At 42.1% G+C, this 68,228-nt stretch overlaps 2 protein-coding genes and 3 non-coding genes across 12 annotated transcripts in view; all 5 read right to left on the bottom strand.

Annotated features, from left to right (window-relative positions):
• LOC140339329 (inhibitor of growth protein 4) overlaps positions 1-28,035 on the bottom strand; it is a 49,481-nt gene extending 21,446 nt beyond the window's left edge. Inside the window, exons 1-11 of one of the 5 annotated variants that reach the window (XM_072423971.1) lie at positions 26,280-28,035; positions 24,762-24,833; positions 23,523-23,689; positions 22,306-22,420; positions 21,757-21,865; positions 21,538-21,682; positions 21,019-21,080; positions 9,911-10,037; positions 9,384-9,459; positions 7,419-7,477; positions 7,141-7,280 (exon numbers count right to left, since the gene is read on the bottom strand). In XM_072423971.1, the coding sequence (XP_072280072.1) occupies positions 7,449-7,477; positions 9,384-9,459; positions 9,911-10,037; positions 21,019-21,080; positions 21,538-21,682; positions 21,757-21,865; positions 22,306-22,420; positions 23,523-23,689; positions 24,762-24,833; positions 26,280-26,316 (939 nt within the window). In that variant the 5' untranslated portion in view covers positions 26,317-28,035 and the 3' untranslated portion in view covers positions 7,141-7,280; positions 7,419-7,448. Of the gene's footprint in view, positions 1-638; positions 763-5,514; positions 5,643-6,658; positions 6,799-7,098; positions 7,281-7,418; positions 7,478-9,383; positions 9,460-9,910; positions 10,038-10,902; positions 19,814-21,018; positions 21,081-21,537; positions 21,683-21,756; positions 21,866-22,305; positions 22,421-23,522; positions 23,690-24,761; positions 24,834-26,279 lie in introns of those variants that run through there. The other 4 variants (XM_072423968.1, XM_072423969.1, XM_072423970.1 and 1 more) reach the window with 4 other exon arrangements.
• Positions 4,406-4,706, bottom strand: LOC140340191 (small nucleolar RNA U85). Its single transcript, XR_011922621.1, has one exon. It is a non-coding gene; the product is annotated as a small nucleolar RNA U85 (small nucleolar RNA).
• LOC140340190 (small nucleolar RNA U85) lies at positions 5,715-6,016 on the bottom strand. Its single transcript, XR_011922620.1, has one exon. It is a non-coding gene; the product is annotated as a small nucleolar RNA U85 (small nucleolar RNA).
• Positions 9,040-9,343, bottom strand: LOC140340192 (small nucleolar RNA U85). Its single transcript, XR_011922622.1, has one exon. It is a non-coding gene; the product is annotated as a small nucleolar RNA U85 (small nucleolar RNA).
• Positions 28,036-33,549: 5,514 nt separating the features above from the next.
• Positions 33,550-62,423, bottom strand: ZNF384 (zinc finger protein 384). Of its 4 annotated transcripts, none has more exons than XM_072423974.1 (11): positions 62,306-62,423; positions 53,148-53,238; positions 52,123-52,190; positions 50,559-50,799; positions 48,925-49,231; positions 47,686-47,910; positions 43,726-43,908; positions 40,773-40,955; positions 40,442-40,520; positions 38,809-38,967; positions 33,550-36,435 (listed from the first exon to the last, which is right to left on the bottom strand). In XM_072423974.1, the coding sequence occupies exons 3-11, from the start codon at positions 52,183-52,185 to the stop codon at positions 36,208-36,210; spliced, it is 1,668 nt and encodes a 555-aa protein (XP_072280075.1). In that variant the 5' UTR covers positions 52,186-52,190; positions 53,148-53,238; positions 62,306-62,423; the 3' UTR covers positions 33,550-36,207. The 4 variants fall into 4 exon arrangements, with proteins under 4 accessions (XP_072280075.1, XP_072280077.1, XP_072280076.1 ...); XM_072423976.1 differs by having other exon boundaries at positions 50,559-50,796; XM_072423975.1 differs by lacking the exon at positions 62,306-62,423 and adding an exon at positions 61,462-61,786.
• Between the last annotated feature and the right edge of the window lie 5,805 nt (positions 62,424-68,228).

Genomic DNA, 68,228 nt, shown 5'->3' with positions numbered 1-68,228 from the left:
ACTAAATTTGCCGTGTTTTGCCACACCCCCTTTTTTACCACCCGGCTACAGCTTCCTACCACCCGGCTGAAAAAAATTTCTGGGGAGAACACTGGGTTAGTTAAAGCTACCCCTTAAATCCAGTACTTTCACTACACTCAGGCTACGTACACAGGTCAGATGATTGTTGTCAGATTATCGCTTTAGGGCAAGAATCTTATTGTGTGCACAGCACTCGTCCAACATTCGGGGATTGGTCCTGGCAGATCCATGAATGACTGCAATACACGTTGTGAAAGATTCTTTCCAATCAAAAAGTCTAAGGCTGCATACACACGGTCAATAATGGTCGTTAAAAAGGATTTTTCATGATCCTTTCCAACAACTGACAGATGCATGAATGTGTGCTGCACATAGAACCACATTCTTCTCTATGAAGAGGGAGTAGAAGGACGGAGCGGCACCCCACTGTGCTCTTCCCTTCACTTTCATTACAATCATTTATGGATCCGCCAAAATGGATCCACGAACGACGAGTGCTGTACACACGCTAGATTCTTGTCCATCAGCCCTGAGGTGATTATCAGACGAGAATCAGCTGATGCGTGTACATAGCCTTAGAAATTCAGTCCCCAATTACCATTGTATCATATACAAACCTCATAATCTCTCCCACCAGAGCTTTCATTCCATATTCTGTAGCCCACAACGTCAAAGCATGGACAAGTACAGGAGCCACGTGTTCAAAGTGCTGCAACAGTTGTATTACTTTCACACTGACACCTAAAAAGGATAAAGAGGATCATTAAAATAGAAGCTTATACACTGCTTTTTCTTCATTACTTTCATCATTTTTTTTTTTTTTTTTTTTTTTTTAAAAAGGGGATGAACTCAAAGTTAACAAGGCAAAAATCTAATCATAACCAGGTTAATCAGTAAATACAAACAGTGCATCAAAGCAAAGTGATGGACAGAATATCTGTTTCATGGGCCACAAGTAGGAGGCTTAATTAGATATAACCAGCACTTTTAATTAGTCATTTAACTGGACTTGTTCTTGTAATGTTGAAGACGTTTCACAGCTTTCTAAGCTGCTTCATCAGTTCTAGCAATGTTAGGAAATACCATAACATTTATATTCACACGGCATAGGCACCCCAATCCAGTCACCATCAGTGTCCAAACCAGAATTTTTTTTAGGCTGGATGGAAGCCTATTTTGGGACCAAACTCTTTAGTAACTACCCAAAAACAGCCAGGTGGTTATGGAAAATTGCCGGGAGGTGAGCAGAGCTAAAAAGAGCTGGGGAGACCACTGACCATGGGCTGTGAAGGCAGATGATGATTGTCCAAGACCAAGAGGTGTAAAATAAAATGGATATTTTTATGCAACTTATTTTTGTAAATCTTTAGAACCCATATGATAGACTGCCTATTCTGCTCTCACCAGCAATTCCATTTTCCAGGGTCCTTTGTTAAAGTCTTTAGCTAGCACCAATGTTTGATATTACCAAAGGGATTACACAAAACCGTATCTACCCGAGTTGGTAGGAAAGATCAATTCTGGCCATCAGACCACCAGGAAGAGCAGAGGAAATTATTAGTGGCATGAAAAATGCCCAAAGCATATGAAGTGATTTAACCCTCTTTCAGTACATCCACAGGGAAAGTTCAGAAAGGTTGCAGTAAATCTGATTGCATTCCATCTTCCCTGATTCACACAATTTCTGAACCTGCCCTGAAAATCCAAAAACCTGGAAGCAGGTCCCTAGATTCATTCAGAAGATCATAGGCCAGGCTCTTTCCTCTGAACCCCCCCACTGTGTATATTTAGCACATGGGATGATATGTTCAGGAATTTCCCATAAGCAAATGACGAAAGCACTGGATAAAAATCTTTTTACTAGCAACTAGAAGAGTTATCACGTCCAACTGTATCCTCCCCTCAACCTTCCTCTTACCAGCTGTTATTACCACAGTTAAGTTACAGGGACGTATTTGAGGCTCGGACTATTGGGAACTAAGTGGTTACTTGTTTTTTTCCCCAGATGTGGGGATCTACACAAAAAGATCTAATGCTTATGAGACTTCCAAATTCTCCTTCTGGTATGGTACTAATATTTTATTTGGCCGACTTGGGAGTGATTTGACAAGTCTGGTGTGGATTTCAAGTAATTCCTGAGTTGTGTGTTTTTTCTTTTGACCGTTTTATTACCATCTTACCCTGATGATGCAGAGTGGGTGGTTCAGGCCGAAATCAGACAGTAGGCCTGTAGACAATGTCCAAATCAACACCTTCCTTGACGTGTAACATATATTCCAAAAAAGGGACACTTTGTGGTCGTTTGGCTCTTGCCAGGTTATTCTTCTGAAAGTTTTTTGTTTCTCCACCGACTCTGTACAAGGTAGCTACAATGACACATACCAGTTTTCCCATATCCAGTCATGTTTCTGATTGTAGAAGTCAACCTTGTGCTTAAAATAGGTGGTTTTAGGACAAAAGTACCAGCATTGAATACACTTGGGCAAGATGACTTGTCAAAGAGTGTCTCGACTATCAAGAGTTCTACGTCTAAGACTCAACCCCCTCTGCAGCTGGTATACAACATCATAGAACACTTATGTCTTCTGGCTCCAGTTTTAATTTACATACCTTGTTTACAAATTCTTTGGAGTTTTGAATATGGTGTGCCATATTACTAAGGGTAAGACTGTAGGAGCCAGATAGTAAACATTAAGACATGACAGACGATGATGCTGATGACCTGCTTTAACCACCCGACCGTTAAGCCCGACCTTGGTACGGGCTTCAAAAAGTTACAGTTATCGATAAACCCAAACTTTTCTCACTGTATGAAAATACAGTGAGAAAAGTTCGGGTTTATCGATCACTTACCTGGTCCTGCTGCGATCGTCCATCGGTCGTGTTCCAGCGTCGGGTGTCCTCTCCGGGAAGAAGAAGCCGGCCTCTTCTCCTTCACCCTCCGTGCGCGATGACGTCGGCGCGTGTGCGGGAAATTCAAACTGAAACTCATTCAAACACATTTTGTATTGGATTGAATACAAACTACTGTATCCAATCCAATACAAAATTAAAAACAAAAACAAATACAAAGTATGTAATTGGTAAATTCAAACTCTCATTTTGTATTGGATACAAAATCCTGTATCCAATCCAAAATATAATAGAAAATATATTTATGTGGTTTTGTCTATAGGTATGTGACGGACACTAGGGAGGTGTTTTAGAAAAATATATTACTATACAGTATACCGAATTATCGCATTTTCAGTATTTTTCATTTATTTATGTATTCTTGTTTAAGCTGATTTTTTGGGTCTTATTTAATTTTATTAAAAGTATTTTTTTTTTTACATGATTGTATGTTTCAAACATTTTTTATATTCATGATATCTACTAGAACCCTTGTTCGGACATATTTCTGTAAGTTACACGTCTACAATTTAAAAAAAAAAAAAAAAATTCATGAAAAACAGTGTAACGCTTTTGGAACAGAAATCTAGACCTCAGTGTAACGCCCAGGTGGTTAAAGGGGAAGCCTCTCTGTATATTGGGGGGAGTCCATGAGCACTTGAAGATTCTGTAGCTGTGATATCCACAAAAATGAAATGTTTTGGGGTACTACAGCAATATTTAGACCCTTGACCAGAGAAGGAATTTTTAGCCAATTGCTTTCTGAAAGGTTCTTCATATCATGTTGTTCTTACAGCTATATACTGCTCCGCTCTCATCCTTTCTCCAGAACTCCTCTGTTTAGCTGTTGCTCAATTTATTCATCCATCTTTCTTACCCTGGGCACATGAGGTCCTGGCCTTTTAGATGCCCAACTACACAACAGGTTTTAAAATCTGTTCAACTTCAGATGTCATACTGATAACCTACAACAATTAACATGAAATTAGGAATAGGTCTTGTTCGATTTTGGGTTTAAGTTGGGCTTAAACATTTCACTTTGGACAAAATCAACCCTCTTCAAACATTTTAAAGGCCCACTATTCAGATTTAGGAACCTACTAGATAGAAAACAAATGTAATTGCCGATTTCATCTTTACTAATACTTTTTGCACCTGCATGAAAAAGCCACGTGTATATAAGTTGTGTTTACACAGGTAATTCTTATGTATCAAGGGTTGGTTTGATTTGTTAAACTTGAATGGCACTAGCTGGGCACCACAGGTTCAGGACTAGGTGGTCTTCCCACTTGCAACCAGACTGTCACATCTCCGCAAGCAAAATCTGCCCTCTTCCTAAAACCTTTAGTCTTTTTACACACTCACTGGAATGACGAGCAATTTAACATCTTATAAGAGCAGCCAGTTACTATAATGAAAGGAAGGTTGGACTGGTTAAAAGTGTAAATCAAAGTATTCCCATTACACATTCATAGTAGATTTCACTATTTATTGCCATCAGATTACCAAAGATATGTGCTCATATCTCCCCTTCACTTGTTAGCAAGTAATGAACTCTGCCCAGCCCAATGCTGATCACCGCACATCCTGTAGGTCCCCCCAGTCTCTGCTCACACAGACTTCAGAGGGCAGAAATAGATGAGAAAGACCTGCAATAAAGCTGCTATGGGTCTGGCCTTACAGCGGCAGCGAGATCCTTCTCCACAGCCACCAAGATTACAGACCAAAGGCGATGGGCAGAGATCACACCTGAGGAAGGAGGAGTCACATTTGCCTTTGTCTCATCATATGGCAATAGTAAAGACCTCAACTTACCATTACAAATCAAATTTGCTATTATAAGCTATATAGGGAATCACATGAACAGAGGTCACAGAAGATTAGGCAATGTCAGGCACGGGCAAACTAGGGCCCATTAGGCTTTTTTTATCCGGCCTATTGAACTCTCTCTAGTTCAGTGACTCGACTGAAGTATAGAGCGTTCAACGGGTCAGATAAAATGGGCCATGATCCACGGCTCTGGCCAGTGTCAGAAGAACCAACCCTTCTGCAGCACCAGAGCATTTGTTGTGTTACTAGTTGAGCAGCACAACATCTACATAAAAGCAACATAATGCATCCCTGTAGCAATCCTTGATTATATCACACAGGATACAATCCAGTCCCATTCACACCAGTGGGTTATTTTTAAACGGGAAAGGGTCATAAACATACAGGGAAAAGTACTGGACCTGGTGAAGGATTTATTTAATGAATCTCAATGCTTCATTAATTATGAATCAAAATATTTTTAAGGCAAGGTTACACAAATTCGATTATAATGTGCTCTACATGTGATCTATTGCACAAGTGGTAAAATGTTAGCCCAAAACACCAGTCATCCCATATCCCAATATGGAGGTCACAATCTAATATTAGATTAAGACGACTTATCATTATATGTTTAATTTTTCCAAACGATACCCTGCCCAGGATTCAAGTTATGGCTTTACACAGGACTGTGCTCAATTTTGGGGCAGCTTCCAAGACAAAACAGAACTGGCTCCTCTTACATTTCTAATAAGGCAGCCTAACTTTAGGCATTAGGGGTCCGATACTTACTCAGTGTGTCATTTGAGCGTTTTACAGCCACTCCCAGGAGGTGGGATAAAGCCTCCCACAGCGGCTTGTTCTTTAGGGCTCCTATGCTCGGATTTTCCAACATCTTATAGCAGCAGCCGGTTACCATGCTGAAATGAAAGGGAGAGGTCAGGCAGATGAAGAAATGCAAATCAATTCTCCGATTCATAGCAGACAGAATTTGCCATCAGATTACCAAAGATATGTGCTCATATCTCCCCTTCACCCAATAATAAGTAATGAACTCTGCCCAGCCCAATGCTGATCACCACACATCCTGTAGGTCCCCCCAGTCTCTGCACACTCAGACTTTAGAGGACAGAAATGAATGAGAAAGACCTGCAATAAAGCTGCTATGGGTCTGGCCTTACAGCGGCAGCGAGATCCTTCTCCACAGCCACCAAGATTACAGACCAAGGGCAATGGGCAGAGATCACACCCTGAGAAAGGAGGAGTCACATTCGCCTTGGACTCATCATATGGCAGAATGGGATACAAATGAATTCATTATAAATTGTTTAATTCACAAAAGATTAGAGATTTAGCAACTTGGCATCCCACAGTTCAGTGTACCCAGCTCCCACGTAGGTAAGGGGATTATATTGAGGGATAACAGGACTACCGAGGTTTGGACTTGGCACCCAACTCAATCTGCATTTAGCATATACCTGGTTGCAGCTTTTACTGAGGCGATAGATGACGGTGACTTATTACAAAAAACAACCACAGTACGCATTTGGAGTTCAACCCTCATAGGCATGCAGCTAAAGCCCTGAAACTCTGAATGTCCGATGGATTCTTAAGCCTCATTCCCACTATGCGAAAGCACAGCTACCAAGAATGACATCGTAAAGCACAGCACCTGCATGGCTGCCTGTTGTAATGTTGACCCCATTCATTACACTGAATGTGGCAGGACACAAAACAGGCAGAAATATGTACAGAAAAGCATTGTAAAAATTCCACACACACGTAGAAATGCCCTTGCACACTGCATACTATGTGAAGCACAATTAACTGAACTGCACATGGTGGGAACAAGATCCTAAGAGTTTATATGTAGGATACATGAAATCTTTTCTATAATGTGTTTATATATTACGCAAACCCCACAATAATGTCAGACCTGATAAATTCCTCCTCAATCAGCGACATGCTCCATAGTCTTCGGACATCTAGTTGGAGAAGGTGTGTGATGGTCTGCAAGACATTTTCTCGCTCCATTTCCCAAAGAAAACCATCAGATTTGGCCTTGGCTTTCTTTCCCTGATAAAGAATAAAAGGAAGTAAAGGTTTCATGAAAGTGTTGCCACTTGGAAAAAGCTCGTGAAAATGCCACTATGGTGACCTTTCATCTCCAACTTGAACAAGTATACAGTTTAGGAAAAACAGAAGTCCTTATCTGCAAACTTGTGCTTGGTAGATAATTGAAAGTATTAATACATTAAGGTCTGCATGACAGTTAAGCAACTAGCATCTGAAGGCTTAGAGTTCAGTAATGGCAGCCTCCATGTTCATATGACTGCCTTCCTTCCAGAAAAGGCTATATGCCGATTTATTTCTTACCCTTCCACTGGGCTCCACATTTCCCAATGCGGCTTTATAAGTCTCCACTTCAAAGGCCTCAATCAAATGTACAAGAAGGAAGCAATTCATCTTCAAAGTGTTAAGGTGGTTGTTTTTATCAGCCTGGGCCAGTGACAGATCTTCCAAGACTGCAGGGAGCTCAGCTGCATGCTGAGAAGTGGCTGGAAGAAGGCAAAATGGTATATTAGATATCCTTGTATGCAAAAGAAAAAGGCTCTCCAGTCATACTTGCTTTAAAGATGTCCCTACAACAGACAACTATCCCAGGAAAATGATTTGATTGCTCCAGCAAGACTTACTTTTGACAAGCAGTTCTAGTAAGTCCTCTTTTAGGGAGGGATCCAAAATGCGGAAATGGCTGAAAGAAAATAAATAATCCCCACTTAATGAACACAGGCCACTACTAAAAACAAAATTCACCACAGTTATCAGAACATTCAGTAATAACTCTGGTAGCAGAGTTCAACTCAAACTGCTGAGCTCATCAATATACAGTCTTTAAAATAAAATGATAAACAGGACAGATGCTCATAATGACTGGATGACATTTGGGCTATTAAAATTTTATTCAGTGCACATTATAGCCAAGATTTGTATTTGGATATAAATCAAAGAAATTTGTTTGCTACCAACAGATTTAACCTCCCCAGAGTTCTAATTCTGTGCAAATTTCCAAGCAAAAAGTCTTCCTTTTTGCATGGAAATTTTACATTGTAGGCTGTAATTCCTAGGCATAACTTTCCGATATTTAATACATTTAAATAAACTTAAATTAAAAAACAAAAAAATCTGTAAAAATATTTAAACATGTAATGCAAGTGTACAGTAGCATGTATACTATATATAATGAATATTTCTTTGTATTGACTCAATACAGATATTTTGTATTGAATCGAATACAAAATGATTTGAATTTCCTGCCGATCCACACCGACGTCACTAGAAAACCCCGGAGATGGTCGCTGCATTATGTGGCTGGCGATCAGAGAAGGAGGTGTCCCCAGTACCTGCAGAGTCAAAAAGGACGCCAAAGGACAGCGACAGAACAAGTGGCTTTTTTTTTTAGTTTAAAGCTACCCTAAGTGTGACTCGGGATTACTGCTTTTGGTACACTAAATCCACCCCGAGTCACACTTGGGATTACCGTTTGGGAGGGGTTAACAGCTTGGATGCGAAGTGCAGAGACCAGCACCTTGTGAGTCTCTGCAGACGGCAGCATGTTTGTCTAAGAACAAGCAGCAGATTCCTCCCAAGTCACCAGCTGCCAATCTATGGTTTGTCAGTATATCTCAGATCCAGCACACAAGGAACTATTTAGAAGGCCTCTGCCCAATACACCTTTCCCCCAATTTATTACAATTCTACATTATAGCCATCTTGCCTACCAGTCGTCTTCTCCCTTAACAGTTCTTGTCCCACTTACCTTTCTGACCTGATAGAAAAATATTCCCCTAGCCCCTCGAATGACCTACTAATGACTTCCTCACACCTCCTCATACGCACGGCTCCAAGACTTTTCTAGCGCTGCCCCGACTCCCTGGAATGGTCTTCCTCATCCTTTTTGGCTTGCTCCTACTTTCTGCTCATTTAAAACAGCACTCAAAACCCAACGCTTCAACCTCACCTACCCATCTTCTTCTGTCTCCTGAACCCCAATACTCATGCACTATTCCATATCTCCCCTCATATTGTGCGATACTTCCTCCACCTCTTAGATTGTAAGCTCTTCTGGGCAGGGTCCTTTGCTCCTATGTCACCATCTGTCATTTTGAAACCTCTAATGTACAGCACTGCGTAATTTGTTGGCACTATATAAATACTTGCCATCTGTTCTACCTAGAAGATGTTCCACCTAAACATAATGTAACAAAACATAAAGCTTGGATTACTATATTCAGGAAGGTCTATGGATTGTCCGTACGCCATCAGATTACCAAAGATATGCGCTCATATCTCTCCGTCACCTCCGTTTACGAGTAATGACTTCTGTCCTGCCCCCCTGCTAACCCATGTACATTCTGTAGGTCCCCTCAGCATCTGCACATTCAGACTTTGAAAGGCAGAAATAAGCGAGACAGACCAGCAATAAAGCTGCTGTAGGTCTGGCCTTACAGTGGCAGCGAGTTACTTTTACACAGCCACCAAGATTACAGACCGGGGGCGATGGGCAGAGATCACACTCAGAGCAGGAAGAGTCACATTAGCCTTAGTCTCATCATATGGCAGGGGAAAGACTGGATACCGGAGATAAAGGACATACTTACTAAACCATGCTGTATAGTGCATCAAAGTGCTGAAGGACGCATTGTGGACCTTGAGAGCGCAGAGCTGCTTTATAGGCTGAAAGAGAAAAAAAAAACACAGGGATTAATAACATACCAAAACACATCAAAGTACAAATGTCACACAACTCAAACTAACCGATTACATTTCTAAATGAGATCAGAAAGTTTTTTTTACATTATTACACAGTATTTATAAAGCACTGATAAATTACACAGCGCTGTACAAAGTCTATAGTCATGTCACTAGCTGTCCATCTAAGGAACTCCAAATCTAATGTCCCGACCATAGTCATTTGTCATTAATAGTCTAAGGTAAATTTTGGGTGGTAGCCAATTAACTTAACTGCAGGTTTTTGGAAAGTGGGAGGAAACCGGAGTACCCGGAGGAAACCCACGCAAACATGGGAAGAACTTGCAAACTCCATGCAGATAGCGTCCTGGCCGGGATTTATTTAAAACACATGTACACACAGAGTTACAAAAACAATTCAATTATAGGGACTCACCACTGAGCTGGGAGGGCAGCTGCCGCACAGGCTGTACCTCTTGAACCACATACTGCCCCACGCCACCACTCTTCTGGAGGTCTCTGAAGGCCAGAGGGATAGTGAACTGCACAGACATGATGGAAGCCTGTAGTGAAAGAGAAAAATAAATGTTGTATTGATAAAAGAAAACTCTTCAGTAAGATCTTCTAACAGAAAGTAATCGAGATATAGCAGTGCCTGCAAAGATGATGTACCCTCAAGACCTTGAACTAAACATTTAAGTATGCCTCCCATCATCTTCAGCTGTCACCAACATAGATTTCATTACCCTCAACAGTGCCCAATGCAGATTTCAGGGTCCCAGGCAGGGCCCTGGTCCTTGGATCACCAGTTGAGATCATCCTAGGCACCAGCAGTTACCCAGGCAGGTCTCATGCACCTCCAGCAGTCACTGGTCTACGTCGCCCGGGCAGGTGTCATGCGCCCCCAGCAGTCACTGGCCTATGCTAGCCAGGCAGGTCTCTGCGACCCCCCCGCAGTCACTGGCCTATGTTAGCCAAGCAGGTCTCTGCACCCCCCCGCAGTCACTGGCCTATGTTAGCTGGGCAGGTCTCTGCGCCCCCCCCAGTCACTGGCCTATGTTAGATGGGCAGGTCTCTGCGCCCCCAGCAGTCACTGGCTTATGTTAGATGGGCAGGTCTCTGCACCCCCAGCAGTCACTGGTCTACGTTAGACGGGCAGATGTCAGCGCCCCCTGCAGTTACTGGTCTACGTTAGCTGGGCAGATGTCTGTGCCTCCAGTGCGGACCTCAGCATCAACTTAAAAGCACAGACATTCCCCCTCACCCATTAAAGGCTATTTCAGCTAGTCCCCATACAACAGCAACTCTGCTTGACACACGGGTACAAATAAAGTTATTGTAAAAAAAAAAAAAAAAATATTAGTTTTTTTTTTTTAAACTTTATTTCTAACTTAGAAACCCAACATGGTGCCTGTATATAGGGCCTACCTGGATAGCTGTCAGTGGCAGGAAACACTGCAAGCAGCAGACAATATTTGACCCCGCAGCATCTGGAAAAGCTACTTTTGTAGGCCAGGCCTTTCTTCATAGGTGACCGTGAGAAAATGTACATATAAAACCAAACACTTACCGGAGCTCGGTGTATACCGAGAGACACGAAGCCTCTTCCCACAACCCACCCCGCTCTCTTCAAATCTGCTCCTCCCGCCAAAACCCAGCCAATCACCAGCCAGCGCCTAGCACTTACGCAACCATCGCATTGTCTAATCAAAAATCAGCCGACCAATCGCAATCTGGGCTAAAGCGACCAATGAATTATTACCAGGAAGAGATTGACAGTCCCATGAAGCAATTACAATTGCGGTCACGCTTACAGACGCTAATGGACGTCCGAGTTGATAGACAGGCCAGGCAGCCAATGGTCGCAGAGGATGTGTGCTTGTTTAGCTGTGCTGGGTTGCTGATGTTGCCCTTTCCATGTTAATGCCATAAAATACAGAACTGACTCACTATTCTATCATATCATTATATGATGCATGTATTATACTTTTAAGGCTTTGAAATTGGCATTTGAAAAAAGCAGCATAAGTGGCCAGAAAAATGGAATCTCCTGTTTAGTACTGCTGTGCACCACCCCTGACCCCTAAAATAATGGGCACATGGCCATGGCATTCACCCCATAGGGAATATGTAATATCTGGAAGAATAAAACTGATCACACAAAAGTTATGCCCTTTACCTTCAATGAAAGTGTCAGATTTATATCAACAAGCAATGCCAACAATGCCCTTTTCTATCTAGGAAGGCACCATCTTTATACAGGCATCATCCAGGGTCACTATGTACTAGCTCAGAGGTGATGGCGTCACATAAAAACCCAATGCATGCATTTTATGGCTGTGTTCACAAATGTCTGCAGTAAATCAGCCCCTGCTGCAGCCTTTCACCTTGTTACAAACTTGTTAATATCCCCACCCCCTAGATTGTAAGCTCTGTGGGGCAGGGTCCTCTCCTCCTGTGTCTGTATTGGTCTGTCATTTGTAACCCCTATTTTATGTACAGGGCTGTGTAATGTTGTTCATATTAACAATAATAATATAATAATAAAAAGTTACAATGTACAGCCTGATGGAAGGGGAAGGGGGTGAGGAGAATGAAGAAATGCTTCCACCTGCTTGCAGCTGATTGATTACATCATTTCTGCATGGCCACTGATTGGAGATGACATTTTTGTAATGATAGGAGGTGAAGTCTTTTGGCAAACATACTGTTATTATTATTATTACACAGTATTTATATAGGGCCGACATATTACACAGCGCTGTACAAAGTCCATAGTCATGTCACTAACTGTCCCTTAAAGGAACTCACAATCTAATGTCCCTACTATAGTCACATGTCTTTAATACAGTCTAAGGTTAATTTTGGGGGAAGCCAATTAACTTAACTGCATGTTTTTGGAATGTGGGAGGAAACTCACATAAACACAGGGAGAACCTGCAAACTCCATGCAGATAGTGACCTGGCTAAGATTTGAACCTGGGAGCCAGCGCTGCAAAGACCAGAGTGCTAACCACCGGGCAACCGTGCTGCCCTACTGTTGCTGCAGTGTATTGTATCTCATTCCCCACCCATATGGACCACTGGTTAGCATTCCCCTGCACAGGAAGCATTACATAATACCGGAAATGTGACTACACTTTTACCAGAGCGTCATGAAAGTAATTTATTATATAAAAGTAGACTAATATAGATCATTTCTTCTCCATGCCAAATGCTACCATGGTGGGAGCAGGATGACATGCCTAAGCGTACTTTGCCACCTGCAGGATGAGAGGCAGAGACTGTGTTAGTGCTGTCATTAATAATAATCCAGGCTCCATCTGTTCTCACATACCAGGCTCCTAATAATTCATGAGAAATTCATGCGCATTTAATCAATCCTTTCATTTTTAAAGTGAAGCTACATGCAGGGGGAAGCAAAGGGTTGGCATCAATCCCAAGCAGAACAAACTTTTCCTTCAGTGCAACCACTGCACAGGCTGCAAGCTAACATAGGTCGCAGGTCCCTTTTTCCATCTCACTCCTGCAGAATTGTCTAAGAAAGTCCCATGTTGGGTGCCAGGTCACAAAAAGGACATTGTTTAATCGGATAGAGTGAAGAGAAGGGCAACTAAACTAATAAAAGGAAGCTCAGCTATGAGGAGAGATTAGCTGAACTGAATCTATTCTCCCTTGAGAAGAGAAAAAAGGGGGGATATGATCACCCTGTATAAAGATATAAATGGTCCATATAGAGAAGTCTCTTCCCAATTATTCACTTTAAGATCATTACAAAAAACAAGAAGGCTCTCTCTGTGTCTGGAGGAAAAGAAGTTTAAGCTCCAGATAAGGAAGGGATTCTTTACAGTAAAATGTAGAATCGGCTCCCTCAGGAAGTAGTTTCAGCAAGTTCTATAGATTGCTTTAAGAAAAAGCTGGATGATTTCTAGAAGCACATAATATAAATGGGGATTAAGGCTTTAAAGTATGGATAACAGAGACTGTTGATCCAGGGAACATCCGATTGCTTCCCGTTGAAGCAAATTGTACCAGGGTTGTTCCTCTGGATCAACTTTGTCTTATAGGGTTTTATATCTGGGATATGTTTATTTTCCTAGTGGTTGAACTTGATGTCTTTTTCAACCCCACTTACTATGTAACTATATGCAGCTGTCTTCTGTTCCTTATCTACAACCAACCATGTACTTTCGAGTATGGAAGAGCACATGACTAGCTCCACTTCCTTGCTTATGGCAATGCTACTGCTTTGAGATTGGCCCGGAATAGTTACATGATGGCGGAGCAAGAGTCCTCATCCCTATGTAAACTCCAATTCAGAGCCCCTCCATCTATGCTCCCAGCAAATGAACCAAGAAAATTGGGGAATTAAGGATATCTATGTCCTATTCTATGCTACAGGTAACCTATAGCTGGCAGATGAAACCACAGCAAACAACAAGGACTTGCGCACCCAAAACACCTAGAAGTGTTTACTACCAGCAGCAGCTACAGTTCTGCAATAAGAGTGAACATTGACATTGCCCATAAGGCTGGTACTTTTTTAATGTGAAGTTGATATGTTACATTGATAGACAGTTCTGCTTTAGCTTTAAAAAGCTGTTAGCGAACTTCTGCATTGTTTACAGATTGCCTAACACCAGCTAATGGTTTGTTTAAAGCTGAAGTTTGTAATGGAGCTTGAATTTAGTTTAGATAATTTAATGCAAATTTAAATTCTGCATCGTGTCAGCAGGAAGAACCACTGAGAGCCGCATGGAAATCAGACCTGAAGTGATGGTTTTCCACTTTATGAACCATTGCCGTGGCAAAGTCAGCAGGAAATGGAAGTGTTACGTTTCTTCTTCACCAGTCATTGCTTGCTTTATATACTTTCCTCCTATGGCTGAGTTGTTTTAGTTGAATAAAAATATCTGTTTGGTAATAGAGACAGAGGTAATTTTCATATTTTATCTATATATTTTTTCTTCTACATATTTGCCTGTAACTTGAAATATTTGGACAGAGACCAGTATAATGCTGACTCAGATTGCAACACGTGTTACATGCCAAAGTGCTTCCTTAGTATCAGATGGCAATTTTTTTTAACATTAATGACAACAGGAGGGGGCATGGGCCAGTCTGTTGCATTACAAAATGCAGATTAGTACAATCTTATTTAAAGTGGTGTGTGAGTGTGTGTTCAAGGTGATGACAATTCCTGGTTTTAAAAATTGATAAGGGTAGTACAACTAATTTTCTTTTTCTTCCTCACTCATAACCTCATCACATACTTCCACGACTACTCTAGAGCTGCCCCGACTCTCTGGAATGGTCTTCTGCATTCTATTCAGCTTTTTCCTATTTTCTGCTCATTTCAAAGAGCACTTAAAACCTCATGCTTCAACATCTGCTTCTACTTTTCTTCTGTCTCCTAAAACCTTCACCACTCACCCACCATTCCATATCTTTTATGGTGTGATACTTTCCCACCTCTTAGATTGTAAGCTCTTCGGGATAGGGTACTCTCCTCCGGTGTCACTGTCTGTATCTGTACCCCTATTTAATGTACAGCACTGCGTAATATGTTGGCACTATATAAATCTCGTTTAATAATCTATTAGTTAAAAATAAGTGCCATGCATATGAGATAGCGCCTGAACAGGAATAAGGGGAAAATCTTTGACCACTATTAAGAGAGGATATCCCTTACTTTGATTATAGGTAACCTTACACCTCATGTGACTCTAAGGCTACGTACGCAGGTCAGATGAGTCTCATATGATAATTACCTCAGGGCTGATATTGGATGAGAATCTGAGGTGTGTACAGCGCATCATTCATGGCGGATCCATGAACGATGGAAGTAAAGGGGAACACAGCATTGTGCCGCTCAGTAGTCCCCATAGTGCAGAAAAGCGTTGTGTGTACAGTGCTCGTTCAGTCTTTTGTCGTTGGAAAAGGATCATGAAGGAGCGACAATTATTGGACGTGTGTATGTAGCCAAAATCTTCAAATGGAGTCAAAATTTCACAATGGGACACAGGCAGCCGAAAAATGATTAAGGCAGAATATGGCAAAGGTTTCAGTTTTGGCCCTTCAACACTAATAAGGACAGCAACAAGCACAGAAACGATCTTCGCTATCTGCATTGGCCCCGCTGCCATGGATTCTGTACATCAGACACCTACTGACAACAAATCTAGTCTCAGCCAGCTGCTCAGCTTCACCAATTGTGCCATTTCCCTGTTTTACAGCAGCTGGGGGTCCACCAGCCACATGATAAACACCATTAAAATCATTGCCATCTTACCATTTTCTTCTCTGCCGCATCAATAATAAAACAAAGACGTTGATTTACTTTTCATTTATTTTCTTTTTCCAGGAATTTAGGGAAAAATAACAATTGATTGTGAAAAGGTGCACTCAGAGATTGTAAGAGGAGGACAAGATAGGAGTAGCGGGAAGGAAGGAGAAGACTTGTGCCACCGGAGAGAAATTAGTGTTTTACAGTAAATCAATGGTAGAACAATTTATTTTGTCAGTCCAGTTGGATCAGGATAATTTTTGAGCACCAGCTTATGATCAGAAATGTCCTACCCCAAAATAAATAATGAGTCCTCTCTGAGACACACCATAACACACACACATACATACACATACACTTGCAGCAATCAGGTGCATAAAGCAACAAGGATACACACAGGGCAGCTCGCCATATCACCCAATCAAATGATTCCTTTGTGACCTATTTTATTATACTGGGTGTCCCGTGTTATGGCGTTACGAGTAAACTGCTCTATGCAGTATCGCTTTATCAATTTATGAAACCTGGAACAAAGAAATGTCAATTTGTTGCTCATAGTAACTAAAGCACTTGGTTCATTCTTCCCCTAGGTAGCTTCTATTGACCACTGTGCTATCATTCATAAATCTCGCTACAATCTTTACACACACATCAACCGTATTTAAGGTTTGTCAGCATAAAGTATGCAATCAATATATTCAGTACAAAGAGGAAGACGATTATCTCAGCACCACATTTCAGAAAAAAGGAGAACAGAAATAAAAAGGTAGAAAATGGCAGTTGATTAGAGTAATCAGTGGGGAGGCTTTAGGGCAAAATGGCCTGTCAGGCTAGCTTAAAATGTTCCAACTGCATAAGCTAAGCACAAGGAACCCGCGACCAACCATTCTGCAAAAAAAGGTAAATTGCTCCTTAACCTACCTAACCGTACCTGACAAAAGCAGGAGGTAGGAGAGTTAGCAAATAATAGGTAACTGCAAAACAAAACAACAGAAAATCTAAAGCTGGGTACGTATGCCCAATCACGGTCAATAGAAACAATTGTCAGCGATCATTACCATGGAGGGTAAAATGATTGTTGTACAGACAGTGCTGTTCTGTTCTAAAGGAAATGGAGGGCACACAGAAGGCATCCTGGTGCACCTTACCAAGAGAAAACAACAGCAGTCGTTATCAATACAGGTGGGTGGATCAGATAAACGGTGTTGTGGGACAGTTGTGCTAATGATAGATCCATTTTGAAGAATACACAACCAGGCAGGTGAATATTGCAGAAAGAGACAGGCGATGTTCCTTGTACAATAACTCTTCCTACCTACCCCGCTTCGGGTATCTGGTAAAAAACCCGAGCTGGGCATGTGCAGCATCAGTTTTGATTGCTTCACTAAGATTCCACTTTTAAGAATACACAACCAGACAGGCCATGTTCTTTCCCCAATAACCACTCCTACCTGCCCGATCACTTTAAGCCTGGCAATCTCGGCTTCCTCTGCTTGTGCCAGAATAAATTCCTGTGCGCCTGCCTGGGTGTTAGGTCATTCCAGCCCAGACAAAGATGGCCGAAGATTACAAAAAGGATGGGAAGAAGGTAGGGGAACTCTGCGAGGGAACTGGGACAGGTGATAATTGCGGAGTTTAGTTCTACTTTGCTAGCAATGTCTTACAAGAAAGATGCCAACACAATTCCAAAAGAACAGAGAAATTCTGTCATTTCTGTGCCCCAATGTGTTGCTCACCTTCCTGTAAAGGGATATACAGCAAAGCATAGGCCTCTTTGTATAGTAACACGACATTGTAGTACTGATTATCACAAAGCAGCATTAGAGGGGAGCAAGACGATTTCACAAGCACCTCGGTTAAGCATATCTGCTATGAACTGCTGGAAATTTTGTATGTGCAGGTCCGTGGCAGTCAATGGATTTCTTGGAAGGTACAGTACGTCTTTTCAAAGTAGTAAAGAAAGCACCATGGTGTTGGAGCGAAATGACCAACAAGCTCACAAAGCAGAGTTACAGTCAAGTACCACATACTTTAGGCTAAGTGGAATGGGAACTGGTGCAAAATGGTTGTGACTTTGGCTCTCATTTTGCAACGTCTGCTAATAGAAAAACAGGATCAATCCTAAATCAACTTGGAAATAGAAAGGGTGAGTAATAAGGCAGAAGACGAGAATAGCACAGATCTAAATCTAATGTGAAAGAAAGTGGAAACAAAAGACAGCAGATAAGCAGTGGCCTAGGACCATAGGTCAGGTGGATGAGAGATAAATAATCAAACAGCAGAAAGTTAGGGTAGTAGGTAGAAGAAAAAAAAGACGAAAGTCCAAGATGATTTTAAATGTCTGAGCATAATGAAAACAAACCGTGATCAGTACATTTTTGCAATATTTACACATTTTGTTTCTCAAATATTATAAACTGCACTCCAGTCTTGGTTTGCTATATGTATTTTTTTCCAGATCCGTGCTGTATTTCAGCATGCACATGTACAGGAGCTTCCTGTAATATAAAATCAGTCACTACTACTAATTCTTCTTTTACAAGATAGCTGATCTTGTATCTGCTCCCCTGAAATTTTCCAAAGCTATGCTTTCTGCACAAGCAATGCGCATCACAATGAAGATATCAGTGCTATTTTTACCAGGCAATACCAAGTGTGCAAGACATTTAGTGCACACAAAGTAGATTTATATCCTTTATGCCTATTATGGAATAAAAATCAACTAGGGTTCCTCCAGAGACTGCTATGGACCAATACATCACACTTTATGTACTGTGAACTGTAGAGATAGTAATTATAGAAGGGGTTCCCTGAAAAGTAAATTTAGGGTTCCCCCGATAGAAAGGCTGATATAAGTACATTTTTGTGCCTTGAACCCAGCTTTAAACTACTGCTGGTCTACTAAGCTTGCTACTTCCTGTTTGATCTGGCAACTCACCCTCTGTTGCAATAAAATCCCAAACTGCACTTCACTGCTGGACAAAGAACACTTTCTACCTAGTCTAGCAGAGAAGTACTAGGTGGGATTGACAACACTACTTAGTTTTCAGCACCAAAGGGGAAGCGTTGTCAGATCTGTACAAAAATATTGAAACTCTGGAGTTCTCTAAAAACAAAGAAATGCACATTCATTGCAGAGATGTACCGCACGTTTCCACCCCCCTCCCCAGACATTCACCTTGAGGAAGAAGGAATGGCAAGAGGAATAATAAAGTCACAGTGTAAAGAGATATCAGGGGTTAACATAAAAGGAGATGTAAACATTCAGTCCAAGCACAAGGAGAAAACCAAGTAGTGTGCTGGCACTTGTAGTGTTTTCTATTGGGTGCACCAGAAGCTGCTTGCATTTTGTAACCACAATTACCATTTTCAATATAATTCATAAAAAAGTAACTGAAACTGCAACTGAAAGCAATACAGCTTAAGAGTGCCACTCAAAGAAAGAAAAGCCCAAGCAGGACTATCTGTAACAGGAATAAAAAAATTTAGAGGTAGTTCAATTGGCAAGAGAGAAGTCTATAAGGGGTGAGTAAGTTAAACTCTACAAGATGGCATCATGTAAAGACAGAGAACCGCTGGGAGTAATGTACAATGGATTGGGGAGAGCAGGAGGCATCTAATAAGGCAGAGACCAATATACAGCATCAACCAATCAGCAAGTTGACGGTTCTAAATTTTCTATAAATTCTGAATGGTTGCTAAAGAAGCCAAAAGTGATGGATGGGAGAAATCAGCAAGGGAAGTCGTAAGGAGTTAGAAAGAGAGAAGACCAGAACTAGAGACAAACCCTGCATGGTGTGTGGTTTTAGTAACCAGCACCAGCTAATGATGTCACTATAGGAGTAGCGACCCCTTGCAGAGTCTGAGAGAAAAAGTCTAATACTGTCATGAACACGGCCTTTATCTCCCATCCAGATAGTTAGCACTCGCTCCTGCGGAGACAGACAGAGAAATGCAGGTACCACACAACTCAAATACTCGCTGCTCTCCCCCTAGGGGAGCCTTTGCTGTGTTTATTTCTTCTTTCTCTCCTGGGAGCAGCGTGGACAGTACCTAGAGAAAAGACAGAAGGCTTGATAGAGGTACAGGGAGGTGCATATACAAAATGATGAAAGGAAGAAAGGAGACAAACAGTTTGTAGCAAAGTTAGAAAAGCTGAGAGTCAGAATGTAAAGTCTGACAGACGCGGAGAAAGGACAGAGAGATGCAACTAATATGTCAAGTAAGAAAGACAGATAATGGTGTGAAGGGACAGGAACCAAAACAGATGGTACTATGGAGCAGAGAGGACAAAGGCCAAAGTGGTGAGAGATTTCTAAGAAAAAGGACTTCTGGTCAAATAGAGCTGGTTAGAAATCAAAGGAGCTTAGAGACGAAGAGCGTGAATGAGGAGGCCGATTGAGAAAAATCATTTGGAAATGGACTTCCTGGCATTTAGACTGATAGTTGTGAATCAACAATGGACAGAGGGACATTAATAAAAGATGGACTAAGAGGTGTAATTGTCTACTTTAGACTTTTCTCAACCTTTTTTCATGGAGGAACCCTTGAAATAACTTCTCAGATCTCAGCGAACCTCTGCTATAATTACTAAATCCACAGCTCACAGTTCATTGGCGTGGTGGTCAGTGGAAAGAATGCCTCTTGGCCATTTAGAAGAATGTAACCCTTACAGATAGCCAAAAAGATCATTTGTGTCACTTAAAACTGACCTGAGGGGCACAGATTGCTCATTGCTCAAGAAACCGCTAGTAACCTCTGGAGGGACCCAGGTTGAAAAATACTGCTCTAGAGGTTCCCCGAGCAATGAGCAATCTGTACCTCTCAGGTCAATTACCACCGACACCAACTATCTTTTTGCCTGTAAGGGTGGCATTTTTCCCATTGACCACCACTATTGAACTGTGAATAGAGTAAATATAGAAGGGGTTTCCTGAAGACCAGGAAGTTATTTCATGGGTTCCCCCATGTTAAAAAAGCAGAGAGACACTGCTCTAGAGAAACCTTAAGGTATTATAGAATCCTGGCTGAGGAACACGGGCCTAATTACACCCATAGTCCCTTGCCCAAAGACCAATATACAAATGAGGAGCATTATCAGGAGATGGCCTGAAGGAAAGAGAATGGACCAGGGAGTATACCTGAAAGACAGACTTTGGGGTGCTACCAGAAAAGCTAAGGCAAAGGCAGGAATAGGAAGGAAAAAATACAAAGAAAAACTAGATGGTTACATAACCATTATGTACTATCACACTTACCATTTTCCACGAGGTTTTGTAGCAAGCCCGACACAGGCAAAGTGGAACCATTCAATGGAGCACTGTGGGAAAACAATGGCAACAGTCAAGGAGAATAATGATGTTACATTTGTGAATATGTAGGGGATACCCCACTGTGTGCTACAAATCCTACCACTAGAAAAACAGAAATAATGAAGACCCTTGGACTTACTTGAATCCATCAGGTACTAACATATTCCCACTAAAGGCAAAGTCTATCTAATGTTTGGAACAATTAATGGCAGAATTGCTTTATTAAAAGCAAATCTATAATCAATAAGGTAGCTTTTTCACAAATAAACATCTAGAACAATAATACATTACATTTAAATTCATGCCAGGTGTAGCCAAGATTCCTAGCACAAGACTATTTCATTGATATTTGAAAAGATGGAAACAATTTCACTGCTTTTCCTCTCCAGAATGGGAATGAATATAAAATGAAAGTTTATAGGTGGCAGAATATCTTTATAGAGCTCCATACACACACACACTTACGTCTGGGTTATCACAGCCGATCATCTCTCCATAGGAAACCTGATGGCACAGACAGTAGGTGGGTTCATTGGGATCAACGGGCATATCCAACACATCTGATGGGTGAACTTTGCCAAAGTTGGTAGCTGGTGTCGTGTACTCTGCCCTGGGGAGAAACAAAAGGGTCAGGGTTGGTGCAGGATATGTGGAGCCAATAAATTAATCTAACAGATCACTCACGTCTGAACAAGTTTGATCTTCTTCTGTCCGCTCTTTGGTGTCTCGTCATCAGAATTCTTGACTTTTGACTTGACCTTTGGGGCTTTCTTCTCCTTTTGACCTCTACCTTCTGCAGAAAGAATAAGAGGGGTTTTAGCCTGGGGTAAGGCTAAAGAGGGAGAGTAAGATCTGGGGGCAACCATGAGAAGTTGTGGTTGATCTCATGACCCCACAGCACATGAAATCAATGGAGTAATCTGGTTATTGGAACATAGGAGATGTGCAGACAGGACAGGGATCACTTTAACAGAATTGCTGAGATGATGTGCTTTATATATTTACAAAAAATAAAATACCTATTTTTTGGGGAAGAGGACTGTCTATTCAGGGCAATGTGTGATGTCTGACCCAATGACACTCACCCTGCCAGCACACTGCAGCTTCTTCCTCTATTAATGCCAGTAAGAAATTTACCACACCTGTATGGAACCAGTGGTCTCTATGAAGAGATCCAACAAGTACCATGCTGAAGCCATGAAAATTATCAGAATGGTAAACTACACTACTCACTCTTTTTCCCTTTACTGGAACAGCTATCATAATCGCTGGACTCAATATGCTTTTCTTTCAGGTCAGCTTCAAACCGAGCAAGATCTGTGTCCAGCCTCCGAATATGTTTATCCACCTAAGGGACAGGGAAAAAAAAATGTAAAAAGTGATGGAAAGAAAAAAATTAAATGCTACAGTAATCCCTGGCAAGTGGATCCTACAAGTGATCCTACAGGGCTCTGGGCGGCTGGGCACCTTGCTGCTCAGTGGCGCACACCACATACCTGGAAAAGGACGGAAGTTTGCAGCTGGGCAGCTTTATATGTCCCAAAGAGACATGGGGGAGCTTCATAAGATAGAGAGGGGAAAAAACAAAAATACATTATGCCTATAATATGTCAATATCTTGGACTAAAGAGAAATATGTATGTTGCTGTATCTCCATCTGAAAATGTGCGTCGAAAAAATGATCAGTTTATTATCAGTCGATTAGTTAAAGAAGTGAACAAATGCAGAAATGAGGAATTCAGCCTTTTATTCTTATGCCAGGCACAGCCAAAAAATTAACATGTACTATGCCAATCCAAGAGAGAGGATGGAAAAGTCACTCATGCATTTATTTACTGAAGTAACACAGACTATATAACCTAAAACTGAGCTCTAGGCATAAAAACTTTCATTTAAATATATTGTCCAGAAACCACTGATGATATAAATCTCTATGTGCAGCAGACAGCTCTTGGAACCCAGATATTATTGTATAAGGCAGCAGTGACATACTCAATATGCTGTATATATCCTGTGCAGGGTGCAGAGCTGTGGGAGAAAGTAGAATAACGAGGTCCAAGCACAAGATTTGAATCAACAAAAATTAATGTCTCCAAGGTTAGCACTGCAGCCTTTGCAGCACTACGTCCTAGGTTTGAATCTTGGCCAGGACACTATGTGCATGGAGTTTGCAGGTTCTCCCCATGTTTGCTTGGGTTTCCTCTGGGTACTCCGGTTTCCTCCCACATTCCAAAAACATGCAGTTAGGTTAATTGGCTTCCTCCCAAATTGACCATAGACTGTGTTAATACCATATAACTGAGGTAGGGACATTAGATTGTGAGCCCCCTTGAAGGACAGCTAGTGACATGACTATGAACAGCGCTGCGTAATAATAATAATAATATTATATAGATGCTGGGTAGGTAACACAGAGAGATGTTCTGGCTGTGCATTCTTCAATCACTCACCATCTCATACGTTTGCATTGCCAGCTGTACTTTATCATCTCCATATTCCTTGCACTTTCCGTATGCCTCCTGTACCTGTCGAAGCAGCTGCAGCTTTTCCTCTGAGCTCAGTGTGCGGGCATTGCTCATATACTGAGAGGACAGCCGGTCTATTTGGCACTTCAAATCTGGAGGAGGGAAGAAAGAATTGACAATCAGAATAAACACAGTTACAATAATCACCTCCATGTTTTAAATGTTAAAACATTAGGTGAGGCAGATGGGGACTGGGATGGGAGGGTGCCAGCGTCCATATTACCTGCCAGGTGTTTCCATGTCAGTCCAGGCTGAGATCAGTGGTGCAGGCTGCTGCCCATGCATCTTCTCTACAAAGCAGACAGCAGGAAAATGGTGATGCAAGGACAGCATCCTGCAACTTCTAATGCTACCAGAGAGACATGAAGAGGAGTAGAAATGCTTGAAAATTAGGAGTGACAATGGCATCCCCCCATAGTGTGAGACACAAGCTGCCCCTTTAGCAGTCACAGATGACCCCCACCCCGACTGGACATACAAAGCTTTGCCTCCAATTTACAGGTATGCTGCTGATAAATAATCCAGCATTCTATAGCTAAATCTAAGAATGTTCAAGGAAGTATTATTAGTCAGCCACAAGATATTAATAAACCGGATTTATATAGCACCAACATATTACGTAGCTCTGTACATTAAATAGAGGTTGCAGATGACAGACAGGTACAAGACAGTGACACAGGAGAGGAGGAGGGGAGGACCCTGCCCAGAAGAGCCTACAATCTAAAAGGTAGGTGAAGAAGCACACAATAGGAGGGGGGATATAGAATGGTGGGAAGTAATGAGGGTTTAAGAGACAGAAGACGGGTAGGTGAGGTTGAAGCGTTGGGTTTTCAGGGCTGTTTTAATTGAGCAGAAAGGAGGAGCAAGCTGAATAGGATGAGGAAGACCATTCCACAGAGTCGGGGCAGCTCAAGAAAAGTCTTGGAGCTGTGCGTGTGATGAGGTTATGAGTGAGGAAGTCATTAGTAGGTTATTGGAGGAGTGAAGAGAGCAGCTAGGGGGGTCTTTTTCTATCAGGTCAGAAAGGTAACTGGGACAAGAACTGTGGAGGGATTTGAAGGTAAAGCACAGGAGCTTGAATATGATTCTCAGGTTAAATGGAAGCCAATGAAGAGAACATGGAAGATACATCAGGATAATATCAGGAAATTCCTGCACACTCACCTTCTGTCCTCTGGTCGAGATCTCTCATCAGCTGGAAGTTCCTCTGCAGCTCAAAAGGCAAATTCTCTATACCTGCAAACAAGGAGCCTTTATTACATGAACATGCAGGTCAATGCATACAACTGGTACTGTATATAGACAGGTCGGGGTAACCTGCTGTCATTGTTACAGAGAATGAAAAGTCAGAGGCTGTCAGGTTCTATACTAGAGGAGCTCCGTAGGTAAAACTTTCAGGTCTTCGAGGAACCCCTTCTATAATTATTATATCCACAGCTCACAGTATATTAGTGTGGTGGTCAGTGGGAAGAATGCCCCTTACATTGCTGGTTATTGGGAAGAATGTCACTCTTATAGATAGCCAAAAAGATCAATGCTGTCACTTAAACTGATCTGAGATGAACCCCTAGCAACCTCTGGAGGAACCTTGGAAAGGAACCGCTGGTCTCTACCATCTGGCTAGCTGCCATTTTTTTAGTTCTTTGCATCCAGTTTTTATTAAACAGAATTTATATAGCGCCAACATATTATACAGCGCTGTACCTGTACATTAATATAGCAATTTACATGTGCAGATCTTTTATTAAATATTCAGAAATCCCAAGCAAAGTATAGATTTGTGTTGCATGGGAAGGAGATGGGTTGGACCCTATACAGACGTCTAGAAGTTGTCACCCCCACGCAAGCATTAGTGAACTTTTAGGAGACAGAATCTCCATCTTATTTCTGTTAATTCTGGAACTATCCCCAACCTTGTATATGGGGTGGAAAGAGCCAAAATAAACAGATAGGTGAGAATTGGATTCGGTCCTCACAGATTTATAATTTGAGGGTGACAATAGCAATAAAGACTCCTGTCTAAATCTGCAGCTGACAATAAAAAACACTTGTGCGTCCTTGGTCAGGTACTTCCTATCAGAGGGTGACAACCATCCCCTAACTTTACTCCCGTGTTGTCACCCTGCCACATGACAAGGCTGCAAATGGTCATGCTGACACGCATTTGGCTGGCACCGTCTATCATTTTCACCATCAGGAAGCTACTCCTGAGCGGAGATACGCAGCAGATGCTGGTGAGATAGCAGGAAATGCAAAAAAAAGTGATTGTGGTTAATAAAACATGGCAATCGGTGATAATACTTGGCGCTTTAGAAAGCAAAATGACATTTTTGACTCTTTAGAATGGCAAATTTATTATGTACGCAGAACTGTTGCCAGGGCATTGGCGTATATCTGTGTCCATTCCCCATAAATCGTCATGATAGCAATACCAACCGGCTTCATAAATCTGCAATAGTGCCCATGCCGAATGACAACAACCCAGGAAAAATGGCCATTCCGCAGTTGGATGGTTTGTAATTGGCCAACTAAATTGACTTGTGTATGGCCAGCTGACATAGGAGGGTGTAATATTCTGCAGATTCAGTCCCCCTGCCCCCAAAATATGACTATAAACCCCACTCAGCAAGGAAATGACTTCTTTAAAGCAACAAAACTATTGCCCCTGTCCCCATCACTCACTGTCCAAATAATGCTCCAGGTACATGCCAGCCGCCATCTTGAGCGACAGAAAAGCAGCTGCCGCCCGGAGAACAAAGCGTCTCTATAGCGCCTTCTCCGCCGCCATTTTGGCTGAGGCAAAACATAGCTTACTAGCCCGGAGCATTGTGTGAGCAGCAGAGCGAGCCATCCGCTAGAGGGCGTACTGTAATATTAGCTCTCCGCCCCCAGAGAGAGCCGAGTCGCCATTTTGTCGGAGACTAATAGTACTACAGCTATTGTTTAGGGACAGATAAGCAACAAAAAGCGCAAAGCTGCGTGTGAAACGAATGTAACTGAATATCAGCCATTTATAAAAGAAAGACCTAATCTAATATTGTCCTAAAGCCTTCTTTTTAACAAATATATACATGCATGTACATTTTAAAGGTTTGCAGTGGTTTGGAAAAGATGGGTAATTTAGCTGCTGTTTTATTAGAATGTTCATTTAAAGCAGAACAATTGAGATAAAACTATTAGGGTATTATTAGGATATAACATAATAAAATTAGCTTTTGCTGCAATATTCAGCTTCAGCTCCGAGACGTCCCTTGCAGTACTATGTTTCTGCCACTAGATGCCCTCGCTTTGATGGCTGTTTGAGGGCAATAAAGTGTACAGGAACTCCTGAAATAATTTATAAGTATGCTCAGATACTTGGAAAGTGCCTTGGTCCAGCAATACCATACCTCCATACCTTTACAATACTCTTGTCCTTCTTGGCCTGGAGTCTTTATCCATTCAGATTGCCCAGCTGGAATGGTGCAACTCCTGCGCATATACACAGAAGTTTATGGCTCTGTGGCTAACACTCTTGGCTTGGCAGCACTATAGTCCCAGGTTGGCATCTTCTTCATGGAGTTTGTATGCTCTCTCCATGTTTGCATAGGCATCCTCTGGGGCCAATGCTGAAAATCTAAGGAATGTCACCACACCGAGTTCCAGTTCAGCACTTTTCCTATATTGTATAAAGATTATCCTTATGGAGCTCCATTGGAACCTTAGAATTTTTGCTTCTGCATGGTACCAGCCAATATAGCATCCCATGTGTATATATCAGCGTCTGAGCTGTGTACAAAATTGGATACTTGTTCTTGCCATCTGTTACCCCCGGGGAGATTCACCCTCTGCATTTGTCCCAGTGACCACTGTCAATGTGCCTAAAAAAGCAGATACCCAGCTATCTTCCAGCACACGCATGGGAAGCTGGGATTGTCAGGTATCCTAACCAATGCTGAACTGTACATGTATAGGTTCATTTCCACTTTAAGACAAAAATAAAGTTTTGAGTTGTCACAGAACAAAAATCTTGAACTATAAGAAGGGTTTCCCTTACTTTCATGAGTCGTCCTCTAAATTTCTTTACAGGAAAGGAGATGAAGAAAGATCACCCCAACTTGACACACATGAAAAGATAAATGTCAAAGGATCAAATGTGTTCACCAGACCAACTTTTTAAAGTTTTGTAAAGAGCAGGAAAGGGTTAAACCCCTATTAGGGTATTTATTTGCTTTCTGCACCCCACTACTATGAAGACTTCATATTCTTAAAGAGAAACAAAAGCGGTGCAACTCACCTGTCCACGTTCCATCACAGGACACCAGGGTCCTCCTCTTCTTCCCAGACACGATCTTCTACCATCTGCACCTTTTTTCTCTACTGATACCCTCTGGTGACATCTCACCCAACTCTGGTCTCCCCCACATCCTCCACTTCCATAATATTCTCAGCAAGATACTCCCCTCTTCTAACCTCATCCCCATTCACCCTACCCATAAGTCCTTACCCCTTCTCTCTGGCAGTCTATGGCATGCCCGATCTGTTGGCAATAAATTAACCTCCATACACAACCTTCTCCTTTCTAGTTCTCTGAACTTTCTGGCTCTCACTGAATCTTGGCTTTCCTCCTCTGACTCTGCCTCTGCTGCTGCTATCTCTCATGGAGGCCTGCATTTTACACATACCCCCAGACCTGGCAACAAGGTAGGGGGTGGTGTGGGTCTCCTTCTCTCACCTAACTGTACATACAGAGTCCTTCCTACCACACCCTCTCTCATTTTCACCTCTTTTGAAGTCCACTCCTTCACCCCCTACCCCTCATTGTTGCTGTTGTCTACCGCCCCCCTGGCCCAGTATCACAATTTGTGGATAACTTTGCATCCTGGCTCCCACACATTCTTTCCCATGACCTGCCCACCCTCATCCTTGGTGACTTTAATGTTGCAATGGATGAGACCAACCTTCCCTCCTCAGCCAAACTGCTCTCGATTACCTCCTCATTTGGACTCACTCAGGCTTTTCGTGCAGCTGAGCGTAAGTGGAGAAAATCTGGCCTCAGCATTGACTTCATGGACTACAAAGCCAAGCTACAAAGCTTTAACAACCTCTAACAAGCTCCTCTCAACCTTCCAACCCACCCAACCTCTTCCAAACAATTGATTCCCTCCTAAACTCCACGCCTGCTCCCCCCATAACTACCTTCTCTTCCCAAGACATTGCCACCTACTTATAGATAAAATCAGACATGATGTCTCTGCTCACCGAGCCACTCCAACCATACCCTCCCCTTCCACCTGTAAATCATCACTGGCCTCCCTCAGCCTTGTTACTGTGGACAAAGTCTCTTCTCTCATCATCTCCATCTACTACCTGTCCGCTTGACCCAATTCCCTCTGATCTACTCTGTGCCCATTCCTCCACCCTGGCCCCTGCCCTAACTATCCAACCTCTCCCTTTCTACTGGTAAATAGCCCTCCGCTTTCAAACATGCCATAATTCTCCCTATCCTAAAGAAACCCTCACTGGACCCCTCCCTACCCTCTAACTACTGTCCTGTCTCCCTTCTCCCATATGTCTCCAAACTTCTTGAACACCTTGTCTACAAAAGACTTACCGATTACCTGAGCACCAACTCTCTCCTAGAGTAGTGTATGCTGATAACACTCAAATCTATCTGTCCACCCCTGACCTGTCTCCCTCAGTCCTGGATAAGGTCTCATGCTGCCTGTCAGCCATCTGATCATGGATGTCTGACCGATTCCTGAAACTCAACCTGGATAAAACAGAACTCATCATCATCCCCCACCCTCAAATTCCAAATCGCCCCCTGACATATATCTAACTGTTAACAACATTGTTAGTCTCTCCTCTACAATCAATTATGAATGCTGCAGCAAGACTCATCCATCCTTCCCACCGTTGCTCTTCATCTCTTTGCAGATCTCTACACTGGATTCCATTTCACCTTAGAATCAAATTCAAGCTCCTGTGCTTTGCCTTCAATCCCTACACAGTTATTGTCCCACTTATATTTCTGACTTGGTAAAAAAAATACTCCCCCTGCCGCTCTCTCCGCTCCTCCAATGACCTACTAATGACTTCCTCACTCATAACCTCATCACACGCACGGATACAAGACTTTTCTAGAGCTGCCCCGACTCTCTGGAATGGTCTTCCTTGTCCTATTCGGCTTGCTTCTACTTTCTGCTCATTTAAAAGAGAACTCATAACCCATTTTTTTCAAACTTGCCTACCCGTCTTCTTCTGTCTTTTGAAACCATCCCTACTTCTCACCATTACATATCTCCTATCCTATTGTGTGTAAATTCCCCCACCTACTAGATTGTAAGCTCTTCGGGGCAGGGTCCTTTCCTCCTGTATCACTGTCTGTATTAGTTTGACATTTGCAACCCATATTTAATGTACAGTGGTGCGTAATATGTTGGCGCTATAATAATCCTGTTTAATAATAATCTTGATTAGCAGTGTCAGGATGATTTAACTCCCGCACAGGCGCAGGTCAGATTTGCGACCAGAAACCCGGCAGGTAAAACACATTATTACAGAAGGGACATCGCCAGACGCTTTCTGCAATAATCACTGATCAGGCATTTGTAAAACCTATTGTGTGTTACTTCCCCCACCTCCTAGATTGTCAGCTCCTCAGGGCCGGGTTCTCTCCTTCTCCTGTGTCACGGTCTGTATCTGTCTGTCATTGGCAACCCCTATTTAATGTACAACGCTATGTAATATGTTGGCGCTATAAGGGTTGAAAGGGTTTTGGCTGCCATATTTGTACACTGGCAAATGAAGGAGATCTTACAGGCAGATGGTAACATTATTGGGCAGGTTAGTAATTGTGGTATCGAGTGATTACGGTTTTTTGTGTATATGGGCATTGCCAGTATATTTCATTTATCACTGTGATCATGGTGACTCAAGCAGCAATTCAGCAAGTTAATGCAAGAAAAATCATACTGGGTTTGACACCTGTGTACATGATGAACCAGAACTTTGCATATAAAGTATATCTAAAACACAAACCTCTGCTGTTATAGGGAGAATAGTGAAAATCTGTGTGTATTGCAGGAATCTCCTATTGGGGAGATTCATGGTCCCTCCTTGTCAAGGAGACACAAAATCAGAGGAGATAGCTCTCATAGGGTCATGGACTCCATGACCTGCTTGCTGCTTAGGGATAAGGCTGCTATGGCTAGTCTGCTATGGGCTTGGACAATTGCACTTTTTAGGATCCTATCACTTTCTGATCCATTGATAGCCGTCACCAGAATAAAACAACGAGGGGGTATCTCCCCCAGTGGGGGCATACAAAGCAGTAAGAAATACTACAGATTTGCCTTTCAGGGCAAAGTGATTGTCCTGACAAAAGGACCCACGTGACCCGCCTAATAACTTGTGCAGGATTAGGGTCACCCTTGAAGCATTTTTGGCAGTTGGTTTTGTATTGTTGACTTATTGATTGCAAATTTGTAAGTTTACGGATATAGACACTTTCATTGGTACGTTTAAAAAGTGCAATATGGTGCGGTTCGGACTTGCCAAGTGTACGGTGTAGAAGTTTAGATTTTCTAGACTTTGAGGGCTGCATGGTTGCTTCAGGGCTGGAGTAGAGTCGGAGCTCAATTTGCAGTAAATGCAACTCTCTGTGTTGCCTGTAATTCCCACTCCCACTAGTTTGCACTCCCTAAACCCTAGGACTAAAGTTTATCCTCCTTCCTCATCGACTAGACTTGGCTGCACGAAGATTGACAGGAGGAGGTTGGAGCAAAGATGCTGTCCAGAAGTAGTTTCTATTCCGCCTAAGGCTGTGTACACGTTAGAAAGGAACTTTCATGATCCTTTCCAACGACAAAAGACTGAACGAGCAATATACATACAGCGATGTTCTGTTCTATGAAGGGGTAGAATGAGCGAGCGTCACTGGCATTGCGGTCGTTCAACAATCTGCCAGGACAGATCCATGAACAGCCCCTGTACACATGCCAGATTCTCATCTGATACTAGCGCTGAAGCGATAATCGGACAAGAATCATCTGACGTGTGTACGCAGCCTAAATCAAGAAAGTGACATATCCATAGTGTCTGGAATTTTTTTTTTCTCCAAAAAGTATTAGGCACACATAGATGCCTTATCCTTTCTTCATAAAAGACTACATATGAGATCAGCGCTGAATACTTTAAAAGTCCCAATTGCCTCTCACACGTCCTCTCTTCATAGAGCAGAACAGTGCTCGTTTGTTCTACTACTTGAAACAACAAGAAAAGATAATTTCCAACAACATAAATCTAGCAGGTGTACATATTGCCTTTGGTACAAATACAGTTATCTATAGTAAAACCAGAATAACATATATTAGCACTACTCTTCCATCAGCAATCCATTAACCAAATTTGTGCTGCCATGTGGGCAAAAAGACAATCAGACCAATTACCATACTTACCGCCATTTTCCATTCTTGGTTCCAAACCATGGCAGCATACAACCCTTGCTTGTATAACCTTTGGATTAGGTAACAAGCAAGTGGAAAAACAGAACTCATCTCCCCCTGATATATTTATAACAATAACACTGTTATTCATCCCACCCCTCAGGCACATGTCTTGGCATCATCTTTGACTCTGCCCTCTCCTTTACCCCCCATATTTAAAACATTTCCAGGTCCTGTCACTTTCACCTATGCAATATCTCCAAAATCTGCCCCTACCTGTCCCCAGAGACCACCAAACTCCTTATACACGCTCTTATCTCTTGTCTAGAATAATGTAACCTCCTCCTCACTGGTATTCCACTAACCCGACTCTCTCCTCTACAATCTATTATGAATNCTGCAGCCAGACTCATAAATCCTTCCCACCTACCTACCTGATACACAGCCTTCCCCCACCACTCCTCTGCTGCATCTCTTTGTAGTTCTCTTCACTGGTCTCCATTTCACCTTAGAATCAAATTCAAGCTCCTGTGATTTGCTTTCAAATCCTTCCACTGTTCTTGTCCCACTTACCTTTCTGACCTGATAGAAAAATACCCCCCTAGCTGCTCTCTTCGCTCCTCCAATGACCTACTAATGACTTCCTCACTCATAACCTCATCACACGCACGGCTCCAATACTTTTCTAGAGCTGCCCCGACTCTCTGGAATAGTCTTACTCTTCCTATTCGGCTTGCTCCTACTTTCTGCTCATTTAAAAAAAGCCCTCTAAAACTAATTTTTTTCAAACTCACCTACCCATCTTCTTCTCTTTTAAAACCCTCACTAGTACCCACAATGCCATATCCCACCATCCTATTGTAGGATACTTCCCCCACCTACTAGTTTGCAAGCTCTTCGGGACAGGGTCCTCTCCTCCTCCTGTGTCACCGTCTGTTTCTGTCTGTCATTTGCAAACCCTATTTAATGTACAGCGCTGTGTAATATGTTGGTGCTATTTAAATCCTGTTTAATAATAATGGCCCTAGATTACCAGCTCCGAGGCTGCAGACATGACATCCAAGATGGTGAGCAGCAGTCCCAGGGATGTCTACAAGAGAGGCTTTCACTGGTAATTAATATACCTAAAATGAATTAAATACACACATAAAGGGAAGTTTTTACACTGTTGTTACAATGAAGTGCCTTGGGAGAGGGTCCTTCTTCAAAGACATTTTGACTTACCCACACTTAAAATAGTCAATATCAAAGGGAGCTTGGCGAACCATTGTGAATGTCCGTTGTGTATGTCGATACCCTAATGTCATTTACCCATCTGTCCTGGCAGATCAACAGCTACAACTGACGGAACAAAAAGGGAGTGCCACCAAGGTCAGTATATGCAGATCAGAGGGTCTAGCAGCACCCTGTCACTTTACTCTCATAGCCATGATCTGCTACCTCTCCCACCACATCTTCTACTTTTCCCTGACCAACATCACACACCACAGGTTCCAACACACCATAGCGCGCAAACTAAAACATCATATGCAAAAATTGTATTTCATGTTAACTACACAGGATGTAAAACACAATGTATATGGAGATTTATTCTCTATACAATATACTAAAAAAATTGGAACATGAGAGGACACCAGAATAGTTGGATGCAGCCATAACATGGCCGTGAGACAGCTACAGCTGAATATACACAAGTTTTGTGTCTGAAAAAGTGAATTTTCTTTTGAACCTGAAATGAAGACACTGACAGTCCAGAACATGAGGGTGAAAAACAAAAAATAATGAAGCAAGACATAGGCTGACAGAAAAGAATATACCAGTCTACTTTGGAAGTGGGAAGAATAGAGGATGAGGAGGAAAAAAGTCTAGGTCAGACTGGGAAAAAGGCCAGGTTAGGGATGAAACCGGAACGAAAAGGAAGGGGGAACAGGAAGAGATCGGTTAGTGAGGAGAGGAAGGGAAGACAGGAAGATCAGGGTTTCTCAACAAGGTTTCCTCCAGAGGGGTGCTTGGGGTTCCTTGAGCAATGAGCAATTTGTGCTCCTCTGTGACACCAATTAACTTTTTGGCTATCTGTAGGGGTGATATTCTTCCCACTGGCCAGCAACGTAAGAAGTTTATTTGAAGGGGTTTTCCCTATGTTAAAAATGTAAAGAAACACTGGGTTAGATGGAAGAAACATGGTCAGGAGGGGGTGGAAAAGGAGACCATTAAGATGGAAGAAGAAAAGAAGGGGACAAAACAGTGGTTTGAGGAAAGGAGCAAAATGGGGAAGCCAGGTCATATTAGAGAGGAATTGAAAAAAAAAAGCCAAGTTAGCAAGAGGAAAAAGCAGAGAAGCTGAACAGCCAGTTTTTAAGTTAAGAAGGCAAGTTAGAGCAAAGAGGAAGAGCAGAGATAAAGCGATGTTAGAAGAAAAAGCAGACAGAAGCCTGGTTAGAGAAGAAGAGAAGCCAGACTAAAAATAAGAGGAGAAGCCAGGCTAGATGGGATTAAAAGCAAAGGGTAGAAGCCATGTTAGATGGAATAGAAAGAGATGAGCTAGGTTAGGAGGTAGAGGAGGGATCAGGTTTAGGAGAATGCCACTTTGAGGATGGAGTACAGAAGAAGCAATATAGGAGTGAAGTTGAGGGATACAAATCCATAGCATGAAAGAAAACAAAATCAAATGATTAGGAGTTTAGGAAATCTTCCCTAACATCAGGACACTAGGTGAGGCGATATTGGATAGGACATGATAACAGACAGGAGAGTCAAGGAAATAAAGCCATGTGAGACTAAAGTGAACAGAAACTGACTAGAGCAGAAAACAGGACAGGAAAGTAAGACTAGGTATGTGCAGAACAGAAGGCAACAGAACAAAGATTCAAGGAATTAAGCAAGGAAAAACTGGGGGAAAAAATGAAATACATAAAAACACAGTTAAAACTGAACTCAGACATTTTTTTACCTTTAGAAAGGGTTTATAATTTTGTTTATCCAGTTTCTGTGTGATTTCTGCTGGCAGCATAGCCGGGACTGACACTTCTAAAAGCATTTGTAGCATTGCTGGACTCTTTGCTCTTTCCTCCTGTATATGCAGCAAAGGCTTCGAGTGGTGGTCACCTTTCTCCCAGCATCAGTGCTGGTATACAGGGGGCAGATATGATGTCACATTCAAACATTTACACTGATTACATATATATACACATATATATATATATATATATATATACATATTAGTATTATTTGGTTTATTTATGCCTTCAGTTCAGTTTTAAGTATGGAAGAGGAGTAGTAGATTTGTGGCAGAATGTGCTGGACATGCCCCATCGCTGTATGATGTACAAGACTGTTTAAAAAAATAACCAAGAGCAGTAAATAACCTACAGTGGATAGATATACACACTTTGTTCTGTATATATTTATACATATTATATCCAGGACACAGGCTTAAACATCCTGATTAGCAGAACTAGCTAATAAAACCTTTAATGTAGAGCATTCATTTGGCCCCTTCCTCCTTGCCCCAGAAAGGCCATTGTCAGTCTTCGTTCTCCTCCTTTTTTTCCTATGCAGTGTAGTTCCAGGGAAGATGTCAGGTGAGGAAGAGCAGGAATCAGATAAGGATAAAATAATATATAATACAGAACTCCATCCCACCCACCCCTCCCACTTAAGTATAAGGGTATAAAATAAGTCCAAAAATCTTAATTTTTTTTTTCCCATTAGTCTGTCTCACACGGGCAGATTTTCCTGGCTGTGCACTGGGTACAAACTGCAGTCCTTCTTTAACACTGGCAATGCATCGTCCCGTTTGGTGACAGTGTTGGAACTGCAGGCTCTATGCATGACTTTGAACAGGGAGTGCAGTGCGTGGGTTTTTAACACTGCTTTGTGCACTGCAACCTCTCCGCGTAATGTTAATGCATACTATCAGCAAGCAGCATGGGTTGCGTTTGGGTTCAAAACAATTCCCAAAACAACTTGAAGGCCTCCATTATACCGAGGCTGCTCTAGAGTGTGTTTTCTCTGCTGTCTGTGTTTATGGCAAGGCCAAAGTTCCTGCCCATACTGGGACTTAAGTCTTTCTATTTCCCTAACCCTCTGGGAGAGGCCCAGACCAATTGATAATTCCCATGACGTCCAGTCTGAGACCTCTCTCCCATTTTGCCCTGATTTTTTGTTCCCCCTGTGCGTAACTAGGAGCTGGCGAGATGTTCCACTTGGATGGTACTGGTGGAGACAGTCAGACACAAGTCTTTGTGATGGTCAGTCTTGAAGGGGTTCATGTCGAAGGAGCACTGAGGTCCTTCAGATGAAGGGGCCTGGGACACGGGGGTGAAATGCGTTTGTGTGGTCAGAACCTGCGTAGGCGGCTGGTTATCTGGGGCATTGTGTTTCCTCATGTGTTTCATCAGATAGGTCTCCTGTAGGGAGAAAAGGGAAAAATGATTACTTGTAAGGAAATACAAAGAGAAAAAGAGGCTACAAGAGGAAAATATTTACCTTTACCACTTGCACTATAGAAGCATATACGTTGGAATGGAAAAGGATCTAGGGGTTCTGGTAGATCATAAACTTAATAATAGCTTGCAAAGCTGCAATATCAAAAGCCAGCAAAGTACTTTCTTGTATTTAAAGAGGAATAGACTGCAGAGATGGAGACATTATCCTGCCCCTGTACAAAGCATTGGTCAGACCACATCTGAAATATGCAGTCCAGTTTTGGGCCCCAGTTCACAAAAACGACATCGTGGAATTGGAGAGAGTGCAGAGAAGGGCAACTAAACTAATAAAAGGAATAGAGGAGCTCAGCTATAAGGGGAGAGATTAGCTGAGCTGAATCTGAGACAAATAATCGGGGATATGATCACCCTGTATAAATATATAAATGGCCCATATAGAAAACTTTCTTCCCAATTACTCACATTTGGATCATTACAAAGAACAAGGGAGAGCTCTCTGTGTCTGAAGAAAAAAGTTTAAGCTCCGGATAAGGAAAGGATTCTTCACTATAAGGTATGTGAAAATGTGGAATCGGCTCCCTCAGGAAGTAGTTTCAGCAACTAATATAGATTGCTTTAAGAAAAAGCTGGAGGATTTCTAGAAGCACAGAATATAATTGGGTATTAAAGCCGAGTGTGACCGTTGGTGTCCCCGTCGTCCTCCTGGTCCCTGCAGTTCCTGGGGACACATCCTTCCTCTTCGATCTTCAGCCGCCGAATGCAATCTTTCTACAAGGGTTTCCCGGTGACGCGGGAAATTCAAATTATTTTGTATTGGATTCAATACAAAATAACTGTATTGAGTCCAGTACAAAGAAATCTTCATATATATATATATATATATACACTACTGTACTGTACTTATATATTATGTTCACCTTTTTTCATTCATTTTTTTAACAGATTTAAAACTATTAACAGATATAAAACTTTTAAATTTATTAAATATTAGAAATATTTCGGTGAGTTATGCCTAAGAATTATAGCCTACAATGTAAAATAAATTTCAATGCAAAAAGAATGTAACGCTTTTTGCATGGAAATACGAAGAGAATAAGAATGCTGGGGGGGTGGTGGGGTTAAAGTAAAGATAACAGAGACTGTTGATCCAGGGAACAACTGTTTGCCCCATAGAATCAGGAAGGATTTTTTTTTTTTCCCCGTTGAAGCAAATTGTACTAGGTTTTTTTTTGCTTTCCACTGGATCAACTATGTCCATAGAGTTTTATATCTGGGATATGTTTTTTTTCCTAGTGGTTGAACTTGATAGACTATTTTTAACCTGACTAACTATGTGACTAAGTTTCTGACAGAAAAGCAATTCAAGTTTTTTTTTTTTTTTTTGATGCTTGATTCCAGGACTGAGTTTTATATTGGTTACTTACAGAACCCAGGACAGGCATTATAAGATTTCATATATGACTGTGTGCATGTGTTGCTTTTCTATAACTACTCTAACAGGGCTGTCATTCACTGCACATCTTAACAGTCAGCAGTTTAAAAAACAGGCTGCCCTCTTTCAAAACAGCCCCCACACAAACAATGGACCTGATGTATTAAAGCTCTCTAGAACTATGGAAGATAAACTATATTGGGAGAACCTGGGCAATCCATGTAAACATGAAATTGATTTCTTAAAAATAATTTTCTATTAGTTGCCTAGACAAGATCCATTCTAAGTTTAATGGATCACCCAGTTTTTTTCACAATAGTCCATCTTCTCCAGTCTTGGATGGCTTAGTAAATCATAAATTTACCTCCTTGGTGATCTGAATATGACAGTATTTTCTAATTTCAAACCAGGTAAGCCCTTTACAATGCCACCCAGAGTGTGGCTTGGGGTTACTGCTTTTACTACAGAAAATTATCCCTGAGCCACACTTGGAAATACAGCCAGGGAGGTTAAAGCATCTCCACATTGGCAGTCTCCAAAAAGCACTTGAAAAAGCTCCAGTACCCATGACAAACCTTAATTAAACATTTGCTAGTAACTTTATAATATAAATAAATATTTGAACTGGTTTAATTGCATGACAACACATCTGTGGAGAATTTATTAATGGTTATAGATTGGGAAAAAACATTTCCTGAAAAACTCCAGTGGAGGACAGTGCAATCGAAGCCCATGAAGAGCACAGGGAAGGGCAATGGCAGAACACCTTAGTAGTGTAAGAATAAGAGAGGGCAAAATGCTCAGAGGGAGTTTAGTGCTATGGACGAGCACAGTCTATGCAATGTAATTTGCCATGAGAGTTACCCAACAGCAAAACCACTTTAATACCCAAGAACACCTACCGAAGTGTACGCTCGGCTGCAGATGGAACAGGTATACACTTTCGCATGTTTGACAGTGTGCGTTGACAGGTGAACCTCCAACGAAGAAGCATCGGTATACGCCCGGTGACAATTGTGGCACTTAAAAGGTTTATCTTTGTTGTGCTGCCTTCTGTGAGACTGAAAAAAGAGAACACAAGGTGCAGTTATAACATTAGGCCTTAATTAATAAACCTTAGAAAAATGGGCTTGAAAATCTGAGCTGCCCAGTAACCAGGCTGATATTTTAATTGCAGTATGAGAACAAGTTAGAGAGAATATCATTGGCTGCTGTAGGGAAATGGAGCCTGAATACTGGAGACTGTGGGAATAAATGGACAGAACAGAATTTGCTCCACACTGCAACTTATATTTGATGATCTTTAATAAAATGGTGTGGTGTCTCAGTGTTTTTACCCTTAAAGCTGCTTTGAATTTAAGTACAAGCCAACCTGTACATAAGCCACAGCAACCATTCCCTTACTACAGCGCATGATTAACTTCAACTGGACAATATAGGCTGCAACTTCCTCTAGAGACCACACATGAGAGCTCTAAATAAGCTAGATAGTAAACTCTTCTGGGCAGGGTCCTTTCCTCCCCCTCACTGTCTGTCTCTGCCTGTCACTTGACAGTTCTTGTATGAGTTATACATTTATTTTTGTTTCTTGAATGAAAGTTTTAGGTTTGCAAACGTACAAGTTTTACAAGGTACATCCATACTATGAAATAAAACATGATGGGTTTTGTTTAAGCTTATACAGGCTACTACAGTTCAGAAATCCCAACTCCGGGCTACGCAACCTTAATGCTGCTTTTACTTTATTATCTACAGTTTTTCAAAGTTTTCAGACCAGTTGTGTATCACACTAAGTCCTTTCTGGATCTCCTCATGGTGGTAGACAGTCCAAAATTATGCAGAACAGCAGCAATGTTATGACATCAACTCCACTCTGCTTGATACCATAATTACATTATAAGTGATGCCCCAACAGAGGGGCAAGTACAAGACACCCTGCATTCATATCTTCAGATTTCTGGGATGATTTACCCTGAAGACATCTTGTGGCAGAATTTAATTACTGCAGACAAACAACACATAATAACCAGAACTGATGTTTTATTATAAAGACTGTATAGGGATTTTTTTTTTGTTGAACATAGTATAAAAATAAGCTGCACACTCTTTTCAGTGTATCTGTACTTTTTTATTTTTTTTTATTTTGAAGAAGGCAAAAGTTACAACCTTTTTACCTATACTATTCCTATTCCATCCAAACCTAAAATAGTTTGGCCAGAGATTAACCTTAAATTCTGCGGGGTCATGATGGTGGTTCCAGATGCGGCTGCAGATAATTTAGGAAGCATTGATTAAAAGTGAAGGTTGGCAATAATTGTTTTAAAAGAACACAGAAGCCATAGGACACAAAGCAGTGTTCTCCCCAGCCTCTTTTAGCCAGTTGCACCACCCGGCATTTTTTAGTAACCACCCAGGTGATTTTGGGTGGTTACCGAAATGTTGGGTCACAATACAGTGGCGGCCACCTGTCTACAACTTTTTCCCACCCAGCTTTAAAACATTTTGCAGTTTTACACTGCAAAGTGTGGTCAGTACCTGCAGATTGGACAGCTGGGTGAATGCCTTCTCACATCCAGGATGGACACATTTGTAAGGTCTGTCGCCAGTATGAATCCTGTGTGCAGAGACAGAAAACAGCATGTTATTTATAGGCACAAGATCATAATATAGGCAGGCATGGGTAAGCAGCACTGGGTGGGGAGGGGATGTTAATGGGGGAGGGGGGGTGAAATGAGCAGACAGGGCGTCATCCCTCCCCTGACCCCGTTTCCATTCAGACACGTGTGCATGCGGTTGGTGGGGAAGGGGAAAGGGCAACATGCTGGTGTCGGGGCTCCCCCAGCTCTCTCCTCCGAGCCCCCCTTACCGTGTGTGCTGCTGGAGGTGAGAGAGCTGGCGGAAGGCCTTCTGACAGTAGCGGCAGTTGTACGGCTTGGCCCCCGAGTGGATGCGCAAGTGCTGGGCCAGGTAGGAGCTGTTGGCGAAGGTTTTGGAGCAGTGCGGGCACTTGTGAGGCTTGGACACCACACTATGCACCTTCATGTGGATCCTGCCAGAACAACACAATGGTTGGGTCTGGGCCATTCAAAGCAGATAGATGGGAGCTTGGACAGTGTAGAAGACTAAACAGACACGATGCTGCATTTTATGCTCTGGTCCACACACTCAGAGGCTACAGAACTAGCTAGTAAGGATATGTGTTGGCATAACCCAAAGGTGGACAAATTACTGTGAGGCAAAAAAATCAAACCGGCCTAGTCTAAGAGCTAGCATGGTTCTTTAAAGAAAACCTGTCACTTCTGAAATAGCTCCTACAGCTAAATGCTAGTTTGGAAATATTCAATTTTACTTATTGTTGCTGGGTCTGCTTTTTTGCATACAGCTTGGCTGTAAAACCCAGAGTTTAGTCCATGGTGCACATTTTGAGATACTGGAGATAACCTTAATGTAGGTGTAATAATACCCATGTTGTTACTTTAAAGTTGAACTCTGGTAAAGAAATGAAATGCATTTATTGGAGTTGTTTTAGCAGGCAAACGTATAGGAGTGGAGAGGATTATATCTGTCTCTCTCTCCCCCTCCACAACTGCTCTGTAACTGGATGGTGAAAGGAGATGCAGCACCAATAATGTGTTGGTGTCGCTGTCACTCTGCACTCCACTTCTATCACTATTTCAATACAACAATCCCGACTGGCTCCTTTTGCGGCCCCCACCCCGGTTTTCTGAGATCTGCTGTATATGGATTGCAAGAGGCTGGTACAAGGCCAAACTAATGCATGCATGCAAAAAAAAAATGTAAGTATGTATTATTGGTTTTACAGCTGCATTAATTTCTGCTATTTATATCATACAATAGTCTAGAAAGCATCCAGAAACACTTTCTGTGAATAAAGGTGGCACAGAAGGGAAGCCACAGAACTTTATTACCATTGAGCACTGATGTGATCACTGTAATGAACCTACTGGCACAGCCAACATGAAAGAGATTTGAAAAGTAGCCTAATAAACTCATAACCTCATTACACGCACGGCTCCAAGACTTTTTTAGAGCTGCCCCGACTTCTCTGGAATGTCTTCCTCATCCTTTTCGGCGTGTTCCTACTTTCTGCTTATTTAAAAGAGAACTCCAAACCCATCTTTTCAAACAACTTCTGTCTCCTAAACCCTCACTACTTCCCACCACTGCATATCTCTCCACATAATGTGTGATACTTCCCCCACCTCCTAGATTGTAAGCTCCTTGGGGTCCTCTCTTCCTCCTGTGCCACTGTCTGTCATTTACAACCCCGAATGAATGTACAGCGCTGTGTAATATGTTGGCACTATATATATCCTGTTTAATAATAATAAATTATGGTGTGCAGAAGCGACAGGTCCTTTAAAAGAAGCCATAAGCCCAAGCGTCTCCAACAAGATCAACAAAAAGAAGAAACAAAATGTTAGTAGTGGCTGGCAGCTTTTCATTTGCAACTTTGGTTTTGGGATTTTGTCCAGCCCTGGCATAGCCAACCCCTGCAGGTAATATTTGTAGCAGCATAAACACAGATTAACTGATTTATAAAACACAATAGGGAATAGAAAAAATCTAATTCTACAGAGTCCTAGCACTAGGGCTTAAGTGGGGACTGACCTCTTACTGAGGACACTATAGAAAAATAAATAAATGAGCTAGTTTGAGCGCACAAAAAGTTATAAAAAGGACAACTTTTTTTTTGTATATAGTGACCTCTAGCCCGGAAGTTGGAGCCTCTGAACCCCCCAAAACTGTGTTAGTCATGTTGTCTACAACAACAAAGCAAGGATTTCTGTTCTAATCATTTATTTTGGAGGTCCTAAGCATACCATGGCCAAGCTGAATTAACTCTTAAGTTGTTACGCAAATATATCCATGAACCCTGTAGATGTGCACAGATAAAAGTGGGACTAAAAACTAGATTAAACCAGGGTTGGGACCAATTTACTAAATCCCAGGAATCAGATATCATTTTAAATAGACCTTGCCAGGTCACAGACAGTCCCCGCAATAGAATAATTTTACTCACCTCAGTTATCCCATGTCTGCTACCTTTCCCTCAGCTGCAACGCTGCAGCCTCAGCTCAGCTGCAACGCTGCAGCCTCAGCTGACATTTGACAATTCCCAAGTGTTGAGTGCCTGTGTGTCCAGTCGTGCCATGGTTTAACCATCTGCCCTTTAGATCAGTGCTGTGCCTTGTGGTGTCATAGGGACACACAGGGTAAGACAAGGATGGCACACAGGCACCTGACCCTAACAGAAGTGTTGAATGTCGAAGAGACTGATGCAATGAAATGGAGAGAAAGTAAGCAGCATGGGCATCTTCACGGGCAAGTGTTCTACCTTTTATATTGCAGGGACCTAGCATTTTAATTTGTTTAGAAACTTGACAGGGTCTGTTTAAAGTACACTTATGCTATGAAAGAAAAACAGTGACCTCAATAATATCATATGTTATTAAAGTCAGAAGTCCTCATCTATAGTGGCTAAAAGTGTACCCAACTACAAGAGAGGGTATGCCAAGCAAAGGGAGCCTCCATGTTTCTCTCATGACAGGTGTACTTTAACGTATTCTAGGCATCACCTAGGTAGGACTGCTAGATAGCGACCATTATTTATTTATTTTTTTTTTTTGGAGGGCAATGGGGTCCTGAGATTGGTCCATCCCTGGGTAAGCCCCCAAGTCTACAACGGATGAACATGTAGAGATGTGGGCTGTGCACTTTGTTAGGTGGGTTGGGAAGGGGAAAGGGGAACATGCTGGTGTCGGGGCTCCCCCAGCTCTCTCCTCCGGCCCCCTTACCGTGTGTGCTGCTGGAGGTGAGAGAGCTGGCGGAAGGCCTTCAGACAGAAGCGGCAGTTGTACGGCTTGACACCTGAGTGGATGCGCACGTGCTGAGTCAGGTAGGAGCGGTTGGCGAAGGATTTGGAGCAGTACGGGCACTTGTGGGGCTTGGACACCACATTATGCACCTTCGTATGGATCCTGCCAGGACAACACAACGATTGGGTGTGGAAGAAATCTTACAATGAATGCTGTATAGCTTGGTATGTAAGTATCTGTAAGGGATGTGTGCATGATTATTTAACCGTGTGGTAAAGCATGTCTGGTGCAGTGTTCAGCCCAGAATTTTTTTTAAGCTGGGTGGAAAGAAACTGTAGGTGGGTGGCAGCCCCTGTATTGTGACCCAAATCTTCAGTAACCACCCAAAAACAGCCAGGTGGTTATGGAAAAGTGCCGGGTGGTGCACCCAGGTAAAAGCTGTTGTGTAAGCCAAACACCGGATTTCTAGAATCCTCTCTCTCAGCTTACTATCTTCATAGCTGCATGGGCAAAGCACAGGTCTATGGAAAGTTATTGTGTTTTTCACAAAAAAGTTTGCTTTAAGCTGATCAATGAGATGGCAGTCAAAATATCTAAGAGGCGGCTATGAACTAATGATATTTGCTACAGGGGCACAGCAAACTAACGAAACCTAAAAAGGACTTTGGTTCCCCAATTTATCCACTATCCAAAAGGAGTTCCTAATGTTTAGCTAACTTTCTTTGGCTTTATATTCATGCAGAAGAGGCGATGGGGACATAAAATTAAATACTTTCCTTTGAGAATCTGCCCTTTTGCTAGGTTATGCAGCAATGCTCTGCCCATTTTACCTTTTTCAGAGAAGCCTATCCATCACCAGCAGCTCAATTGCTGCATGAGGTGCAGGTTGACTGGTTAACAAGCAACTCTAAAATTGCCTAAAGGATTTGCTGTGAAGTTTAAAGACTTGCCACAAATCAACCAAACTACACAGGCAGGCACGTGTGCAAGATGACTAGACAAGATTGTCTGCAGTCGCAGCTTTTAGGCATGTAATGCAACACCCATCTCTACCCAACATACACACACTAAGCCTCTTACTAATCATTTTTCTTTTAGTATACTGTTTATTTTCTTTAAGTACACTATAATATAATTAATTGCAGTTAGGACTGTACTAGATGTGTGGTGTCTCAGGGCTTGTGTCAGTGCAATGTCTTTTTGGTGTACTGGAACTGGTATGTAGTGAATTATTGTGAGGTAAGTGCATATTTTGTACAGTGCAGGGTAAAGAAAAAAGTGAGTGCACGGTGAAAGTGTTGCATCACTTAGGGAGGCAAAAGGTTTGGTAAAAGCTGTTAGAGGAATAAAAAAAAGATGACATTCAAGGTTGAGTCTATGGGAGGGACATGGGTATGAATGGATGAAAAGGGGTTTCAGGAATGCTGGGAAAACACGACATTTCAAACACTGTGGAACAGATGGCTAGGTTTGGTTAGATGATGAGATCTCACTACATCTATGGTATTTACAATAAGCCAAGAATGAGTAATTTACAAAGCAGACATAATGCAGCAAAACAAATGCTGTAGCAAGCAAGAAAAGCAGGCATGAAGCAGCCAAGCCATAAGGGATAGTGGGTAACTAAGAAAGGTAAAGCCAGCTGGGGGAATAAAGAGGCAGAAGGATGGATAGGAAACAGAGCTGTATAGGGTGTTGCAAACACCAATTGCACAAAGATAACTTTAAAACAAAAAAAGGTAAAAGTTTCAGACAGTTATTCCACCTATGAAATGCACACCTATAACTTTAGTCATGCTGGATGAAACCTGCATAAGAGTACCCAGTGTTGAGACAGTATTCTCCCTGGAAATGTTTGAAAGCTGGGCAGGAGGACACTGTAGGTGAGTGGCAGCCCCTGTATTGTGACCCAACTCTTCAGTAACCACCCAAAAACAGCCAGGTGGTTATGGAAAAGTGCCGGGTGGTGCGCCAAGCTAAAGGGGCTGGGGAGAACACTGTTAAAGAATCTGAACTTCTGTAGCAGTGTTCAACCCACATATTTTTTTAAGCTGGGTGAGAAAAAATTGTAGGTGCGTGGCAGTCCCTGTATTGTCACCCAACACTTCAGTAACCACCCAAAAGCAGTAAGGTGACTACTGAAAAGTGCCAGGTGGTGCACCCAGAAAAAAAGGGTCTTGGGAGAACACTTTTAAGCAATCTGAACATCTGTAGCAGTATTCAACAAGCTGGATGAGAGGAAAGTGTAGGTGGGTGTCAGTCCCTGTATTGTCACCCAACTATTCAGTAACCACCCAAAAACTGCCGGGTGCTTACTGAAAAGTGCCGGGTGGTGCACCCAGCTAAAAGGGGCTGGGGAGAACCCTGTGCAGGTATGAAGTGCAGACACCTAGAACTACATATATACTGTCAAAACTGAAGACTGGACACTTCCTATTATTACCACAGTTTGAGATCTCCTTTCTGCCTGCTGTGTATGAGGGATTACCAAAAACCTTTGTCATGCAAACAAAAAAAAAGTCTGCTTTTTCTGTTAGAATACCCAGCATTCAGCCATGACAGAAAAGTCATGGGGGAACCCTTGAAGTAACTTTCAGATCACAACAACTAGTCCCAGGATATGAACAACCCCTTTTGACAGACTACAACACTGATTATTTAGTATTCAAAGCGACTGCTAGTGCTACATGTAAGTGGGATTATAATTCCATAATAACTATAATCAAAATGTTACAATTTTTTTTAATATCCTTATGTACATCTGCAAAAATAGAAATACAGAAGCAAATCTAAGAAATAGGCAGGATAAGGACAAACAGAAATGCTGTGCCATATGATAAGCATTTGTAGACACTCTTTTTATTAGTATTTTGTGTTTATCAGTTCCTTTTTAATACGTTTTTACCACTGGGTGCCTATAGCTTTGCTGGCCAAATTGAAAGGCAGATGTCTGATTTATTTATGGTTCTGTTGCTTAATGGTCATAGTCCGTTGTTTAGTTACCGATCTGAGGACAATATATATTCATTTTATGGGAAGGAGGCTCCTATTATATTGAAGAAAAGCATGTCTAACAGATGGAGAAGAGTACAGCAGGGAGAAGCTATGAAGTAGAGCAGAATAAAAGGAAAGGAGGACCAGATCTATAATAAACTATATAAAGAGCAGCAAGGTTTACATGACAATGGACAACACACATGATCAACACATTTACAAACAATGCAAGCGCATCCCATAAGAGTGACACATGACAGTATATAAAAAGGTGTTGTGTAAATGGAAAGGTTAGAGACACGTAACACAATGTCTGAATGGAAACACTCCCTGTGTAACAAAGGCCGACTTTGCATCTTATTGAACATCACAAATATAATGTATTCTGGCCTCTAAAGATAGTCACATACAAGAAGATTTCTATAAAGCAAAATTGACAACACTGCTCAGTATCTGTCACTATATCATCACCCTTTCTAGCACCTCCTCCTAGTTGTAAGACCAAAAAGTTGTCCTAGGCAATAAAAGAGCATTAAAATTTATAAGGGACTAGACAGCAAATTTAAATGAATAGTCAGAAGTGGGATCCTGTAGTTCCTCAGAAGCTGAATGGCAGCCTGACCTTGCTGTTATTTAGAAAAGGTTAACTATGATAGAAAGTACTCACTAATGTTTGTTGGCCTGAGTAAGTAAATATAAGCTAATGCTAACATATATGGTATGATGCAAATGGGTAACATGTACGTGTCATGTGATAATATTGAACAATCTTGTGAAAGCAAAGATCATACAGTCAAAATGCAACAACAGTTTTCAGGAAAAAAAAATACTTTTCCCTTTTTCGTCTAACTGAAATGGATAGAAGAACTTATCCAACTATTTCTCTCCCTATTTTTCCTGCCAGTATGAAGTTTGTTCTTCCAGTGTATCCTTGGCCCGTCTTACCGTGTGTGCTGCTGGAGGTGGGAGAGCTGGCGGAAGGCTTTCTGACAATAGCTGCAGGTGTAAGGTTTGGCTCCCGAGTGGATGCGGACATGCTGGGCCAAATAGGAGCTGTTGGCGAAGGTTTTCGAGCAATGCGGGCACTTGTGGGGCTTGGCCTCTGTGTGCGATTTTGAGTGAATCTGCATCTCCGACTTTGAAAAGAATGTGATGGAGCACATGCGACATCTGCAACACACAACAGGTGGAACGTTAGCTCTAGAGGCAAGCGGTTATCATGACATAGCAAAACAAGGAATTAAAGAGAAAGACTGGAAAAACTGTGGCTAACAGGCTTGATAATAAAAAGGAAAACCTTTTACAAATTAATGAATTTCTTATGAAGACCCCAGCTGCCATCAGCACTTCTAAAGACGACAATCCAGAACAATTATACAGATAAGGACAGTTGCAAATCCCTATTTGTATACTTGCTCCAGATCAGCGTCTTGGACAGCGAATGTTGCTTCCATATGAGGACACAGAATGGTGGCTTTGCTCCTAAGGGCATGGAATGATGCTGCACTGCTGTTCACAGCCCAATGGCATGCAGTCAAATGCATTTGCAGAACAACGTCAAACTGTTACCAAATCATTTACATTGGTCTTTTTCTCCTATAATAATATTAATAATAATAATAAAAAAAAATAAAAAAAAAAAGCTCTTGAATTGAACACTTTTTAAACATAAAATGCAACAAAACACTGCATGTGGCCTGCACCACCTGAGATGCTCAGGGGTCTTGATAGAATCTGAACAACACAAGCAGCATCAGATTAGTCACTCACGCTGCAATAAATGTAAATAGAATTCTGCTTTTAAATGTAAGTCATACACAGGAAAGCAGCACCTATTTGCAGTCCACTCTGCTTCTACATTCTCAGCCCATCAGTTATCTTGTAATCCTCCACTATGGGCAAGATACTAAAACAATAATACCACCATCAATTATAACATAACCTTAGACTACTTTACTGTATACTATGAGAAGGCATGTTTACGAATGCATGTGCTTTGGGCTTGTATCAAGAGGCAAATGCAATTTGTTGACTTTCTAACCTGCATGTGACCTTTTTGCATTCCCATTGACTTTGATGGGGAGAGTAACAAGACTGATGCAAAGAAAGACTGTTAAGGCCCAGAACCTGTACCTTTTACTTCACTTTAGTGTGTGTACATAATGCAATAATACAAATCCCTACCTGTAAGTCTTTCCATCTTTGGGATGATCATCTTCGTCTTCATTAGATAGGTCATAGGGGTCATGTAGATCTGGTAGTGTTGGTTCTGGGATACGCTTCTTTTTGCGGCCGCGCCCTGTTTTGTGGGTGCCCCCTTCTCCCATTTCTGGAATCTTAGCCTTGGTGATCTCGGACACGACTTGAAGGGTCTGTGAGCCCGGCAGAGTCGATACGATCATGGTAGATGGGGCAGAGATAGGGAACGTCTGGCAGGAAGAGGACGGTGTGGTCACCAGGGATCCAGACGGAGAAGTAATCACTAGGCCAGCTGTTATGAGAGAATAGAATAAGTTTACAAAATAGAACATAAGGTAATATTAAATAAACGAAAAGAGATTGCAAAATAAGCAAACAATATGGCCTGGGAGTGGGGAATGCAAATAGAATTATGTGGTGCGTCGTTAGGTATCACCAATAGAAGTGGAGGGAGGTCCTGATTTCTCAATAAAGATTTTGAGTTTTAGTTTTGGAGGCCCCACAAAAATATTGATTAGAAAGGAAGAATCCAGTTATAGTCAAAAGTTAAAAAAAGGCAGCGTTTCTCAACCAGGGTTCCGTGAAGCCCTAGGTTTCCTCCAGAGGTTGCTAGAGAATCCTTGAGCAATGAGAATGTTAGTGATTCTCAGATTAGTTTAAAAGATAACTTTTTGGTTATCTGTAAGGGTGACATCCTTCCCACTGGCCAACAACGTAAGAGACATTCTTCCTATTGACCCCCACACTAATGTACCGTGAGCTGTGTATATAGCAATTATAGCAGGGATTCCTTGAAGGTCTGCAAGTTATTTAAAGGGGTTCCCCCATGTTAAAAAGGTCGAAAAACACTAGTCTAGCGTGTAAAACACATCAGGAGGGACTACAGGAACGTAAAACCTATGATCTTAAGCTGCATACACTTGTCAGATTATGGTCACCCAAGATGAACGGATGTGCTCATCCTGAGCAAAAATCTACAATGACTACTGTGGTCCCTGAAGCAGGGCAGATTGATGAACAACCACCGCTTAATGCTATGCAGTGAGGGGCCACTATCTCCTCCTTTCCCTATTCATAGAGCAGAACGAAGCCGCGTGCACAGCACTGGTTTGCGTGTCGGTCACTGGAAAAGATCATGAATGCTTGTTTCCAGTGACAAAAAATTGATAATATTTGGCTTTAAGGAAAAGAAGGAGGATTCAAACTAGCAAGAGGAAAGTATAGAGCTAACCTCAGAAATTATTTAACCAAAGGTTATTTGCACTTGAAACAGACTTCAAAAGTTATGAAAAGAGCAGACTTAACTGACTACTTGCATTTTACATTGCAAAATGTAGGAAACAGGATGAACAGGGCAAGCAGTGAGAAATATTTCTATGTTCTCCCCAAAACCTTTTTAGCTGGGCGCACCACCCGGCACTTTTCAGTAACGACCTGGCTGTTTTTGTGTGGGTACTGAAAAGTTAGGTCACAGTACAGGGGCCGCCATCTGTCAGCGTCTTCCCACTCAGTAAAAAAAAAGTCTGAGGAGATCATTGCATTTCATTAAAGGCGGTTATACATAGCTTTCACACAAGTCAAATACACATAGCAGAATTACAATAAGTGAAATCACTTACTTGCTGTCATGAGCCCTGTCGTGGGGACAGGGAGGACCGTAATGTTCTGGGTGACAGAAGCTTGGCTGTGCGGGATTCCATGAATTTCCACCTTGTTCTCTCCATCCACACTGATCCCAGCGGGTAAAGACACTGATGTTGGAACAGTCAGAAGCGTTGGGTAGTGTGTGCTCAAGTTGCATCCCTTTTCCTGAATTAGCTGTTCTTTCACTTTGTTCAGAAACATGGAGTTATCTATCTGCTAAGAAAAATGACAAAAGTTATCAATATGGCAGAAGGAATGTAATGTTCTGATCACCGCCTGTCCTAATAAGGAACTAATCACACACGCAAATTAGCTTTTTTTAAGTTAGGTTCTGAACCTCCATGAAGACTACATTATAATTAAGAACTGCAACCTGGTCAGGGAGCCACCCCACCCAGTGACTGGGCAATGAGACAAAAGCTACACAGCTGTAAATAGAAAGAGCTTCCGCAAACTAAGGAATGTATGCACAGGGAAAGAAGTGACAGGGCAGTAAACTTGTAGACAAGATTATGATTTTAGAAGAACAAAAAAAAAAAAAATAAAAATAAATCAGTACACTTCAGCAAAAAACATATATGCCTTCAAGTTTTATACACAGTGCAAGTGCAAAATACCTGGCAATCGGTGAGCCTCTAAATTACTGTTTGATTTAACAAATATTTCTCTGCTGCTCTGATATGCCAGGCTGGAGTTTCCTATTGCTAGACTTCAAAACCCTTCCCCCTTTGTTATGGAGATGATGAGATGAGTAAAGCTACGTACACATGGCAGATTTTTATCGGCCAATTATAGGGCGAAAATCTTCCGTGTGTACAGTCGGTGTCGTCCATCGTCCGGACGACCGACCTGCCGGATCCACGGACGATGGACGACAGCCGATCGTAATGAAAGGGAAGGGGAGAGCGCGCAGCAGGGTGCCGCTCCGTCGCTCTCCCCCTCCCCTCTCCATAGAGCATGAACGGTGCTGTATGTACAGCATCGTTCATGCATCTTGCAGCCCCTTGTCGTTGGAAAGGATCGTGAAAGATCCTTTCCAACGACAAAAATTGCAAGTGTGTACGCAGCTTTAGTGTTCTGTGGTCCAGCGGAGAACCTGAGCAAGGCTGACAACACTGCCCGGGGATTTTTGGCTGACTGCTGTCCTGCCTCTATGCTCAGCCTCGTGCACTCCTCCGCCACTCCAGTAAGATACCAGGAGCAAAGACTCTTCATTTCTGCTTTTTAAAACATCCCCGGGCACCTGAACAGCCAATCAGAAAGCACCAAATGCTTTTACATATGACTTTCCATTTTCCCATTTACGTTTCTCTTCCTGGAAGTCTGGAGTGCCTCTCTGTTCCTAGCACTGGGAGTGTGTAGGAAAGGCAAGCATACAAACATGAGAGGAGATGAGATGAGAATTAAGTGAACCTGTTTCTTTGATCTGTGTGGCCCATGCTTAATATTAGATGTAAATTATGGTAACTTTCATATTTCACATCAAATAATGATAAATACCTAGACACAACAGTCAATCTTATATTGCCAAGCACTTACTTGTCCAGAAACTGTAGGTACCGCTGGCCAGAAGTAGGAGGAGTTAAAGTGGGACTCCTCCATGGCTCCTGTGAAAAGAAAGCAAGAATTAATATTTATAGCCAAAACACTCCATTATGACTTTTAATGAAAAATGGTGCACAAGTCTAAGAAGTTTAAATATTTTATTTAGAGTTTTTGATTTTGTTATTGGTCTGTGGAAAGGTCAGAACACCTATCAGATTTCCTTAGGAGAGACTTCATACAAAAGGAAACTTCCTTTTGTATGAAGTCTCTCGTAAAGAAATCTGATAGGAAAGAAAAGGAAATCTCCCCCAACAACAGTAAAACCCAACAGTAGTTTTATTCAAAACTTAAAATCAAAGTATTTAGAAACATAAATTGTGAACTGTGTCACTTTCTTGAGTTCTCCCCATTGCATTTCAAGGCACATGGCAAGGCAGGATGAAATCTGATTGATGCATGACAAAAAAATCTTTGCACTGATATTTTTAACATATCAGTCATTTTGTATGGCAGAGACAGTTGTTGCTCCAGCATCACAAACCGGTATGTATATAAGGAAGTTGGGTGAACCAGTACACCACAGCAATGTCTGAGAAGGTAGGTAATGTTTCCTGTATATACCTAAACCTAATACCCTAATTATTATTATTTAATTACTAATAAATACAAAAAGCTTGGTGAGAAGAAGATGTAAGCAGGTGGTGGTTTCAGTCGGGTGGCCAATAAAAAGTGCTGGGTGGTGTGCTGGCTAAAAAGGTGCTGAAAAAGGTTTAACTACATTAAAAGAAAATGTTTATTTAAGCAGGAGAAGCAGAGCAAGGAGTCACTCTGTGGCTGAATTTAGGCTTATGTAAATATAAAGGTGACTGCACCTAATTTTGCCAGATTTGGATGAATCAAAGTGCATGCCATGGAAAAAATTATGTATAAAATTAATAAAAACTTTTTCTAAAGACGCATTGCCATTTCTATTGCTAACCAATGAACGCAACCTTATCTGTGTCACAGATTTCACTTACCCCTCCCCACTCCCTTACTGGGAATTCTCTGCAGCGCAGGCAAAGCAGAGACCTTGGGTTCAGATCATGAAGAAGGATTCAGTTCAGCAATCTGTAAGAGAGACAATAAAGAGCTGTCAAGTTATCCCAAGAGTTTGTTGGAGAACTAAAGTCATATTAGTGTGAAGTGCTACTAAGTCAAGGAGCAACAACATGCAAATGTCAAAAAAAAAAAAGAAATAAAATACTGTTATTGCAGCTATATAGTTGTTACATATACTTAATGATTTCTTCTGTAAGAGCCAACTGGTGTAAGCACACCTATAATAACCTTTAGTCTTTTATAATTTGCAGCACAGCAAGAGTTGGGGTATGGAGGCAGCGCCGGGGGTAATAAGGCGCTCGCTCGGCATGTGTTATGCATTAAATATTCTAATAGGAGGAGAAATCATAGTGACTGGAGGGATAAAGTCATCAGTATAATGCTGCTTTTTAATATCTGCTTTTACCTGTTAACAATTGTAGGTATTGTAGTTTTTGCAGGTTCAAAAGTGATTAGGTTAAAAAGATTTGATACTTATGAAGAACTCTTTTATAATGGGTAATGTAAAGATTATATTGTGTTGGAGTGCACTGCAAATAAAGTCTTTAGATTTCCATGCCTTGGTATTGTCACTGCTCACCTCCCTCTCCCCTTTCTTTGACCACCCAGATTCTCTTTCATCACGAAAAAAAAAAAAAATTAGAGATTTAGGGATTTGGCTTTAGGGATTTTTTCGTCTCTGAACTACACGGACACATTTCTTTCTCTTACTAAACGCTGGATGACTTGTGTGGGGACACTACTGAGTATAGAGAAATAATGTGTTTTGCGGAGGAGGGACATTCATCTACAAAATATTGCACACAGTACTGATACATATGAGTGTGTCTACATTCTAAAAAAGAGAGAGAGAGAGAGAGATAGAGAGGGAGAGAGAGGAGAGTGAGAGACGTGGGGGGGGGGGAGACATATACATTTTAGAAATTCTATCATCATGGTTTCTGTGGTTCCATCCGCCAGCCTTTAATATCACTACAGTGAAAGGAAACCCTGAATGGGACGAGGGAAGCAGATATCCCACCCATCCAACCAATATTTGCAGCAATGAACAGGCATATTAACAAATAGTTGAATAATTGAAAGGATAAAAGCTTTTCTACAGGTATGACTCAACATACAGAGAACCCATATGTAATTTAAAGGATTTGAATAAAAAATCTAAAAAATGCAAAAGTAAACGTTACTTTCAGGGAAAGAGGTTCAAATAAAGGGAACCTGTCCTGACTGCCAGTGTTTCTTAACCAGGGTTCCAGGAAACGCGTCGGAATCACATAAGACTAATATGGTTACTTATTGTAAATATGCAGAACTATTTTGTCTAGTATAAATACTTCAGTCTGGTGAAAATGGAACCTGACTGGATATATGTCAAATTATGATTGTATTCGAAATATGTATGAAAACAACAATGTATCAAATAATTATTTCATCTAAACATTTTGGAGCTGAAACCTTTCTTTATTTGAGTAACCAAAGAGGTAGCAGCTCTGCACCCTAACTGGAGGGAAACCAACTTCTTCATTACATTTTCCTTCAGAGGCAGCTAACGCTTCCATTTTTTCCCCCCAATCCTAAGCACCTGCAAATAACTTTTCTCCAGCCATTGACATGTGGCACAGGATCATTGTTGTGTCCCAATGTTCATTCTGCACTACATGTCCCATGAAGCACTGAACCTAGGCCCAGGGTAAAGGCCAGGACTGGAGTGCCGGTATCATTGTGGGTGTTACTGGGTTGACTGCTAAGGGCTACGGCAGTGTTTTACAACCAGAGGTTGCTGGGGTTTCCTTGAGCAAAGAGCAGTTTGTGCCTCTCAGGTCAGACTAAGTGACCCCAATGATCTTTTTCTGTAAGGGTGACATTCTTCCCAATGGCCAGCAATGTAAGAGGAAATCTTCCTACTGTCCACCTCAATAATATACTGTGAGCGGTGGATATAGGAATTAAAACAGGGTGTTCCCTAAAAAATATTTCAAGGGTTTCTAGAAATCCTTGCATAGAATCTGCCATGGTAAAAGTTGCCACTGTACAGGGCGGGCTTACTGTCCATCATGATACAGAGGCATTCCTGGCATGGACTTACATTGCTAAATGAAATGTCTTTGCAGCTACAGATACCAGCTTTTTCAACAATTTGCCTTATTATTCTCACACAGTATTTATATAGCACAGACATATTCTGCAGTGCTGTACAAAGTCCATAGTCATGTCGCTAACAGTCTCTTAAAGGCTCTCACAATTTAGTGTCCTTACCATAGTCATATGTCTTTAGTACAATCTAAGGCCAATTTTGAAGGGAAGCCAATTAACCTAACTGTCTGTTTTTGGAATGTGGGAGAAAACCGGAGTACCCGGAGGAAACCCACACAAACTCCATGCAGATAGTGTCCTGGCTAGATTCAAGCCTGGGACCCAGCGCTGCAAAGGCCTGAGTGCTAACCACGGAACCAACATACTGCACATCAAGATTTGCAAATATAATATTTCACCTTTTTCCCTACTCACTTGTCTCCGATGACGTGTAATAAAACTTGGGGGCAGGATAAGGGCCATTGCTTGGGGTCAATTCTGTTTTCCATGGCTGTTATCTAATATCTATTTCTTTGGCTTTGTTTATATTTCCCCATGCCTTCAATACATACACACACTAAATCATTTGAGTATAGAAAGTGATATATGAGATAATTTTAATCAAAGAGGAGCACCGGCTCCATCATAGTTACCAATCATCTGGCTCTGGGCCGGGTCTCTGCAGACCAAACATTTGCGTCCCCAGCTCCTGCTATAATAATAATAAATGCATTGCGTTCACAGGAGGATCGCCGTTCAGTCCAATATGGAGAATTTTCAGACTTTTCCAGGTTACACAAAATGCATCTGGGTGTAACAGAAGACGAGTGTCTGGAGAAATGTCTTCTGTATAATTTGTTCCATATGACACGGGGAGACCCAAATAAAGGCAGATCATGTCTGCTGGCGGCACAGTCCTTTTTATTGCCACTGCCAGGTAAAGATGTTGGCAAACCTTAGCCCACGTGGAAAGATCATAAATCAGGTAACTGGTAGTTGTTATATGAATGGATATTTTTTGTTGGCAACACATGGGTCAGTTAAAAAATGTGCATGTGCATTCTTACCTAAATATTGATGTCTGTATTTGGTTCAGATTTGTGCAGTAACTCAGAATGAAATCTTTGTGCAAGAGTTTCCTGCAATACAGACCGGTCACTGCTGCTCCTGGTCAGGTAACCAACCAAAAATCACTGCGCATGTGCAGCTCAGTGTTGGTTGCTAGGATACCCAGGAATCCCGGATTCCCCTGCAATTGCTCGCACTGAATTAACTCCTGTGCAGGAGTTATGTCATATTGACCCTGCCAATCAAGATGGCAAGAAGCTGGTGGTGCCCTGCCATGGAACAGGGACAAGCGCGTATAACTGGGTCCTGTTACGCTTTAGGCCAATGTAATAGGACAAACAAATGCTGGATACCGCAATATGACTGGTTGCATATACACTGTTCTCCCTGGCCCCTTTTAGCTGGGTGCACCACCTGGCACTTTTCAGTACCCATCCTGCTGTTTTTGGGTGGTTACTTAGGAGTTGGGTCACAATACAGGGGCTGCCACCCACCTACAATTTCTTCCCACCCAGCTTAAAAAATGATTTTAGTTTAGTCACCATATAAATATTGCATGCCACAGCCAGCACGTTGAGCTTTTATTTTCCATACTCACCAAGGACAATTTCTAAAGGAGCCAATTAGGCTAACTGCACGCTTCTGCAAACCCACACACACAAAACACGACAACATGCAAACAGCCTGCAGATAACCAGCTGGGGCCCAGCATTGCATTTAGACAACCATGCATGTTTGCATTTAACGTATAACGGCAATGGCTGCAAACGAGCTCCAAGAGGTAAGTGTGTCACAAGTGTAACTCGCAGTGAAAGTGCTCCAATAGTAGCGAACACTGTGGCTAGAAAAGGCCAACTGCGCCATGAGCAACAAGATTTGCACAATGCCGATCTTCAGACAACAAGTGCCATGGCCAAACGTTTGACTTTTGCAAACCGCACTGAAATCTGCTGCCGCTGCGTGCAGCCACATAACAACCGCTCCCATTGTTCAACCCAGAACTTTTGGGTGGGAAGAAGCTGTAGGCAAGTGGCAGCCCATGTATCGTGACCCAACTCTTCAGTAACCACCCAAAAACAGCCGGGTGGTTGCTGAAAAGTGCTGGGTGATGAGCCTAGCTAAAAAGGGGCTGGGTAGAACACTGGCTCCCATTCACTGGAATGGGAGAGGTTGGGACCGCACTGGAGCCTGCAGCAGACCTCTGCGACTCAGGTCAGATATTCCTCCTACAAACTAGTAGGAAAGCTTAAACGAAAAAAAAAAAAGTAGAGTTAAGTGTAAAAACCCATAGCAGGTTATTTTCAGGGTACGTTGGTGGTAAGTGGGAAGAGCAGTGTGTCCGCAGCCAGCAGGCGTTCAGGATATTTGTCACAAGATTGATTCTCTGTTGATCATCTGGGTTACTAGTGGGAATCAATTGCTGCCACCCCTGTTGTACAGGTCTCCATATCCCGAGGAAGCCAAAGAAGGCAAAATGCGTCGAGGAGGAGACTCAATATATGAATCTTGTTACCTTAACAGTTAGTGACAGCAATATTATGCTCATTACATGTGTAAAATGAGCTTTTTAAAAAAATGTATATTTGTATGTATTGTTTCATTAATCATTTTCTGTTTATCTGGTGAATCTTTAGTAAATAAATGTAATTTTTTTATCTGCAATAACCGAATGCCATAAAAGCCTCCTTTCTTTTCTACTTTACCTTTACACGGTTAAATATTAGGCTTGGCATTAGCTAGGATAACCTGGCCCAGCGGTTGCCAACTGGTGGTCTGCGAGAAGACTTTGGTGGTCCGGGGCTCTGGCCGGTGCACCCCCAAGTGGGGTCAGGAGAAGGACCCCGCTGGGGGGACGCATGGGCCAGAGCCGCAGACCACATCTTCCGTGCAAATCCCTGGCTCAGAGAAGTAGGCTGTGTTTCACGACACAATCCGCCTACGCTTCCATCACAGGCCCTGCCGCGTGCGTGCCGAGGAGCCGGTAATTTTATTGGTCCGCGGGACCAAAAAGGTTGGTGACCGCTGACCTGGCCTACTCACCCTAGTCTCCCCTGATTGGTATACCTCTGATATTCCTATCAATATTAATGATAATATTAAGCACAGACATTCCCACTGGTGATTTCCCCTCTGTTCCCAATTTGGTGACAACCGAACATTTTGGATTTCCCTTCACATTCTGTCTCGGTGGCAATAGTAACCAGGTTGAAATGAAGGGGGTAACCTTCCCAAAGGGGACCACAAAAATACCTGACAACCAGAACACCCTAAAAACCTGCACCCCCCCTATCAAATTCACACCACAAATCAATGGCCACATATATTATTATTAAACAGGATTTATATAGCGCCAACATATTACACAGCGCTGTACATTAACTAGGGGTTGCAGGGGCCAGCTCTGCGTTTATCCCCATTACCGTAATTCATTATGGGATCACCCCCATCACTTCTTTTTTTCATGTAGAGTTTTCCTCTGTAGCTTAGGGATATTTATACTTTTACCGGTATAATTATATTTATAGAGATCTAGGCACACCTGGAATTTATTTGCAGCATTTGTTTATCCCTCCTACTAGAAATGGCCCTCAAGGTGCTTGTTCTTCTCTATCACTATTCCCCCGGGTCATACAGATGGAGGGGGAATACCATCTATAGCTGTATACCATGTGGCATATCTGAGATGGCCTTTTAGAGTATATGAGCCTCATTTTTGCTTATTTTCACAATGATGCATTTTTCTTTTCTTTATTTAATATTATCTTAAGTATTATTGAAATGTTTGTATCTTTTCCATATTTTTGGCATTTCTATATTTGTATGTGCAGTGTTCTCCTCAGGCCTTTTTAGCTGGGAGCACCACCCGGCACTGAAGAGTTGGGTCACAATACAGGGACTGACACCCACCTACAGCTTCTTGCCACCCAGTTAAAAAATTTTTTAGGGAGAACACCGATTTGTGTATAAAAAAAAAAAACACCCTGTATTCATTTATTTGTGGTGATCAGTTTGTGGACTTTAATGAAAAGGAAATCAGAAAAGAAAACATGACAAACCAGTTTTCTCCCCGACACCTTTTAGCTGGGTGCACCACCCGGCTGTTTTTGAGTGCTTACTAAAAAGTTGGGTGAAAATACAGGGTGGCGATCACCCACCTACAACTTATTAAAAAAAACATTTCTGGGGAAAATAATCAGACTTCTAACCAATATTCCAATATAATATTTACGTATGGTTGACCATATTGATATGTCATGCACTTGTGAAACTTTATTCACATCTCAACAGATACATTTAAAGTCACTCAGTAAACGTATGGTATATTAAAGGGAACCAGGGTTCCTCCAGAGGTTGCTGGGGGTACCTTGAGCAATTTGCACCTCTCAGGTCAGTGACACCAATGATGTTTTTGGCTATCTGTAAGAGTGACATTCTTCCCACTGGCCAGCAATGTAAGAGACATTCTTCCCACTGACCCCCACACTAATATACTGTGAGCTGTGGATATAGTAATTATAGAAGGGGCTCCCTGAATACCTGAAAGATATTTCAAGGGGTCTTTCATGTTAAGAAAGTTGAGAAATACTGCTCTATATTATGGGGTGCCAGGGGGAGGAGTCCCCGTCATATGTTATCATAGTCACAGACTATGGGACCCGTCAGCCACACCACCCCCATTCTACAGCAAAGGGGCAATGCTGCCCAGCAAGGGATAAAATGTCCCACAGACATAAAACAACGTTTTTGTTCTTGATTAGATGCAGTTAAGGTTTTTTATTTAAATAGGCTATTAAGCTGATAGCAGACAATGACAAAATAAATAGTGTAATTAAAGTGTCCGTTTTCCTAAAAAAAAACAGCAAAAGTTGAATACTTACCGCTAGCAGGGAGCACAACTCATGGATTACAACTCCTGACACTGCCGCATGAGTATGATCATCTTTCATGGCAACCTTTGCTGGACTTTTTAACAAAGGGGAACCCTTGAAATATCTTTAAGATCTTCAGGGAACCCCAGCTATAATTACTATATCCACAGCTCACAGTATATTAGCATGGCGGTCGGTAGGAAGAATGACTTTTAGATTGCCGGCCATTGGTAAGACTATCAGATAGCCAAAAAGATCATTGGGGTCACTTAAAGCGTACCTAAACTCAGAAATTTCACTTTACATAAAAGGGTAGACAACAATTTGATGTAATGTAAAAATTCTGTTTTTTTTTTTTTTTAAATGCAACGTGCTTTTTTTTTTTTAAAGGGTGCAGCACCGCCCCTTAATCCTTTATCACCTAGGCAAGAGGTTGGCAAACTGCGGCCTTTAGGCCAGATAAGGCCTGGCCGGGAGTTTGTTCAGGCCTAACGCCCCCTGGCCAATCTAGCCTAATCCCGGCCAGATCGACCAGGGGGCGTTAGGCTGGAACAAACTACTGGAGCCGCATGCGGCTCTTGAGTCTCCTCTTGCCGTGCCTTCCCTATTTACCGCAGCCGGCGTTAACACTTCCGCCGCCGGGGTAAATAGGGAACGCCTCTTGAAGGGAAATCTCTCCTCCACAATGCATACGGAGGAGAGGGATTTCCCTTCGGGGGGCGTTCCTGGTGGAGGCAGGACTCGAGAGAAAGTCCGGCCTAGTGTGCTCATGCTCACCCCTGAAATGGCCCAGTGGCCACAAAAGTTTGCCTACCTCTGGCCTAGGCGATCGAGAATGAATGGGAGTGCAAAGCCTCGAAAGGATCTTGTGTGCTCCTTCTGAGCATGCTCGAGCATCTCAGGCATGCGCAGAAGGAGCCTTTTTCGTGAAAAGAGAAAAAGTTTTCTTTCCAACCTACATCACCTGATCTCGCGCCTGGGTCGGGTGACGTAGGATGAAGAACCTGAAAGAAAAGGCGAGGATGGCGGCACCCGGAATGCAGGCTCAGGGACGGATGCCAGGACGACACGGGACCCAATGAAAGAGACTTTCGGACCGACCGACTGCTCTGCGGGATTAAAGGTTAGTGTATTTTTTTGTTTTTGTTTTGGGGGACTTTTGAGTTTAGTTCCTCTTTAAGAATGTCAGATAGCCAAAAAGATCATTGGTGTCACTTAAACTGACCTGAGGGGTACAAATTGAAATCCACATGGCAGCCATGCTGGGGGCGTGTCTCTGACCACCTGGCTGACCAGGTAAAGGGTGATGATGCCTGGCGCTGCAACCAGAAAAAAACAACACTGGCAGTTTACACCAAGCAGCAATGCATGCACACGCATCTAATGCGACCCGGCCGGAGCCCAATCCACCTGTATAATCATTACAAATCATAAAACAATTTACAATTCTCAAAATGAACCAAGAAGGTACCTGTACAATAACAACCAATGGAAATAAAGCAACCACTGCATCTAAGGACCGGTAAGTGTTCAGGAGAGGCGTCCTCACTTCCTGTCTCTGTGACAACCACAGAAGAAATGGGGAATGTCGTTGTCACGGAGGCAGGAAATAGATGGATGATTAAACGATCTGTTTCTGCTTGCCTCTCTCTTGGAGAGATTTCTTATCACTTCCTGTCCTGACAGGCAAGAAATATGGTACAAAAATTTAGAACTTATAAATGAGACCTAATGTAAATATTGTGGGTCCTTTGTATGGAAGGATGTGATTGTTATGTGTGGGGGGAAGTTTACAAGTAAGGGGGCAGTTATTGGAATGTTTATAAACCAGCAGGGGGCAACCTTGCAATGGGCAAGTATAGAGGAGGCCAGGAAAGGCAGAGAGGGTAGAATGGGGTCCCCTGTGGGCCCTAGAAGTGTACCAGACGCCCCCAAGGGGCAGAGCTGGGCATAATGCACACACAGCCATGACACTGGGAGTCAAAAGGCCTCAGCACAGCGTCCAGGCCCCGGCTAGAGAATAATATACAGCCCGGTGACGTCACACCAACCTATAAATCCACACTTACCTCACACGTTATCACCTCGCTCCCTCTCCGTCTCTGGGTACCCCAGCTCCTCGCGCCGCTTCCGCTTCCGGTCCCCGCGGGGAAGCGCGTGAACCGGTATGCGCGCGACCCCCCTCCCTCCGCTTCCTGCCGCGTGTATGCGCAAGCTCAGACTCCCGCCACCGCCGCCATTTTATCTAAGGGAACGGTGTACTTACGCCAGCCTAAAATAAAAGCTAAAAGCCCTCGCCGGACTGCAGAAACGTCAACAAATCGTGAATTCTTTACAAAAGACATCGCCTTTGTTGTTTAATGACACAGAAAATAGGTATTTAGAGAGCGTTTGCCCTCATCAAAAATGTCTTGTAGGCTTCTCCAGACGATGACGTCACTGTAGCGCCATCCGCTGTCTGAGGAATCCGCAGCCCCGAGACTGACCACGCCCCCTGCCTGCTAGACGAGGGCGGGTTTTTTTCGAGTCCGCCATTTTTTTGCAGCAAATTATCTTTATTGACAAATTGTTTATTGTACAGTGCTGCAAACTCTCGGGATGTAATGAGAGATGAATGGCTGCGGTGCATTGAGCTTCTGCTGCAGCCTGGGCAATGCTGTCCTCCCCTCACAGCCTAATAAAGACTAATGATAGTCAAATAAAATGCAATAAATAAGTGATGCACACACTGCACACAAAGCTTCATTAGTTGCTAAAGAGAACCTGTCATTTTAAATAGTGGGATTTTGATCTTCCTCCCCACCAATAAAATATCGCCTGAGGTTTTAGGGAGCAGAAAGGAACATTGGGGGGATGTGGATTGCTTTTAACTTTTAACTGGCCCTTTATCCTATGTAACCCGGGTTGGTCAAGAAAAGGAAGGGGGGGTAACGTGCACCCCCTTTTCTGTACCATAGCAGGCCCTTTGCCTTCCCATAATAATGAGGAATCCCAATGCTGAGGGACAGGGCCTATTCCCAACATCTGGTCCCTCCAAATAAATGTGAGGGTTTGGGGGTTCTTATGGAGGAAACTTTACCAAAAGGCTCCACTAGCTATCTGATGTCACATTGATATCAAATGATGGAAACAATTTTTTGTGATGGTTTCCATTGACAGAAAAATAAGTGAGCACCGTACACACAGCGCCTGCTCTGTCCTATGGAGGGGGGGGGGGGTTCGGACGAGCGAGCAGTACCCCACTGCGTTCTTCTCCATTGACGTGAACAGTGGCCATTCTCAATCGGTCATTCATCAACCCTCTGTGGAAAATTATTGAACAACATTGGGGGACTGGTGTACACATGTCACATTTTCGCTTTAGCTGCGCCCCCCCCCCCCCCCCTTCCTATTGTGTGCTACCTCCTTCACTTCTTAGATTGTAAGCTCTTTGGGGCAGGATCCTCTCCTCCTGCTGTGTCACTGTCTGTATCTGTCTGTCATTTGCAACCGTTATTATTAAATAAGTTAGTACAGCTATGAGAGCACAGCAGGGTGTCACTCGCTCCTCCTCCCCCTCCCTCCTCCATTGAACATAATGACGCTGTGTGTATGGAGCTCATTCACTCACCTGTCACTGGATGATCTGGGCACATAAATTGTTAATTATCTGCTAGTGCTTTATTTATAAAGTGGTGAATCTGACAGTCACTGAAACCTGGCCATTCCACCACCTCCTAGATTGTAAGCTCTTCGGGGCAGGGTCCTCCTCTCCTCCTGTGTCACTGTCTGTATTCGTCTGTCATTTGCAACCCCTATTTAATGTACAGCACTGCGCAATATAATAATCACGGGGCTATAATAATCAGCACGGCGCTATAATAATCCTATTTATTATTAATAATGATAACAATAACAATAATTGAAACACATGGACCTGGAAGAGTCTCCACCAGTGAATGTTTTACCTACAACTCCCACTTCCTTTATGGGGGACTAAATGTGGGGAAGAGGATTTGTCTCTCAGTATTGAAGAGGGGGTCCATTGTTATAAGATAAATCCTCTTCCACAAGTATGTGACTTGTATGGTACAGGAAGTAGGGGTGTCACCCCTTTCCTAACCATGCTTGGTTAATATGTAAAGGGAACCCTTTATTATTATTATTTTATTATTAATAATTATAATAATATTAATAATAATAAACAGGATTTATATAGCACCAACACATAACACAGCGCTGTACATTTACTTTTTTTATTTTTTTTTTTATAACAAAAGTTGGTATGGACAGGATGGCAGCTAAAAGTGACCGCTGACCTAAAATAAATACAAAATAGGAACAGGAACTGAAAATGTTTCCTATTGGACCCTAATTTTTCCCTATAGAGTTTGTAACCTTTCTCTATTCAGCCCCAACAGTATGGCGCCTAAAAGACAATCTTACTCTCCTGACTGCAGTTTAAAGGGCAGATAGGGCATTATGGCTCCTTTACATTTATTCTAAATAGTGAATGTGGACCTGCAAAAGTTCAACTTAAACCCGTCACACAATCAAAGTCCTGATATGTGGATATATAAAGGCCAAAATTCGTTCACGAAAAAGGTGACCAACGACGCTGACGAACGAGGATTGTCGTTGGAAATGAACGACCGTCACGGCGGATCTGATTGGCCGACGATTGTTCGTGTACGGTTGTTTAGTGATCGTGCAAGTTTCTGCGGTACACTTTCTCCTTTACATGTCCCTCCCTGCATCGTTCAAACGATTGTATCTAGCGTGTGTACACTATAGGTGGATTATATTTGAACGATCGTATGGTTACAGCATGTACAGAATTGTGCACAATACGATTGTTCAAATATAATCGTGCATAATTGTTGATCGGTCGTAATCGTTCGTTTTCTAACGATAATTATTGGAAGTGTGTACCTAGCTTAAATCTATTTGCATTATTTATCACAGTGACCCCAGCAAAAAGTTACCTTTGTCACCAAATCAAGGGGGGGGGGGGGTAAAGGGAATGCCAGCTGTCAAAGGTAGATTTCTCTTGATTTTAGGGAGATTTCTATTTGGCTGATCTTACACTTCAAATTTTATTGCCATAAATCCAACAGAAATAAAAATATATTTCTTTTAGCACATTGAGTATCCTAGCTTACTACTGTTTAAAATACAAAAAAAAAATTGGTTTACCTGCCAAATGATTTGTATTTCTGTCGTCCCGATTCTGAGATTTACACAGCTCTGCCAGGTAGATGTCACCACCTTTCCAATCTGAGGTTTTAGGGAACCCCCAGTCAAAAGGATTATATGGGGGTCAGTGGGAAGAATGCCTTTTACATTGGTGCCCTCATACAGTGGTGGTCAGATTACAATCTTTATAGAAAAAGATTGGTTAGCACTGGCCTTTGCAGCCAGGTTAGGTCCCAGGTTCGAATCTCGGCCAGGACACTATCTGCATGGAGTTTGTGTGGGTTTCCTCTGGTTTACTCCCACATTCCAAAAACACAGGTTAATTGGCTTTCCCCCAAAATTGACCTTAGACTGTATTAATGACATATGACTATGGTGGGGACATTAGATTGTGAACTCCTTTGAGGGACAGTTAGTGACATAACTATGAACTTTGTACAGCGTAATATGTTGGCGCTATAAAAATAGTGTGTAATATTAAAAGAATGTTCCCGGGACAATCAGGCTGGGGAGGGAGGGGTGAGATGATGCTGGGTGTCCTCCAGACAATAAATGAGGCAGCTCTATTTGTGTCTCTATAGCTTCTAATGCACATTATGAGAAGCTCACAGTGTGCAGTGAAATCAGAGGAAGCAGTTTAATCCAGGAGAGGAACTGGAGATTTAGGGAAGGCTGGTGGTGGATTCTCCAAGTTAAATTAGCCCTTTCTCTATCCTTGTAAATTTGCATTTAAAGGTCTGGTTATATTACAACACACAGAAACATTTTTCTGTAAAAAAATCTTTATTATATTTTTTATTTTCAAAATGCTGATCTCCAGTCCATTGATTTCAAACACACATCTAAAAGTATGTCAAAACCCACAAACAGAAATTGAAGATATTGCAGCTTATCAGTCCTTGGATGTGGTGGCTGCATTGGTTTTTTATTCGAAAAGCCAATTATTTGCATGGATTCCAACGTAAAGCTTGAATAAATTGGCACACCTTACCTATCCACATTCCAGTGCCAGGTGCTGTCTTTCTTATTCTTGGTGCAGAGGATCTTTGGCCATCTTGATTGGCCATGCCGGTATGATGTAATGGGATTTTAGGATAATGCAGGAGTTCATAAATTCTGGCTTGCACAAGGGAAGCCGGGATTGCTGGGGTTCTCTGGCAATCTAAGCTGACGCTGTACATACATGCGCAGCTCGGCTTTGATGCCAAGAACCCAGAGTGATCAATCAGGCAAGACACATTACTGCAGAAGGGACATCGCCTGTCCTTTTCTGAAACAATGACCTGCCCTTAGTTCCACTGTAAAATATTGCAAGCCTATTGCAGGGATACACTTTCATCAGTGAAGCTGGGTGATCCAGCAAATCTGGAATGGATCTGGTCCAGGATTCAAAACATTTGCTTGCTGACTGTGAAGAAATCCATTGCAGGTTTAGCATAATAACCCAGCTTCACTGATGAAAGCGTATCCTCTGCAGTCTTGGATAGCTTAATAAATCAGACCCAACGAGTGTTCAGACCTGAATATACTGAACATGTGACATTTGGTAGGTGAATGGAATGTTTTGATGAATTAATAAACTAAGAAAATGACTCAAACTCACCAAATTAATATCAATGTGTTTTTAATGTGCACTCATCCTCCATGGATTGCCAACCCATCCCTATGTAATTCTACCAGTATATAGGAATCACGTTTTTTGATTTAATGTACGTCTCGTAGATTTATTCTGTAAATGTCAGTAATAAAGTGGAACTAAACCTAAAAATGAAATAAATGTGAACAAGCTAATTCTTTATTGCAGAAGGAATAGGCTATTTGCAACCTTAGCCTGTCCTTTTACAATAAAAAAAAAACATGCCTGCTCGCATTTTTATTATTGGTCGGTTTAGTTCTGGTTTAAAGCAAACCTGTGCTTTGCCCACTCAATGCTAATTAACAGATTTCCTTTGGGTCAGCATTAAATGTTTGAATTGGGGCAACACGTGTGTTACATATGTGTTATACATGTAGAATGCAGTGTGTTGCTCTTTTTTTTAGACATCTGCCTTTTGCAATGGTCATGTATAATCTTGGGCATTGGCAGTTATTTAATTTTCAATAGCCTTCCTTAGAACAATGAATGGTAATGCAAAACATAAGGAGCATGAACACCGGGAAAAGCAGTTGCACCACTCCCTGTACAAAGAAATCCCCAGTACTTCTGGGTATGAAGCATCATGTGACCCATGCCCCTTCCACTAACGTGACAGTGCTGGTTCCCGGCATAGGTTCAGTGCTCACACATAGTAAAGAGAGGGTCCTCAGTCCTGTGTAGACTCGCACAGATGGAGTGGCATTTAGGTGTGTCATTAATATGAACCAGTTTGTCAAATACAGGTTCTCTTTAAATGAATGGGCCTGATTTATTAAAGCTCTGGAGAGGATAAACATTAATCAGTGAAGCTGGGTGATTCAGCAAACCTGAAATGGATTTCTACAGGCATTTGCTTGCAAAGGTTTTGAATCCTGAACCAGATCCATTCCAGGTTTGCTGGATCCCCCAGGTTCACTAATTAAAGTGTATCCTTTTCAGCCATGGAGAGCTTTAATAAATCAGGCCAAATGAGTCAGTTTTTGTTATAGTGATTCCTGATTGTGCTGCCTTTGACTATGCAATGACTTTCACTGCATAAATGTGATCAGCAAGATATTAAGGACAAAGATATAAAGACTACATATAGCACAGTTTTCAGTCACCAGGTTCTGTGAAGGTGACAGATACATTCTCAGACAGAAAAGAATGGACTTTGTCATAGATTGTAAGCTCTTCAGGGC

The sequence above is a fragment of the Pyxicephalus adspersus genome, chromosome 10 (assembly GCF_032062135.1).
Source record: "Pyxicephalus adspersus chromosome 10, UCB_Pads_2.0, whole genome shotgun sequence".
Lineage (NCBI taxonomy): Eukaryota > Metazoa > Chordata > Amphibia > Anura > Pyxicephalidae > Pyxicephalus > Pyxicephalus adspersus.
This window is presented reverse-complemented; position numbering and strand designations above follow the sequence as displayed.

Coding starts and splice junctions, on each gene's coding strand:
- ZNF384 (XM_072423974.1), bottom strand. CDS start 52,185: ATGGAGGAGTCCCACTTTAACTCCTCCTACTTCTGGCCAGCGGTACCT. Junction 43,909..47,685: donor CACCTCCAGCAGCACACACG/GTAAGACGGGCC, acceptor TTGTCCTGGCAG/GATCCATACGAAGGTGCATA. Junction 40,956..43,725: donor CACCTCCAGCAGCACACACG/GTAAGGGGGCCG, acceptor TTGTTCTGGCAG/GATCCACATGAAGGTGCATA.